A 59255-nucleotide genomic window follows, 5' to 3' on the forward strand; every position below is an offset into this window, starting at 1 on the left:
CCGGAACTACTTTAGCCGTGCGGTTCCCTGAATATAATTGCACACCTCAGAACGTTTGTCAACCAATCAGATTCAAGCATTCAACGGCCCTGTAGTTTAACTAAAATTAATAAATGCTGTAAAAGTATTGTTTATTCATAGTTCATGTTAACTAAAGTAGTTAACTAATGTTAACCAATGAACCTTTGTAAAGTGTTCTGATAATAAAAAGTTATCGATTATGCAATTCATTACTTGTGAGCAGTAAGTGGTTGCAGGAAAAAGGAGAAACCAACAGTACAAATTGTATTAGCAACTAACTGCAGTCAATAGCCTTCTCAAAAAACAGTCAAACAAATCCCAATTGAAAAATTTATTACAAGCTTTGAAAAAAAGAGAACATATAAAATATTTACAAGACAAGACAACAGGTATAAAAAACAACAATGGACAAGGTGAGAAACTAACTGGCCAAGCGTATTTGACCTGGTTTTAGTCTGTCAGACTTTTCTGTTTTAAAGAGCCAATATAAATTAGGCTTTCTGCATTAAAGTTAAAACTAACTTACTTTAAGGTTTATTTTCTTTTAAAAACATCTTTCTCAAATAGAAAACCTAACAGGTCTGAATATACTGAATACAGGCTTATTTCAGAACATTTAATAGTCATCAGACTCTGAATCTAGAGCGTAGGTCACCGGTTTGGTGGCGCGTGCAGCTCGACTCCTGGGAGCGCCAGATGTCACGACCTTCTCTTCTAACTGAAAGCTGTCGTCATCTTCCCAGCTCTTCGCTTTCTGAAATGGGAAATTAAATGAATAAACTCAAGCTTTATAAATCAATGTATATTGGTTTTAAAGGGATAGTTCACCCAAAAATTAATTACCCTGTGATTTACACCAGTCACAAATTTTTAAAGAGAAATGTCAGAGGAGCTTGAGTTTGTTGAACCGTGAGAGGCGTTAAAACTTACGCTACTCCTACATCGTCAAGTGTTACTCTTTTGGCACAAGTCGACTTGCGTAGGCCGTCTGCCGGAAGCTATTATTTAAGTCGATAAAGTTTTAAATATGGATATTTTTCTTATAAGAACGCATCGCTTCACTTAAGGCCTTTATTGACCCTCCAGAGCCGTGTGGAGCACTTTTATCATGGACGGATGCGCTTTGATGGACTTCAAAACATAAAAGGCCATTCACTGCCATTATAAAGCTTGGAAGAGCCAGGACATTTTTTTATATAACTTTGTATTTGTCTGAAAGAAGAATGTCATATACACCTAGAATTGCTTTAGGGTGAGTAAATCATGGGCTAATTTACATTTTTGGGTGAACTATCCCTTTAATGCTTTAATACTTTGCTCAATGCAACAACAACAACAACAACAACAACAAAAAAAACCTTTTTTTTAGTAATGAAGTACAATTATTTGTAAAGCAGTTTCCATTTTGGCACGCTGCATACAATTGTTTTAATTTGTAAATACATTTAATCAGAATATTTGTTTTCACGGATTAAGAATTATGATATTTGGTATTGACTACTGAAATTTAATTTAACCATGTAAAGTCTGAGAAAAGAATTACATTTTTAGATATGTATATTAAGTTTATTTCTTAGTTCTATATATATATATAAAAAAAATCTTATTTTTTAATAGAACAGTTTATGGAACCTTTAGATAAATCTGGGGTGGGGGTGGGGGGGTCATATGTGATACTTCAGGCTTTTATGGCTCATGTAGTAAGATATAAAACAATATGGAGCTCATGCTCAAGGAAAATAAACACCTATTTTGTTCAAAGGCCCAAACTTAGCAAAAAATATGCAATTTGGTGCCGTTGCTGATATTTTTATGGCTACTTTTTTTTTTACAGATATTTTTATGCTGATTTTTAAAGACAAATCTCTGATAGCCTGTAATGTGGATCTAGGAGCTTTTTTTTTTTTTTTTTAAGTATAGAAGAAATCAGACGACAGAAGGCGTGTAGTAGATTGTGTACCACCGTTATTGATCATTTAGAGGCTTTAGAAAATGTTCAAATCAAATATGATACAGCTGGCCTTAGAGTTAAAATGCTAATTTTCCTCAACAGTAAAGTGCTAAACTACCTTTCCAGCAGTGCTTTTGCTCTTGAGGCGTGCCATGAGATTGCCACTGTCCGAGTCCGAGCTGTTTGATTGGTCACTGCTCAGAGCGGTCTTCCTCTTCTTGGCTGGTTTCTTAACTACAGCAGGGGCTGCATCTTCCGAGTCAGTGGAAGATAGTTTGAGGGCAGTAGGCTTCTTGGTGGCTTGGGGTTTCGGACTCGTCTTGGAGAGCACATCAATGATTGAGGGCTGTTTTGTGTCTAGAAAGATGAAGACGTAAGTGACTTAAGAAAGTGATCTGTACTGATATTCAGTAATACAAAGTACATGATTTTATTCCTGAAACCAAGTTAACTTCAAAGAATTTCAATCATTCTCCGAAAATGTTCCTAAAAAAAAAAGAACATTCTTGTACCTATTGCTTTCTTCTTCGAAGCAGCACTTCTCTTTTTTGCGGCAGGTTTCCTGGCAGCTCCTTCAGCTGATTTTTTCACAGGTTTAGGAGCTGGCTCTTGGCTGGTCTCAGAAAGAGCTAATTTAACAAGCACAGTGAACATTTATAAACCAGCTGCCATGTGATGTTTTAGACAAAGCTAAAGAAATGATCTGGCAGATAATTGTGCGGTACTTACAGCCGGACTTGCTGCTGGTTTCTGCTTTCTCTACCTTTGGTTTGCTGGCTTTCGCTGGAGCTTTTTTCCTGAAAGAAATCAAGGAGAGTTTTAAAAGATGTAATAGAGAACAAACAAGATCTGTGAAGTAAAAAGCAAGTCATGTCAGTCTTACACAACAGGAGCGGGAGGAGGGGAGTCCATCGCACTGTCAGGTGCACCGCTGGGTTCAGGGATGAAGGAGTCATCTTCAATAACAGCAGCGCGCTTCTGTTTACTGCTCTTCGTCCAGTCATCAAACTCATCCTCACTGCTTGACAGACTGTACTTCTTTTCAGCAGCAGCTGCAAGGACAATTATTACCTTTTTGAGTTCTAAAAGTAACTTTTAATATGGTTCTATTTTATTAATTAATTTCTTTTTTCTTTTTTTTGATTGAGATCCCACATCTTTTGACATGGATTTCAATAATTTGCATACTGGATGCTCTGCATTACTGGATAACATGTATAATAAATTGCACTTATATTCAGTTAACATCAAATACATAACAGCTAGTTATAAATACTGCAACTTAACCCTAACGAACAACCTATCAGAAAAATGCATTTTTACACTTCGAAAGAAAGAAAAGGGTAACTCTCGTTAAAATCGAACCTAGAGCTCTTTTTGTTAATCTACCCGAGTCAAACATTTGTATAAAAGCAGAATTAGAATGGAAACTCCACTTTTAAGTTTGACTATTTTCGTTTTCGGTCAAAATGCCTTTTGAATGAGAGCATCAAAATATTTGCTATTTTTAAAACACGGAGGCTCGAAACACATGAAACTGTGCTTGAAGTATCACCAAGGGCTCTACACATGAACTCGAGCATTGACAACATTGTGTACAAAAGAGTTTACAATTCCATCCGCCGGCATTTTGTCAGTCAAAAGTAGTCGAACTCCGAATGTGACGTAATGAACTGACTCCATATGAGGAAATGTCATGAACTTGTTTCAATGAAATTCCAATGAAAAGCATGATAACTTACACACTTAGCTCATGGCAATACGTCACGGAAACAAGCTTTAGGCGCTTTCCATCTTTACTCTCCTCATGTTACGTTGCATTCGGAGATCGACTACTTTTGACTGACAATTCACGCCGCACGTTTCTAGATCACAGGCCCGGCCCGACTATAGCGGCGGGAAATAACGGGCTCGGGCAGAGAATCTAAGCAGGACAGTGACACGGCGGATATCGCTCATATAAATTTTTTGATGACGTAGTTAAGGCGACAGGCGTGTGTTGCTTAGGCGGCCGCTTTAGTTCCAAAGTGCTGCGGGAAACCTGCCGGGCACCTATTCAGCCTGTTGTTCTGTGTGCTATTGTGTAGTTGAATAACTTGCCTTTCCAGATTAAATGTCTGTTCTTGGATTTTGTGAAATAAATTTCGAAATAAATGCGACTTAAAGTTCAGTGTGACTTATATTTGTTTTGTTCCTCTTCATGACGCATTTTTTGACTGATGCGACTTATACTACGGAGCAACTTATACAACCGGAAAATACGGTACACACGTTTGCGGAAGCAACGTTATGCATGACGACAGGAGGGTGACGGCGGTGCGCAAATAGTTACCCCTCCCACTTCTGCTAGTTTTACGGAGGCATCTTATCCCGTGCGAATTGGCCATTATTATTACAGACGTCCTGTGGTAAAATTACATTACTCCAGTCCATCTACCCTTGTAAAGCTAATCCTGTCCGAATAAGGCTTTAGATGAACACGCTTTGGCTGTTTATAAACCCATTTCACTTATAATGGCAGTAATAATGAACTTTAAAAATTCAGAGGCCTAAATGGGAGTGAAAAATTGCAAAAAATGTGCAGTTGTGATCTTTTTATTGACTATATAGAATCAGAATTGCTGCTTTTTGGCAGTCTACATCTCCCAATAATATGTTTAATGCTTAGTTTTAGGATCAAAGCTGTGATTCAGATTTATTACCACAACCTGAAACGGAGGCACTTTTAGAATTATACTAGATTTTTTTAATAATAATTTAGACAACTTAACACTAACAGCTCTGTTTTCAGATCGTTTCTGATGAAATAATGCTGCTGGGCCCGAGAATTTTCGGTTTTGCTCACACAAATCGCTGCAAAAGATGCTTTCCAACAGGGGTGGGGGTGGGGTGGGTCACATTTTCTGTGGTCTTTCTACCAGAGAAACCAAAAATTCTCAGGCCAGCAGCATGTGTCCAAATTTCAATCTTAACCGTTCTATTTCATCAGAAACGATCTGAAAACGGCGTTAAGTGTAAAATACCGAACTTGTTCTTTAAAACATAAGGTTATATATGGCTTCATTCGACATGCACATTTCTATATCATATCTATAAAGTGTGTGTAAAAAGACCCTCACCCTTGCGTTGTATCTTCTCTCTTGGAGCCACTTCCTCAGGGATGAACTCCATATCAGACTTCGACTCTTCCTCCTCAGAAGACCAGGGGTTCTTCTTCTCAACAGGTTTGAAGGCGAGGGTGGTCTGCTTTCCTGACTTTGAGTCTGCCACATAATCAAGATGAAACATTAGGATCAGAATTTCAAGGTACTACACCTGGGCTCCAGACTGCAACCTTTTATCTTGCCGGTGCGACTAAATTTTGTTAGAAGTCACACTGGTGCAACCACCACAATGCCCAACTGATAAGAGTTGCCATTTCAGTTGCATATGAAAACCATCAAAAAAAACAAAACAGTGCTTCTTATTTGAGCTGCAAAGTGCAGACCATTTATCAGCTAGGTCCAATATTAGACAGTGCAAGCTCAGAACAGGTTTACTCGCAAAACAATCTTTGATGATGCTACACCGTTACTACAGAGCGCTGGGAGATCCAGTGACAAAGCATTTGAATTCACTGCAGATGTATCACCACAGCGAGATCTAGTTTGAAGCATTCACATTCTGCTTAGAATTAGTTTATAAACCATAAACAGTGCTGACGTGGAGACCAGAAGAAACATTGTGCTATGAACGAACAAGTTATAGAAGGCTTTTCAGTCCACAAATTGGATTGCATGGATTTAATGTAGTAATGCAAACTGTTACCATGGTATTGTGGGAGAAATGTTTTTACATTATTAATTTCATAGTTCATACAACCTTTTAAGTGAAATAAGCACTTTTCTCAAGGACTTTCAAGTGTTTCATACCCTTTCCAGCACTTCAAAGCTCAAAATATTATCCAATTTAAATGTTATTAAAAAAAATATGTGATGCCAAATTTAAACAAAAAATAGGCTGTTACTGTTGTAATTAAAAGTTAACTTTAAAGCACTGAGCTTGATTTGAGAATCAGATACTGTCAAATGTGCATTTCCAAGAAATAAACATGTAATATTAGCCTATCAGTTACTACATTAAAGGTATTTTTAAAATATTTCTATTTTGCATTGATTAAAAATCTTGCTTTAGGATTGACCATTTGCATATTAAATAAGTAAAGAAACAAATAAGCCTAAGAACGCAGGTTAATGCGTTTGAAGCTGCTTTGATTTTCATAGATATGAGTGAGAATGAGAGAGAGGACATCCACTGTTGCTGCAACACAGGTGAATGGAAGCTCATGTTTTGCATTCTGTTAGTTGAGCTAAACCAGTCTGTTACAGGACATCAGTTCTAAAGACATGAAAAGCAGCAGTCCACAGACATCCTCCAGTTTTAAATAGTAAATGTCTGAGTGATCTTACTTTTGTCTTTGGCAGGCTCTTTCTTGATCTTCTTAGTGAGTCTAGCAGTCAGTCCAACCTCAGAGCCATCAGCAGCTATGTCTGCTTCATCATCAAACTCCATCTTCATCACCACACTAGTCTCTTTCTAAAAATACACACAAGTATTCCCTCAGGATCAGCTATACTTATAAGATGTCTGGTTATGAAAACCACTGACAATGCAAAACAGTCCCACACAAGTGAGCATATTAGAATGATTCCTGAAGGATCATGAAACACTGAAGACTAGAGTAATGGCTGCTGAAAATTAACCTTTGCAATCACAGGAATAACATATATATATATATATAATTATTTAAAAAATTAAATTGTAATTTCACAATATCAGTGCATTATTATTATTTTTGCAATGGTGACCATTCAGATAGGTATTCTAACAAAAGCTGTTTTATACACGCATGCAAATCTCATTCTGTACATACCTTTGCAGCTTTGCCTCGTTTGGCTCCCTCCTTCTTAATTGCCTGAACCTTCATAGTGCTGCTGATGCGGGGGATGACACGGCGGCCTTGCGGGGTGGGCATTGTCTCGTTCTTTACCTTCACTACTTTTGATTTGCCCACTTTACCTTTGACCTGAGGCATCACAGTCTGTCCCTCTATCTCCTTCTGTTCTACACGCTATTTACATAAACAGATAACAACGGATGACTTAAATCACTTACCAATAGGCTATACATTGAAATACTAATTTTGAAAACATGAAGGCCTGATTTTTATGAAATGACGACAACTCTTTTCTTCACACAAAGCAGGTGTCATTTTAGATAAAGGATATAGCAAATGTAAAAAAACTTAAAGTGATATGATCATCTCATTTACCTCCAGCTCCTCAGTAAAAGCTGCCAGATCTTCTTTCCACAGATCAGTGGGCTCCTTCACCTTGAGCGTGTTCAACTCCGTCATCTGCAGAACAAAAGCATGAGAACCTTTTTAAACTAAACTGCTATACTAAATCACCAGCTCTGTTTTCATCCATCGCAGACTCAGTCACCTTAGCATCTCTCTGTCTGCACAGTTCATCTTTCTTTTCTTTGGTCAAGAACCACATTGGCATACTGAGAAGATAGTTATAATCAGGGCCAGACTTATCTTCCTCTTTCTCCTCATCCTCCCCAGCTTCCTCCTCAACAACATCCTACCAATCAATGAAAACGATTGTGATGCAGGTAACAGTCAAAAAGAAAACAAAAGCTTTATTTAATATAAGGCAGTTGCAGTGCGTACCTTCTCCTGAGCCTCTTTCCATGCCTTAACAGGGTCAGAATCATAGCCCATCTGCTGAAGCATGCTGATCAGCTCCTTCTTAGGTTTATTTTCTAAAAATAAAGAGAAGCATCATACCAAAAACCTAAAGATCGATTTTAAAAATATGCTAGTTAAATGAAATATTGAAGTATAGGGATTCCAAGGTAACTTGATTAAAGGACAAGTTCGGTAATTTACACTTAAAGCCCTGTTTTCAGATCGTTTCCGATGAAATAGAACGGTTAAGATTTAAATTTGGACACATGCTGCTGTCCCGAGAATTTTTGGTTTCTTTCTGAATTTCTTCGGTTTTTTCTTTTGCGCGTCAATTTCGCTTCAAACGCTTGCTTTTACACACGTCCATTTCGCTTTGGATGCGCGAATGCATTCAAAATGTTCAAGCGTCAAACTAGACGCGGATTTGACGCTCTATTCGCGTTTGGTGTGAACGCAACATAACATTTACAGGGTATAGAAATGACAAAGTTTAGTGCGTCCAGAGTGAATGTGTGTTCCTGCATAAAACTCTGTTAACACAGTTTTTGTTTTTCTTTATTATCTTAATTTTTAATGTATGCTTATCTAAATCCATGCTCTAGCCTGTTAACACGTGCTGCATTTGCATGTGGTGTGAAAGCAATGACAACAGGAAAACAAAACATGTCTCACCAATGACCAGCGTGCCCTGGATCTTTTCCAGAATGAATCGGGCCTGGTTGGAGAGCCTGGCACTCTCAGCTCCCAGCATTCCTAGCAGCCAGTCTTTCCTGAGGACGTAATACTTCATTCTGAGCTCAAAGAAATCCTTCAAGATGTCCTGAACAGACTCATACTTCTTCAGACTGCCCACATGATCAAATAACACCTGCAAGACGATGAGACAGACAACAGTAGATGATTTCAGGATTAGGCGAAAAACTAATGCATGTTGTGAGGTGTAAAATGTGGTGCGCGTTGTTCACCATGGAGTTGCAGGTGAGCAGGGTCTGTAGCTTGAAGACTTTGTGTAGTCCAGCTGCCTCCGCCTCTCTCAGGCGCTCTTCTGTCATCTTAATGACAAAACGCACTGTGGTGTCTGTATGATACTCCTTATAGTCTGTGATCAGAGGAGGAACCTTCTCCGAGCCGTTCAGCATAGGCTCCAACACATTCTCCTTATAGATCTAAGAGATGTGTTATTAATCATTTATTCCAAAGAAAAAGCAGTCAATTTTAGTTGCTAAACTAACTGGGATCATTTTCTGCTTAATATTCTGTATCACCCAGCTTTACGGCACATTTGAGAGGTTAAACACTTTGCTCATTTTTTATTTAATTTATAAACAGCATGAAACATGAATTTGCAGAGGATGAAAGATTAGAATATTTGTATAATAAATTTAACCCTATCAGACACTGCTAAAGGCTTAAAATGGAAAGTTTATTCATTTTTGGGTGTTGACAATTGTTCCTCATGTCATTTCCAAACCCACAAGACTCAATCATCTTTAAAACAAATCTATATATTTTAAATGAGGCCTAAGAGATAAATGTCCCTCCATTGAAAGATCATGCATATTTTGAAAACAAACTGTTCTTGTTTTTGGAAAGACAAGGGTGAGTAAATTACAATTTTCTGTAACACATTTACAATGTGTCCAAGTTTCACATTACATGTAGTTACTAGCAATAACTATAAATTACGCAACATGCAATTAACTGCACTATAAGAGTAACCATGGCAGGATAATACAACATTTCTATCAGTTTGTCGACCTAAATATTGCCCACCCCTACTTGCTGCATACCAAATGAGGGTAAATATCAACATTTGAGTCCTGTGAGGAAGCATGCATTACATTTAATAGAACTAAAGCAAGTATAAGAACAGACGTCACATACCTGTGTCCAGGTTTTGATTGGGAGCTCAGTGATCTCAATGGTGGTGGAGTCAATGATGGCCACCTCTCCATTATTGACATACTGATTCTTCGCCAGTTCATCAATGGTGCCCTTGAACCCCTTATAGCTAGGCAGCTATATGTAACAGGAGTGCATATAAGAGTGTAATGTTAATCAATGCTGGTTTGGAACAACAACAACAACATGCATTATGAAAATCACTATATATTTATATTACAAAATGTAACAAAAACTTTAAATTTATTTTACCATGGGAAGTGGCTCTTCTCCATTGAGCAGGCGGTGAATATTGTTGATGATCTCTCTAAGATTAAAATTGGGGATGCGGCTGGCCCATCCTGTGCCGATGCCTTCACCTCCGTTAGCCAGCACCAGAGGGATGATGGGAATGTACCACTCTGGCTCCACTCGCAAATTGTCATCATAGTTATACTTCAACAGGTTATCATCCATAGAAGGGAACAGTAGACGAGCGAGCGGACTGAGAAGAGATATTTACTTTAGTAATGCAGTTTTAATTTGTTAACATTAACAACATCTCTTATATTCAATGCAATTCAAAAGCTTCATAAAACAATGGTTTTAATGCGGCCCAAGATAGTAGTGCTGCCCATGTAGTTAGTTGACAGGAAGACAGCTCACTGGGTTTTGGTACAGACTAGAGCCATAATCACTGGTGTGTCTCTCTGTACCTGAGCATGGTAAAGATGTATCTGGGGCTGGCAGAGTCTTTGCCTCCATGCAGACGTGTGCCAAACTGACCCAGAGGCTGAAGCAGGTTCAAATTATTACTGCCCACAAAGTTCTGAGCAAGACCAACAATGGTCATCATCAGAGAGATCTGAGGAAGACAAAAACATTTAAATAAGAGGAAAATAACTTGGGCCATGCTAACTAGCTAAACATTGATCACTTAATATTTTTCTAGGCAAATTAACTTCTGGTTGTATAACGATTTAAAATCCTATGACTGTTGGATCATGTGAAAGTTACCAGGTTCATTGGCTTAACCTCATGACATCAGTTTGATAGAACATTTTGTTTTCATCAATCTAACATGACCATCTATCTTTGGAAAACGTTAGATTAATTAGCTGCGCAGTACTTGGTAGCCTTGTCCGCCTAAATTAATTATAAATAAACAAAGAACTAGTAGGCTATTTGCAGTATATTAAATAGTTTTTGACCTAATTTCTTTGCACTGAAATGACACTCGAGTCTGTCGGCTCTGACAGCGTTGCATCACGTGCACCTGCGCAATATCATAGCCAACGATTTGCGAAAATAGTACAATGTCAACCAGTGATATCAGCACAATAACTGTTGAGGAATATGCAACATAATTTAGACAATTGTTTTTGTCATATGTTATAACTGACAGACACTATCATTTGTATAGACACTAGCATAGCTCAGCTTCACGGTTGAGACACGAATAGACTATTAACTTAAAGCTTTTACTCTTAAACACAAAAGGCACGTCGACTTTAATAAAAAAAATATATTTATTAAACAAACCAGATCAAGACGAGAGCAGAAACAAAATAAAGTGCATAACTGAAATAAAGCATAGGCTCAAAACAAATGCAAACAGTGGGCACAGCGCGTTTGACCGTTCGCAAAGACCCGCCCCCTTTCGTTACTGTTGCTATGTCCGACAAGTCACGCCTCTCTCACGCCACACCATGTTCTCACGCAGTGAAAAATACATCGCCGGAGCAGAGGACACTGACACGTGCTTACAGACAAGACAGACCACCAGCTTACTTTTGACATTAAACAAAGTCTCACCTTTCAAATTTGGTCATTTTTTAAAATAAATTTAAACAATAAATACCGTTTTGTGGCCCTTTAATGTGTCTGACAGATCGCTGTAGAGCACCAGTTAAAGCTGCTTGTGAACCGATCATCTCTTCCTTCTAGTTAATTTATATATAGCATCAAATAAACTAGGGCTGCAACAGCGAATCGATAAAAATCGATTAAAATAGTTGGCAACGAATTTCATTATCGATTCGTTGTGTCGCGCGACACGGAGATGTAAAAAAAAAAAAAAAAAAAAAGTGTGCGTATATTCTGTGCTATTGTTAAGCCCCACAAAAGGGACAAAAACATTATAAAGCATCATAAAGTTGTCGTGCACTATATTATAAGTGTTCTGAAGCCATTATATAGTATAATGTGAGATAGAAATTAATATTTAAGTCATTAAATTCAAGATCACGTACACTTTTCCCTCCGCTGTGGCTGTCAGTCAATCTCCATTCAGCTGCATCAAGCAGCGCGTCGCGTTCGGTTACGACGGTCAACACGATGAAAAACTCTCTCCAAGATGATTCAATGTTACTATAATTATACTTGATCTGTAGATAAAGGTCTATGGTTTTGCATTAAACAACTTGATCTTGCTGGACTTCATTGCTGTACCTTAACTACTTTCTACCGGGTGTCTGTCTCTCACAACACTGGAGTAACGTTAGAGTCAGAGCACTATAACTGTTCTTCACGCACACAGTAACTGACATTTAAAACTGTTAAAAGAAAATGCTCAAACTATTGCATAGATAGATAGATACTGTATAATACACTACGCATCAATATGTCTTTCCTTTGTGATTTGAACTTTTCAATGCGGACTCAAGAGCTGCGCGCTGCGACTCGTGTTGCGAGCGCAGAATGATGCGCTTGAAGCGATGCACATAAGCGCTGTGTGCCGCACTGTATTGGGGCCTTTCATATCATAATACAGCGACGCAATGAACGATTATTAATAGCCTTTCTAGTACTATACATGTTGCTGCCTCGTTAAACCGATGTGCTATACATTTAAAACATGTCTCAATTTTATAATGGGCTATAAAATAATCTTTTTGATTTTTGTTATCTTGTTTTTCATGAATGTATTTTACAACAATACAAAGAGCAATGTGTAACGTTTTACCAAATTTAGTGTTACACTTATTCTAATATTTGTTCCTCACTAAATGTTTTTTCATGTTCAGATTTAATACAATTATTATACACTTGTGATTTTTCTAGACTAAATTTTATGCTTAATTATCCACTATTCTAGTTTATAATAGCATTTATGGTCATTTTTTTTGTCTTTGTAATGAAGTTGTCTGTATTAAGTAGATTGTGTTTAACACACAAAATAGTGATTATCAGTTCAACACACATAGTTATAGAAACTCTGCTTGATAAAAAAAAAAAAACTGCCCTGGTATCGGTCGATACTGAGAAATTTTGGTATCGGATCGGTTCTGAAAAAATGGTATCGGTGCATCTCTATCAAGGAGCGACCTGTTTGTGCACTTTCTGAAGATTTTTTTGCACTGTGAATTTGCACTGTCAGTTCTGTTTTTGAATAAAGGGTTGGGAATGAATGCTTATTTTTTATCCGATTAATCAAAAAAATAATCGACAGATTAATCGATTATTAAAATAATCTTTAGTTGCAGCCCTAAAATAAACATGAATGAACATAAGGAATGTTGTTTTAACCGCGGAAAGGCATCAGTACACTGTTTCTCAAGTTCAAATCCTCCCATGTCAATCTACTAACTCTCGACTGCTTTGTTGGACAAAATGGCGGATGGCGAAGTATGATTGAGCAGATCGCCTGTCAATCAAGCTCCCTGCGAAGGGTCAAATGCCCCCCAGTGGGTTGGGCTAATCCCAAAAAAAAAAAAAAAGTCAAACAAGGGGGGTGTTCTGAAGACAGACTGTTACCTGTGAAACGGGTTCTCTGAAAACACCCCCATTAGCAATTAGTGCTTTCCACCTGATGTAACACGGCAAAAAACATCGACCAATAAAAATTTGTCGAGCCAGAACGTATCGACCAATAAATCGACTGGGAGATTATAGCCCTAGTGCAGTGTCTTGCTAAAAAAAAAAAAAAAAAAAAACTGCGCACAAAGTTATTACAAATTGCTCAATGAATCAAGTGAGTTGAACTAAACAAGGCCTCACCTCTCCATGGTGGTACGCGGACATCTCTGCCACTGATCCAGCCAACTGAGCCACTTTCACCTCTCTCTTGTCATTCCTCTTAAAACAGCAGAAAATCACTTTCCTCTGACCAGGTTTCAGCCCTGAAACAAACACGCATCACTTCTCTGAATTTGTTCAATAGTAACTATTCTCTCAACCCTATACAGGGTATCTGCACATCCAATTTAATTATTTTGAATAACTTTACAAAAAAACATTTAAGACCTGCAGAACACATCCATCTAAAATCTTGTCTAGTTGTTTTCATTGAGGCTACATCTACACATTTATGAAAATGTGGTCCATTTTGTAGATGGGGATTATGATTTAACAATACTGGTATTGTGACAACTCTGGATTGTACTGCCTAACCTTTGGAATAGCCTTTATAACAATGAATATTTAAAATGACTAATATTGCTAAACATGTAATGTTTCTTACCATCCACCAAGCAGGGGATTGATCGCTCATTGTCAGAGTTGGAAAACTGCACAAGCTCTTTATTAATGAAGTCATGGTAGGTGAGGGACGTAGTTTTCTGTCCGTACAGATACTCCTGCAAAAAAATCAGAAACAAGATCATGCTTAATATTCTAGAAAACAAGGTTCTCTTTTCGTCAAATACACTGAACTCTTTGTTGATTAACCTAAACCTTGCTTACTCAAGGTATGCTGGTTCCAAAAACTAGAGATCGACCGATATATCGGTTTACCGATATTTTCCCAGATATTTAAGCATTTTCCTATAATCGGGTATCGGTTTTGTAATACTGGATTAACCGATAAACGGTGCCATCTTGTGGCCGTTTTGATAATTCCGCCATTGCTGCACCACGCTGAGGGAGAGACGAGACAACAACAACTGCGTGCACAGGTGTATGTACTACTTGCTTTACTTTAATTATTCCACTTTAACAACAGACAATAATGCACAAATGAGATTTGAGACAAATGCCTGATATGTAGTTTATTTATGCAGCTTGCTTTAAAAAGAGACAAACTCAGTCACGTAGCCTAATCTGCCATGTTCTGTCTCAATAAAGACGCAAATTTACATGAATTAAATAACAGACATGAATGAGTGCATGTTAGAAATAAAAGCGCTGAATTTAATTCTCTCTCTGCTGTATTTGCTCACCATTAGTCTCGTAAAAAAAAAGAAAAAAGTTTGTTCATATTGCTGAGCTACTGCGTTATTGATCAGGAATGCTCAAGGCAAGCACTGCCTGCCACTTAAGATTCACTTGTTTAAAAACACCCTAAATAAGAGGCGATCTAGCGCTGAAATGTGTCGTTTATGAAATCAAGTGATCAAAGGGCTCGTTAAAAATATCTTAATTTGTGATCCGAAGATGAACGAAAGACTTACATGGTTGGAACAACATGAGGGTGAGTAATTACTGACAGAATTTACATTTTTGGGTGAACTAACCCTTTAAATAGCAATGCAATGTTTTTTTTTTTTCAGGTAATTTAGATTTAGATTTTTCACCCCAATTGGTTTATTTTTGTGCTTTATTTATTTGACCCGTTTACCTCAAAGCTTTTATTTTTAAAACAGACACTTTATTTTTTGCACTCAGACCCCTCTATTTATTAGTGTATAAATAAGTTGGGGGGTTTGTATGTAAGGAGGGAGTGATTGGTATAAATAAAATGGTTTGTTCAGTTGAGTTGTAATAATTGTCAAAAACAGAAGTATAACTGTAAATAAATATCGGTTCTGCATATCGGTCATCGGGCACATAAACATAAATAATCGGTATAGTTTATAAAAAAAAATGAATATCGGTCGATCACTACCAAAAACACATGCGGGAGCAAGTTCGACCAACTCAGAATATGTTAAAGGTTAACACACAAGACATTCTCAACAGCACGACGAATCACAATGGAAATGAACGCTAAGAAAAAGCATGCCAAACTATTCTTTTGTTTAATGGCTATTTACATACTATTTGGTTGATGTGCAATCATTTTTGCAACACTGTTTTGCAAGTTCTGCAACAGTTCAGAAAGGAGAAATCTAACAGTTACATAATAAAATATTGGTCACAAATGATTGGTCACTTTCTAAATAGTATAAGTATAGCACATCTATTAATAATTATATATGAATAAATAGTTTTTTTTTACCGATGCAGATATGTTAGAAACGATGCATCGCGATACAAATGCAAAAACTTGTATCCGATGCACTTATTTAAAGCTACACTGTGTAGGAATTACTCAAATCTAACAGAAATTGTAAATGACTACCAACTCAATATTACTTTCTAGCCCCTCCCATTCCGAGGGCGTTTTAACTCCTACAGTGCCCGTATTATTTCAAATCTGCCGGCAGTCGAGATTAATCTCCCTCGCATTAGTCACGGTGCCACTGTGTAAAAACACGAAAGGCGAAGCTTGAATTTCCAGGCATGTCCCTCTTTGACTAATGTATTTTCAAGATGGAGGCGCAACATGGCTTCTACCATTCGAGCAGCTCATCCGTATTTATTATAAATGGCAGATTCTACGCTTACGAGAATACTTGATTAGTTGGTAAAAGTAATTATACATTAATGAGCACATTTTTAAAGAACAAAGCGGTTTTTGCTAAAAAAATCAACTTAAAAAATGACAGTGTAGCTTTAAATCAATGCATCGTTAGCTTTTATGCCGATGCAAATCGGTGAATCTTACCATCCCTAATATATATATATATATCTTACAGAGAGTAAGTTGCTATGGCTACTTGCATACCCTGAAACATACCCATGAATGTCGCATACATTTTTTGGATACACCCAGGTGGCACACAAATATCAACTTTTCTTAAATGGCACATCTCTATATTGATTTTCAGGGTTGTGGTACCTCAGGCAGGTTGTGTTCTCTGCGTTGACGTCTGTTGATCATGAAGCTGGTCAGCCACTCCTTCCGCTCATCTACCATCTTCTTACTAAAGGCCTGCAAATAGACAAAGCCACAAACATCTTCAGGAAGATTGATTTTAAAGGCCTTATGATTTTACTGTGACACTTTTGACTAAATTCCCAAAAAGCAGGAATGTACTATAAAGGAAAAATGGTTACCAGGGTGATAGCTTCATCATCGGCTGGCCCGGAGTACTTAAAGGGAATTCGATGTCTCGTCATATCCGAAAAATACTCTTTGGCCTCCTTAGATGTGCTGGTACCCAAACCTGGAGAGAGATAGACAAAACTACCTGTGAGATATTTACAAACAACCAAATACACATGCACGTTTTAGAACCACTTTCAAGTGCCATTGTAAACACTAGGGGTGGGTGAAATGACAATCTAATTTTTGCACATTTGCAATCGTGTGGATATATTCAGGAAACATTGCATTCTTGCATATATATTGATCAACATTAAAAGCAAGAACTCAAGCAGGGTATTTTTTTTATCTTAAATTAGTGTTTTCTGGGGCCTGGAGGTGTTCTGACATGCACTGACATTTGTGCTTATTTCTGTTACTTGTGACATTTTCATGGCTAAAGTCTGATTACACTGCATTCAGCACAAACTCTGCTACAAGAATATGTCAGCAGCATGTATGTCAAAGTTTGTAGTTTTGAGATAATGACATGTGTGTGGTTTGAGAGAATAAAAAATAAAAAAAGTCATGAAACCCATGCTGATTATTTCTTCACAAGACTTGAAAAATGTATCCCGTAGCCTAGAATATTTGCTTCAAAACTGTGAGAAAAAAGAATTCACCCTGCATAGTCATTCAGATAAAACAATATATTGATTTAAAATTTGTAAGACATGTTTTGTGTAAGAAAGCTCTATGCGAGGAGGGCGTGGTGAATCATGAATATTGATGTGTTTGACACCTGAGAGACAAATACATAATGGCCCTATCATTATAAAGGAGTAATATGAACTATATAGACAGGTAGGCAACCTTTCAATGCTGAATTTATATACATGTTTTACACAAGGATGTTTTTAAGTTCGATAAAACAGCATGATATAAAAGTATATCATGAGCCCCCCTTATAAGTCACCTTGGGCCCCTAGTAAATAATCACTCTGATTAAAGGATCATACGTGAACAGGGTTTCTGCAGGGTTTAGTCAGTCAAATTTAAGACTTTTTAAGACCTTTTTATGTCCATTATGATTTAAATTTATGACCTACACGAATTACGAAAAATAACTTTTATATTAGTCGATATAGATAATTATCACAATAAATGTCAAATCTTTATTTATTTCAAGTTTAAAGGCATATTTTTGCTCCTAAGTGAAAGTTGTAGAGCGTTAATTGTGGTTTTAAACTACTCTTTATTGTCAGAACATATCATGACAAACACTTGCCAAACAGGGGAACATTTCACAAATCTAAGGTAAAACATACAAACATTTGACATTAGGTCCTTAACAAAATAAATATCTTTATTGGAAAACTAATTTCTTAGTTTCTGCATGTGCTAATGGGGGTCAAGCCTTGAAATAGGTTTGTGTTGACTTTGATATCTTCATGAAATGTATGAAAAACAGTAGCCTAAATACATTATTAAATTGTAATTATATTCCATTAGTCCTTTAATACATTGACTACAATAATAATATAATACAATTCAATATGTATATCCCACATGGTGCAGTTAATATTAATAGGCTAACGTTATAGTAAATCCATGGGGGGAATGTGTCGATGGAAAAGCCTTCTGACTGTATCGCTGCGCACAGTGTTTCTCCTGTTCGTCAGCGCCGCTTCATCTGCCTTTAAACTGGTTTAAATCACTGAGAACAGTGTTCTTCGCTGAATTCAAGCGCTTCTCACTGGATCTCGTGACCGAGACCGATCAGAGTAAACGCATCAGCTCTAGTGAGCTCGCGCTGCGCTGCCGTTCAGACTTTGAGCCGAGCGGATATATGGTTCGTGTGGCGCGCGGTTCAAATTAGTTTTTCCGTTCCGCTTTTGCCGCATTTAACATTATGCCGCCAGCGCATTTTCGGGGGGAAAAGGCAATGCTAGAACCAATGAATGAACGAGCATATGAATTTAAGACGTGGCTAAATGTAATTTATGACCTTGTACAGAAAATCCGTACGTTTTTATGACTTTTTATGGCCTAAAATTCTTCTTATTAAATTTAAGACATTTTATGACTTTTTATGACTCCGCGGACAGGTGAAGAAGTAAAAAGCAGGACGTGCATGGTGTTAAAAAGTGTTGGGGCAATAAGCCGTTGGAAAATATAAATCAATGTGGTGCTCACGCTGACATAACCACTGACAAATTCAGTTCTCTTTCACAGATTATGGTCAAAGCTGCACATAATTGGATCAATGCCCATCATGTATCTGTGCTACACAGATATTTGCATACTGCAATATAAACTATATAGCAAAATATCTAACAATAGGAACTTCATATTGTGTGTCGCCACAATATATATTGTCATACCACCCAGCCCTAATAAACACCCAGTGTGCAGGTGACCCAGTCTATGACCCCTTCACTTGTGCAGAGATGAGGACTGAGTAAAAACATTGCTTACATTTGCCAGTGGACTACCACAGGTGTTTGAGACAAACCTTTGTAGTATTTGATCTTCCAGGATTTTGTGTTACTTTGTTTCTCCTTCCACTCAGTGAACTCTGGAATACTGTAGAAAGAAAGCTCCTGCTTCTTATTGGACGCCTAGAAAGCAACGACAGCCACAGTCAAGATGCTTTCAACAACTAATGTTTTTTGTGCACCGTTGATAACAAGAGCAGTTGTCATCTACCTTGATGATCGGGGTGATGAACTCTTCAAGAAAGTTGTGGCGCAGCAGTGATGGCCAGTTATGATGGATGAAGTTGATGAGAAGCCCTTTAATGTGAGATCCGTCTTGATCCTGCAGAAATCACCTGACATTACACAGGCAACAAACTACAACAGTCCAATATCCTGTAACAGACACTATGTAGTCAAGTCTGACCTGATCTGTCATGATCATGAGCCTGCCGTAGCGCAGGCTTTTGAGTGATTCAGTGTCACTGTAGTTCTTCTTGTACTGCAGACCTAGGATCTTTATGATGTTGTTGATCTCAGCGTTCTCCATGATCTACAAAAAAAGAAAACCGGTCTCAATGAATGAAACATAGAATGTACAACTACGGTAACCCATTTGACTTTCATTGTACTGACAAATATATATATTCTCTTGTTCTCCATGTAAGTAAATGGGGATTAGAGACAGTTGTGGTCACCATTCACTTTTATTATGCAAAAAAAGAGAGAAACTTAAAATGGCATATTGCACATTTCTTAGTTTGCGTGGCATTTAATTAGCCTGCTAAGCTAACATACACAACATGTATTAATCATATATATATATATATATATATATATATACATACACACACACGGACAAATCTAAGAAAAAGGAAAAGGAGCTAATAGTTAAGAACTAAAAAAAAACTAAATTATTTAGTGGGTCATGTAATTAAAGCAGTTAATAAAAAACATTGTTTTTTTTTTTTTTTTAACCTGTTTGTGTGTCGCCTCTCGCACGTTGAGCATTTTACCACGCAGAGGGAAGACACCATAGCGATCACGTCCCACCACACCCAAACCCGACACGGCCAGAGTTTTGGCCGAGTCTCCTTCAGTCAGGATCAGGGTGCAGCTAGTGGAGTTCTTTCCACCTGAAACAAACCATCATGAAATGAATATCCAGGCAGAACAAAGTGTCCTAACATATTAAGAGCACAACAAACCGTTACCTGCATCGTTGGCGTCATCCAGCTTGGGGACTCCTTTAATCTTAGTGTGTTTGACAGCAGAGCATTTCTTATTGAGCTGAGCCTGGGCTTTAAACTTCACCCAGTTCATAATGCTCTCCACAATTCCACAGACATTTGCCTACAGACAAGACACAGAGAAGTGAATTCACGCAGTTTTACAGTTAGGGTTCATACAAATTTTGACCAATACATTTCCACATCCTTTCCATGACCTAATGTTCCATGAAGGTCTACATATTAGGGGTGTGCAATATCACGATTTTTGATCGTAGATGATTGAAATGTCTCTACGATCTGCTATTTAAGAAATATAGTATCATGCTAGTGCATTCTAACAGTTGTTCAGTTGCATTGTATAGTATTTTGAGACTTTTTACATCACGTGTTAACACAGAGGTAGAGTTACACTCATGGGACACTGCAATTCAGAAACATTTAATGTTGTGTAGATGCGCTGTTCTAACATGCACTTTTCTGACTGTATACACCTGAAGCGCACCGGTACTAAAAGCCTGTCAAACAGCGACAGGCAGTTTATGGTAGTAATGGGGGATATAAACGATATGCGATATAAACGATACAAAATTGGCCTACGATAGAGATTTTAATTCTATTGCACTATCGCGATAATGCATGTTGATGACGCAATCTACCCGCGAAATTTAGAGCCACAAGCTGCAACCGGCTGAAGCGCATCATATTCGTCGTCATCTTGAGTAAACATGGCTGACAGCGAAACGGAGGAGCTGGTGAAAAAGATCGGTGCAACATCCATTATTTGGACTTGGTTCGGATTTAAGCCGTCCGACAAGCAGCAGCAAACTATACAGAGTGTGTGGGGCAACAGTTCGGGGTAACACACACAACTAATCTGTTCTACCACCTCAAAACGAAACATGTCACTGAATACCAGCGCGTATTCACAAAATAGTGGTGTAAACACAAAATCTCTGTGTGTGCCCGATTTTAAGATTAGTTGTTGTGTTGCTTTTTAACTGAGAAGACATCAGTTTTTCTGCTCTTTGCATCTTTTGTGTCCTTTAAAAAAATAGCCAAACTAAAACAACATTTGATTTGGAGTGCCTTCTGCACTGTTCTGCACTTTTTACTGTCTATGGCACAGCACTACTGTAAATAAACTTTTATACTTGAAGCATTTTCTTTAGTTGACGTATAACAGGAGAAACTCAAAAAATTAGAATATCATGCAAAAGTAACAGGTGAAACTAATTAGGGCTGGGCGATATGGCCCAAAAAAAATATCACGATATATTTTTTTATATCAGTCGATATCGATAATTATCGATAAATGTCTAATCTTTTATTTATTTCAAGTTTAAAGACAGATTTTTACTCCTAAGTGAAAGCTGTAGAAACCAGAGCGTTGTGTTTTTAAACTAGGCTACTCTTTATTGTCAGAACATATCATGACAAACCCTTTCCGAACAGGTGAACATTCACAAATCTGAGGTAGAACATTCAAACATTTGTCATTTTTCCTTAACAAAATAAATATCTTTATTTCAGTAGTATTAGCTTGAGTTAGGATGCAGATTTAACTATATACAATTTATGTTCATTAACAAAAACAGTAACATCTTATTCTTTAGTTTTATTTAAATTAACCATTGGTCATCCAGCATCATGCATTTAGATCATGATAACCACAGATAAAATGTCACTTTATGGTTTCTATGGTATTTATGAAAAACAGTAGCCTAAATACATTATTAAAAACTGTAATTATATTCCATTAGTCCTTTATTATATTGTCTACATTAATAATATTATACAATTCAATATATATATATATCCCACGCACATTTCATGGTGCAGTTAATATTACTAGGCTAACGTTACAGTAACGTTAAATCCGTGGTGAATGATGGGAATGTGTAGACGGAAAAGCCTTCTGACTGTATCGTTGCGCACAGTGTTTCTCATGTTCGTCAGCGCTGTTTCATCTGCCTTTAAACTGGTTTAAATCACTGAGACATTTGTGTTCCTCGCTGAATTTAAGCGCTTCTCACTGGATCTCGAGACCGATCAGAGTAAACGCGTCTGCTCCTAGAGAGCTCGCGCTGCCGTTTGGACTTTGAGCCGAGCGGATAAACGGTCCGTGTGGCGCGCGCGGTTCAAATGAGTTAAGTTCCGCTTTTGGCGCAAAAACATTATCGAACATTTATCGAACTCTTGATATCGTTTTATCGAGAAAAATTATATCGCGATAATTATCGTTATCGTTTTATCGCCCAGCCCTAAAACTAATATAGACTCATTAAATGCAAAGTGAGATATTACAAGCCTTTATTTTTTATGATTATGGCTTACAGATTTATGAAAACCTTTTCACAATATTCTAATTTTGAATTTAGGGTTTCATAACCTTCTAGCCATATAAACATTAGGGCTACTTAAAGTCTAGTGTACTTGAATTGTATTTATCTGCAACATTATGTTGTATAATTACAGTTTTGTACAATAAATGTTCTCAAAACTACATACACCGTTTCTTTATTTAAAAAAAAAAAAACATTTAGCAGTTGTTTGGCTTTCCTTACTGTACGTTCACACCGCCGCCGGCGAGAGCGGCAAAATTCGCTCTCGCCGCCCTGCCATCGACGCCGTGAGATTCGGGGACTTCTGACTTGGCGCTGAAATATCTGTACTTCTGACAACAATTACCCGCAAACCAGCTTAACCTGGAACTGTGTGCTGGTATAGCACTATGCCATGCCATAAATTCAATAGAGATGTTTATTTTCTATTGATCACAACAGCAATAATTGTTGATGTCAAATGCTGAAGAGGAATATTATATGCAGACTACAAACACTTTAATTATCCCATTCAGCATAGTTCAGGCTCAATTCAAAATGAATGATTAAAGTGTCACATTTCTCACCTGTTTAATGAATTTATCACTCAGAGAGCAGGTGGAACCGAAATTCTTCTGCTGCAAGGTCATGTTCTCTTTGGTCTGAGAGTCAAAGCTGGGGTTCTCAATCAGACAGTTCACAAACAACCACATGTGATTCTTCACCTGCACACACAGTTCAACCAGATCAACCAGAGAGCCATAATCCTTACATTTTATAAGGTTTGCTGATAATCTGTACGTACCTGGAAAGGTTTGACCGCCACTCCAGCCTTGTTCTTCTTTTTTACAACTTCAATCAGTTTGGACACAATCTGGTCTGAAACATAGTCTGTGTGTCTGCCACCCTAAAAGACAAAACTCTATTGAAAGCACTTTCCTGTCAATTTACAGTTTCTGAGACAGATTAAATAGGCATATTATGTCCACATATGTTTGTGACTTGACATTGTTCTTGTGTCACCTAGAGATTCCGCAAGAAATAAATGAAACCCTCGTCACGAAGACATTCTGCAAGAATTAAAGGAAACCGATTGGGTTTGTTCTCTCATATCAAGCAATTTGTTGTGCATTGACAAATGTTCAAATGTCAGTTAAATTAAATCTTTATAATCAGGCAATCATTTCTCTTCAGTAGACTTGGGATTAAACTGCTAGATTCACATGAATTAATATGGACTATTACTACCAGGGCTCGACATAAGCAATGGCCCAATGGCCCGATGGCCCGGGGCCAGTAAAAGAGTAGGGCTGTAACGATTTACGATATTAAACCGAAATCGCGACACTCAGATCCACGAACCTGTGTCGCAGTATGAGAAGGCAGATCGCGATCGACACACCCCTTCCCAGACTTATCTTTCTCGTCCAGAATAGATCCTAGGGCTGTGACGGGGTCTTTTACATATTAGGTATGGGAATTTCAAGCAAAAATAATATTCGAAGATCGCTGGGTATCATTTGAATATTATTCAAAAAATTGCACCTCTCCCCCACACGCACACACGCGCGAGCACACACACACACACACAAGCAAACACCAGAGCAAGTGAGCAAAGCGTGCGGTGTTTGCTTGTATGTGTGTGTGTGTGTGTGTGTGTGTGTGTGTGTGTGTGTGTGTGTGTGTGTGTGTGTGTGTGTGTGGCACCGGCGCGCGCGTGAACTGGAGCTCACCTCATAAACGAATCGAAACTTAGAAAGCTTGAAATACTTTTACTTGATTTAACGTTAATTCAAAACATAAAGAAATGGCGGCTTAGGCTAATTCGTAGGAAGTGTGCATTTCTCTATATAGGCGCGTTCACTTTGTGGCAAGCGTTATTCCTGCGCTTGAGATGCGGGTCATGCGGAATAGGCAATATATTATTTGTGTTTTACAGCACAGACAGTAAGCCTCGGTTACCTCAGAAGAATTTTTAACATGCTCGAATCATCTCCACAATGGAGTATAGTTCGGTTTGTTTTTCAAAAGTATTTTGTTACAAGAAAAGTTATAGCTTTAGCTATTTATTTATTTATTTGCCTTTTAAAATCCTCCCTCCTCGCAAGAATCGCGGTTTGTATCGAATCGTGGGTCAGAAATCGGGATACGAACCGAATCGTGGGTTTGCTGTATCGTTACAGCCCTATAAAAGAGTATGTCGGGCTAGTTGATTGGCCAGTGACTGGCCATCAGCAAAACAAACAGCAATTCGTCACACACAGTGGCGCGAAGAGTGTCAATGTTACTTCAGGTTATTTAATATTCCGGCTGTGAATTATAAGCTCAGCCTCCGATTGAGCTAAAATCAGCCAATCGTCGAGGTAGTTCAGTATTCGCATACTCCGTTGGGGGGCGAGCGAGCGCCGTCGTGTCCATGCACTTCGTAAACGTGCGAGTCTGCGAGGTGCTAGGGACAGACCGAACGTCAGGACATTGTACTTATAAGCTCGACCCTCGGAGGCAAATATCAAGAATGGCTTGTGACGGGATGCTATCCGTATCTGAAAGTAAGCGTCTTTCAGATCCACTGAGATAAACCATGCAATCTCACGGGCGAATTTGCGCGAGGATTGGTTGTCAGCAATTTGAACGAGCATTTCATAAGCGCTTGTTCAAACGTCTGAGGTCTAGGATGAGTCAGACCACCACCCTTTTGGGGACGAGAAAGTGTCTGTAAAAGCCCGACTCGCTCTGCGTTAGAGGAACGGTCTTTATAGCCCCTTTTCCCAGCAGTTTCGCTATTTCGGCGCAAAGAAGATGTGATACTTCGCTTTTCACCGTAGGGGCGGACTGGCTAATGTATTTTCTACGCAAATGGATGTGAATCGATCGCGCGGGCGAGGCCGACAAGGAGTGCGTTTTGTGTGCATGTGAGTGTATTGCCCTCCCTCCCTGTTAATTAGTTTGGTCTACTCCATTGAGTATCTTGAAACACGCCCCCTTTCACGTTTAATTTTACAGCGAGAGAGAGATAGAGTTATTGATCCGTTAATGCGAATTTATCTGAGCAGATAATTACAAATAATTGTCTATGGATGAAAAGCTGGAAGAAAATAAGCAAGTTTAATATCACATGATAGCCTAATAGTAGCCTATGCCATGAGGATTCATGTTAATGCAAAATGTTAATGTCTTGATAGTTTTATATTAATATTGTTGTGTGTCTTAATGTTCTTCTGTTTGTTTCCCTTTGTTTTACAAATATTATCTAATATGTGTTTTGTTATTTAAAATAAATGTTTAAATAGCATTTATTTTTGTGTTGTGTAATATTTTTATGCTATAAGTAGTGTTAAAAAAAATTCTGCACATTAATGAGCCAATGTGTTATGATGTGGGATGTGGTGGGCTGCTGTGGGTCAGAAAGTCCAGGGCCACTTTTTGGTCTCAGTCCGCCCCTGCGCGGCAGTCTGCGAGCGAACTGCAGCGAGTAACCTCGTTTTATTATGTTCCACACCCATTCTGATATGCCAGAAATGGCTTCCCATGCTTTTCCTTATATTTCTTTCAGGGCCAGTAAAAATATAGAAGGGGCCAGCAAAACTCTGATCTACTGGCCCCGGGGGCCAGTGGAGATTTTTTTTTATGTTGAGCCCTGATTACTACTATTAAGGAACCTTAAGCATCAAACCTTTGAGTAAACGGACAGAAATTAGATTTCATTACAAATGTACTCATCAAACAGTTTGCCAAAATTAAATGCTAAACCCCAACAACATGCCATGTTGTAAACCTGAAGACATTTACCTTAGTTGTGGCGATGCCGTTAACAAAGCTGACTTGCTGGAACCCTTTATCACTAAGGGTAAGACACACCTCCCAGCGTTCATTCACACTCTCATGGACTATCATCAGGGGAGAACCAGTCTCATCCACCTTGTCCTTCAGATAAAGGTCCACATAGCTACGGAAACCATTCACCTGAAAGATAAAAGAAACTTAAACTTAGGGGAAAAAAATTAAATACAGTGAAAAATAGTGATATAAACAAACAACAGTAAAATCATGAGGTCCAAGTGCAAAACCTGATCATCTACTCACTGGCAGTTTCTTGCCATTGAGAAAGACACGGATGCCCTTAGTGGCCCCAGCGATGTCATATGCTCGTCGAGTTAGCAGCGCCACAGTATCTTTATCCAACGCCTGCATTTTAAACTTTGCCAGGTCCGGATGGAATGTGATGCAGGTGTAGTCATCACCATCGAAGGGTTTGATCTTAGACTCGTCTGCTCGGTCCATGTTATCAAACCATGTCTTTGGGGAAAAGATTAAAACACTTTACCACTTTTGTTCCAAGATAAGGAATTTCACATTCTGATCAAAAGTTGACACCATTAAGACACATGATAATCACTGATCTCCAAATATGACTGGACTGCCAGCAGGCAGTTAAGCATCAAGTGTTTGAGCGTGCCATATTGATATTCCCAACAACCAGAGGGCATCAATGACTAAAAGCTGATTGACCTGGTTAGAAGCATTTGTTGAACAAGATTAGATTTTAGGATATATAGCACCCTATAAAATCCGTTTTATTTGTTCCCAAATTCCATTTTATTTTTTTGCAAATTACTTTTTTCCTTTTTAATTTTTGGGAATTCCGGGTCATTTTTTTTACCCTTTACGGTTATTTGAGTCGTAAAGTGTTTGCTTTTAATGTTAATTATTAAAACGTACACAAATAAAATAGGAATGATATTAAATTTATTGTGGTAACAAACATCACATTTACTCAGTACTTTTTCAGGACAAATACGGCATAATACAACATAACACTGCATTTTAAGTACTTAAAGTAACAACAAAATAATAATGGTTACAAGCTTTAAAATATTAATGGTTATATTAACTGGTTAAAACGCAGTGCAGCAACTGCACAAACCTATGGCGAGGCGGCTCAGACGCGCGAACCAATTAGGCCGCGTCAGAGCCCGCCAGAATGGCCGTGGCTTATAGCTTTATAAGCCCTCATTCAGCCATAGAAATCAGTTTAAATCAACTGAAGCGATCCCCCGATCAGAAATGACGGGAGGGGTTGTCGCCCAGATTTGCTTTCCCCGGTCTGAATTCCCCCCAGACATACATTCTTCTCGCACACAAACAGAATTTCATTCCAAATATGTAAAATTCCACATTAACACTAGATTCCGCGTTAATTTGCCAATTCCGCGATTGCGGAAATTATAGGGCCCTAAATGCGTATATAAATTGTTACTGCGACCATTTCATGTTTATGGTCAGAAAAACAGTAATAAAGGAGAACTCCAGTCAATTTTAACATTGAGCTCAACTTTTTGTAAATTTGGAGTGCTGTCAATACAGAGAACAACGACAAAAATCGGTGTTGCCTACACTGTTATCCTCTTTTTAAAATTTGCACCCTGTTGACTTCAATAGGGCAAGGTTTAAACCTGCATTTAGTCTCTTAACATCCTTAATGTGTCATTACAAGTGCCCAGCCATGTTGAGTGATTCCTTCAGAGTGAACACGAGTGAATCTGACTGCAGTAGATGTGAAAGATATGAATAAAAATGATGTTATATCAGCCAGCGCACATACCTGTATTTAGTTCCTGTTTTCGGTTGAAGTCCAAAGTAGTCGATTGTCGAGTTCACGCGCGTGATCATAGGTAACTAAACATATGCGCGTGAACTCGACAATTGACTACTTTGGACTTCGACCGAAAACAGGAACTAAATACAGGTATGTGCGCTGGCTGAAATAACAATTTTTGTCGTTGTTCTCTGTATTGACAGCACTCCAAATTTACCAAAAATTTAGCTAAATGTTAAAATTGACCGGAGTTCTCCTTTAACTTATCCTATTCATTCATAAAAATTTTATATCACTGTCAGCACAGATCATAAAGTGCGTAGAACGGTTGGATTTTGTAATCTGTAATTTTAAATGTAAAACGTCAGAGCGACTGATTTGAAAAGTTAGTAATAAAACGAACAGCAAAGTAACAATTACACATTATGACTGGGCGATAAAACGATAACGATAATTATCACAATATAATTGTCATCTATAAAATAACAAAACTTCGATATAATGTTTATGCACTACACAAATATTGCTGTGCATGCAGACCGCAGCACTGGTGGCAATAGCCTAACTGATAAGCGCTGCGATTTCTGTTGAGTATAAAAATCAAACGGCAAATGTGGAACGACACAGATCTGCTTGTTTGAACCACCCGCCACACAGAACATTTATCAATTCGACTCAAAACACACCAAAAAAAAAAAAAAAAACACATTCTGTGTGAACGCAAACACATCCCGGGATTGATGCCGGCATCGATCTCGGGTTGGGGACCTAGTAACATTGCCGGGATCAGTCCCGGAATGCTCCCTGTGTGATCAAAATCCAGGATCAATGCCGTAAGGGGTATGTCGTAGTGATGACGCACGTGCCATCGCGCGACTCTAAAAAGTTTATGTTCGTCATCAACAAAGAAAGAACGAAACAAATGTCTGCAAACTGGAATGAAGCAGAGACCATGGGGCTCCTTACTATCCGCGCTGAAGCCGAGATTGTTCGCCAGCTTTGTGGAACGGTACGCGATGCATTAGTGTACATGTTTTCGACACGTACGTTACACGTCTCATCCTGACGTCGCGTGTCTTTAAGGGATCTTACCGGGATGTGTGTGAACGCACTCACAGATCCAGGAAAATCACTGGCAGTGTGAATGAACCAAAATCAAACGATCCCGGGACAAATCCCGGGTCACATTATCCATGTATTTTCCAGAATCTCTGTGTGAAAGGAGCTTATGTAATATTCACTATTTAAAACAGATGATTTCCTATTTATGCAATAGAATTAGTGATGCTCCGATTGATCGGCTGATATTGGCTAAAAATAGCTTGATCGGCGAACCCCAAAAGCGCCGATCAAAAAAGCCGATCACGTTTTTCCACCTGCATGCACGGCGCACGGGCACACAACAGCAGACCGGAGCTTGCCAGTGGCAACATGAGTTCTTCTTCCCCCGTCTGGAAGTTTTTAAAAAGTCATTTCCAGAAACGCTGGCCGCAGAAAGTCATCACAAAGTAGCAAAAAAGTAGTTGAAGCCTACAAAGCGGAGCTGTAGAGCAGGGGTCTCCAACACGGCGCTCGCGAGCTGCCATTAGCTCGTGGCCTGACTGGAGGGAGCTCGCCAAGGGGCCGTTCACATATCGCGTCTTTTGCGCGCTCAAGTTTGTTATTTCAAATGTAGGCGCGCGGCAAGCGCGCTCATTATAGAAGTGATGCGGCCGTTTTTCCACGCGCAGCGAGATGAAGAAATATCAACTTCAGAATTCCGCAAAAGCTACTAAAACTTCTTTGTCGTTGTGGAGAGCGCAGTGCATGGTTGCATAGCAACGACAGACGCCACCACGGGAAAATCGGACCGAATTTTACTATTAATAAAAGATAAGCTAATGTGCATTGTAAATGTCAGTAATTGATCTTTTTTTGGACTCATTCTTTTTATAAGAAAATTATTTAAAGGCTGAAATATGAGGTTTATCTTTTTATAAAACCTTTTTTGTCAAAACTTTATTTGCACTTGTACATGTTAGTAGATGTTGCAAGACACTTTTAAAATCTAGCCATAATTGATATTTTAATGCTTATGTAAACAAAAAGTGCACATTGATGCTAATTTTATTTGTTATTTGCTGGTTAATGCGTCGTGTAGGTCTTAAATTTCCATCTTTATGATCTTAAAATGGCTTAAAACAGTCTTAAATTTACAAAAGTTATTTCATGAATTTGTCTGATTTTTCATAATTGGTTGTTCCAGAAAAAAATTGTTCTTGCCACCTCATAGTTAATCGGTAGTTAAATTTCTACAAATGGTGCAAACTCTGCTAGATTATGGATAAAAGAATCCCATTCCACTGCCATTCTATGATCGGCAGTGATCGGCAGATCATGATTTTGGTGATCGGTAATCGGCCCCAAAAATGCTGATCTGAGCATCTCTAAATAGAATGTGTGGTAACCCCAATATGGCAGCACAATGGTGTCACATTAAAGGATAATTCCGGTATTTAACACCTTGAGTCTATATTGTAGTTTGTTTTGGATGAACAAGAGTGGTGGACAACATTTTTTTGACAATGGTTCCTCTCTCGAGTTTTTGACTATAAAAGAATTGGCCATGGACCCATTTAACATTGGAGTCAATGTGCATGTCCGAAAATGTCATTAAAAAAGCCAATAATGTTCGTTTACAAAACTGTTAAACTCACCGAGTGTTTAGTGGTGTTCGTTGATGATTATAAACAATATATCGTCGCAATATATGATTCCAATCCGTTTATTTTGCTATAGTGGAACTATTTTTTTAGAACCGTGTAACTTCCGCTCAATATTTGAATCTGAAGCGTTAGCACACTCCCGACCACTTGATGGCGATAACCGATGTTTATGTCTCGCGGGACACTCACGGTCACAGTCGAGTTCAACTTCATATTGCACTGGTCAGTCTTTCAATATGACAATACGTCTTTCAATATGGTTAGAATTAGGGCTGTGCGATATATCGAAAATATCGAAATATCGCAAATTCGCGATATGCATATCGTAATGATTTGCGATAAATGAACAAAATAATACAAAGCTATATAGTTTTACGACACAGATCATCTGACATGCGGACGTTAGTTGTGTGTGTGCGTGCGCATAGCGCCCGCGTGCTCACTGCTCTGACGTCTGACCATCAACAAGCCAGCACGCAGTGAGTGACGCGCTCATAGCAAACTAATATGATAAAATGAGCCAGCCTGAGACATCCGCAGCTGCTGCCGACGATTTAGTGCCAAAACGAAGAAGCACCTCAAAGATATGGCAGTTTTTTGGATTTAAAAGAGATGACCACATGCAGACTGAAGTTATATGTAAAACATGTAAATCTCGTGTAGCAACGAAAACGGGAAACACTTCAAATCTGTTCAGTCACCTCAAAGCAAAGCACAACGATTTGTATCAGCAATGCTCGGCAGAAAAATCTTCAAGCTCAGGTGAATCAACCCTCGTTCACCAACCCAAGCAACAATCCATATCATCAAGCTTCGAAAGCATAACACCATATCCTGTAAGTTCCCGCCGTCATAGTGAGATAACCAAGGCCATTACACGCTATCTGGCAAAGGATATGGTTCCGATCGCCACAGTCGGGAAACCAGGGTTTTTGCACCTGATGAATACCATCGACAAACGGTACAACATTCCCTCTCGAACCTATTTTTCACGCATTGCTATCCCCCAAATGTACGAGCATACTCGCGACCGTGTCATGTTGGAACTGAGAGATGTCGAACATTTTGCGTGTACAACGGACCTCTGGTCCAGTAGGACAACAGAGCCGTACATTAGTTTAACGGTTCACTTTATTGACAAAGCCTTTAAGATGAGAAGTCTGTGCTTACAGACAGCATATTTCCCCAGTGAACACACTGGGGAAAACATAGCGCTGGGACTGCGAGAGGCTTTGTCTGGTTGGAATTTGAATGAGGCGCGTCTAGTGTGTTTTACCACGGACAACGCAACCAATATGATCAAAGCGGCGGAAATAAATGGTTGGCCCCGACTACAGTGCTTCAGGCACAGACTGCACCTTGCTATTGGTAAGTCTTACTTTTTTATATTAGAATATTTAATTAGTTATCTTAATATATAATAACTTCATTAAACACATTTTATTGTATACTGTCACAGATATTTTAGTGTTGATGATATTTAAATTAATTGTTTAATTGAATTATACATTAAATTATAGATGTAAGATTTATTCAAATTAATGTTTAAAAAATATGAAACCATAACTTAATTAAAACGATTGAAACTATTTTATTTCTATTTATCCAGAAAATGCTGTCAAAGGTGATACACGCATCAGTCGTGCTCTAGGAGTGTGCAAAAAGCTAGTGGGACATTTTTCCCATAGCTGGAAAAAGAAAGAAGCGCTAAAGAAAGCACAGAGAGAGCTTAACCTGCCAGAACATGGTCTGATCACAGAGTGCCCTACACGATGGGGCACTAAGCAACAAATGATGGAAAGGATCCTGGAACAGCAGAGGGCTCTGTCACAAGTTCTCTCTGAAAATCGGAGTACAAGACATCTGGTTCCATCTTGGCAGGACATTGAGGTCCTTGAGTCTGTAAACAAGGCATTGAAGCCACTTCAAGATTTTACAGATGCTTTGTCTGGGGAAGAATACGTGAGCATTTCCTATCTACTTCCAGTTCTTCGTTTACGGAGCACACAAACCCTTGCTGCTGACGAGGAAGACACAGAGCTGACATGCTCAATTAAAACCAAAGTGCTGGGCTACATGGAGGCAAAATATGAGGATCCTGAAACCCAAACTCTCTTGAACATTGCCACTTTTTTTGATCCAAGGTTCAAAAAAGACTACATTCCTAAGGAACAACTGGAAGAAATTAGTGTAAGGATAAAATCAGAAATGAAGGTAAGAATATTTTATATAGCAAGAATGATTTGAGCTCATTAATAAAATATGGAGGTACTAATCATTATTTTCCTTTTCTTTTTTTTCTAGGAGGCACAACCTGCTGTTGCCATATCATCATCAGTGGGTGCTGCTGTGTCAGGTGCTGAGGCTGAGCCATGTCAAAGTGCCACAGCCACAAGTACAAAGAGGATGAAGAAGTCTTTAGGAAGCCTCTTACAGACCTCAGTCACATCTCCCTCTGAATCCTCTGACCATGCAACCATTGAAGCAGAATTTAACAGCTACATTCTGATCCCCAAAATCCACAGTGAGCAGGACCCTTTGGCATGGTGGGGAATTCACAAGGTAAATTTCCCCCACTTAAGCAAGCTGGCGGAAAAATATCTTTGTGTGCCTGCCACTAGCACACCATCTGAAAGACTTTTCAGCACATCAGGCAATGTAGTTACATGTCAGCGTGCATCCCTGAAACCAAGCAAAGTGGACATGCTGGTTTTCTTGTCCAAAAATCTTTAACAATTTTAGCATGAATGCTAAAATCTGACTTGGCAAAAACAAAACAAAAAGAGAGCAAAGTAGTAACTCCACTGTTTCTCAAGTGTTTTTGTTTACTTGAATGTTCATGTTTTCAGGTTGATGTAGGCCTAACTATATAGTGGAGCAAAGTATTAGTGATATTTTTATTTTCTGTTTGTTTACAGTGTTAAAATGTAATTGTAACATTTAAATGTAATGTTAAAATGTAATTTGTGTTAATGCAACATAAAAAAACTGCTGTTGTTCACTTTCAAAAGTTGTAGTGATTTCTTTCCCCTAAATAATTTGAAATTTTGGTTATATGATTTCTCTTAATACAATTTTAATTGATTTTAGAAAAATAAATATCGTATCGCATATCGAATATCGCATTATTTAGCAAGATATCGCATATCGCATTTTTCTTCAATATCGCACAGCCCTAGTTAGAATTTGTGCGGTCAAAAACTGCGGTAAAGAGCTCTGCTCGCTAGCCTTATGAGAAACGGAAGCGAGCAAAAAGACTACATCGACCAAATGTAAACAGCCTCCTTTCCGTTTCCGTTAGCGCATTTATATTAACCTGACATTAACGAGCACTCAGTCCTTCAACAGAATTCAATGTGATTTTACAAAATGACGAATAAAACACGACAGAAACTGTATTTCGCAACACTTTTTGTTTCTGGAACATCAACTAACATCACTAATCACTCGGTGAGTTGCACAGTTTTGAAAACTAAATGTTAAAGGTTGTTTTAATGACATTTTCGGACATGCACATTGACTCCAATGTTAAATGGGTCCATGGCCAATTCTTTTATAGTCAAAAACTCGAGAGAGGAACCATTGTCAAAAAAATGTTGTCCACCACTCTTGTTCATCCAAAACAAACTACAATATAGACTCAAGGTGTTAAATACCGGAATTATCCTTTAAGTCATAAGCAAACCAGTTGTTTACTATAGATCAGTGATCATAATAAAATTTGCATCATGACACTCGTTTTGGATTAATTAAAATATTCAAAACAATACAACTGCATACTTGTATCAATACATATATGTGGATAATTTTATTATAATATATCTAACTAAAATATATCGCATATATATTAGGGCTGTCAAAAGATTAAAATATTTAAATCGCATTGATGTCATAGTTAACTCGTGATTAATTGCACATTTTTATCTATTCTAAATGTCTCTTGATTTCTTTTTGTTTCATTCTTTTTTTCTCATTTTAATGCTCTTATCAACATGGAAAAGTGGATCGGCTTGCTTTGTGCAAATGGTTTTTTATTGAAAACAACAGTGTGTTCAATTTCACACTAACATTCTCACTTGGAGCAAATAATCTCTCACACAATGTAACACTGTCCATCAATAAAAGGGTGAAAGAAATACTGACGAGGTAACTTTACTGATATTGACGAGTGTGTGCTTGGCCATCAAGTGGTATTTCAGACTGCACGTGCTGCGATAGCTCAGTTCACAACACACAGATCACTTTGGTCTTGTCAATTGAACCATTTGGAAACTTTTTAAAAGTTAACTTTTCATTCAGAATCTTATTGGCATCCATTTCGGCGTCTCGAGCTCATCATTCATCCACTCAAATCATAATGTTAAAGAAATGAGTTTGTTAAACGCCTTATTAACGGCGTTAACGCAGACAGCCCTAATATATATACACACACAGTACATTTAAAAATTGAGGCAGTTCTCTTTTAACATGCTTGGAGCAGTCAGGTATCAGGCTTACCTGTTTGAAACAATGTTTTGACTCTCGACAGGCAGTCTCGACAGTGAACTTAGTGCTGAAGATATTACATAGCTTCGCACCATATCCGTTACGGCCACCTGACGACAACACATGATTACAAATCCCCATTAAGTCTAGTGCTTTGAAATAAATCCATTCACTTCCAGTGCAACCTCACCTGTGACCTTCTTCTCGTCATCATCATAGTTACTGGAGGTCAGGAGCTGGCCAAAGATCAGGGCAGGAACATACACCTTTTCCACTTTGTGCTCAACCACAGGAATACCCTTCCCGTTGTTCCACACACTGATGGTGTTATTTTCGCTGCATACACAAACACACACCACTTAGACGTCCTCTCGATCTACAACACTGACCAGCCAGAGCATGTGCATTACTTACGGGTCAATATTGACCTTGATGCAGTTCATAGCCTTGTCCCTCTGTTTGTTATCAGCAGCATTCACTATGAATCAGAGAATGAGGATTACAGTCAAGCAGCATGTCATCTTTTATAAGGTCAAAACTGAGTCAACGTTCAAATGTGTGCTTTATGGATGTGCTTTATGGATTTGCGTTGATTAATGTTTATATGAATAAACGCATCAATTAAATCGGTTTATTATAGCAATTGTTTTGCTTCAGGAGACTTTGATTGAACCGCTTGATTTACATGGATTAATGTTACAATGTTTTTAAGATTGATGATTTTTAGGAGTTTTGTTTGGGTGGTTTTTACATGGAGGGACCGATTTCTGTCAGGTTCCAATAAAAATGTCCATGTTTGTTTGTGACAAAAGTCTTTTGAGTTGAAACGACATAAGAGCGAGTAAATGACAAGAATTTTCGGTTACACTTTATTTTAAGGTGTGATTGTTAGTGTAATTATATATTTAAGTACTGAGTAAAATTAAGCAACTACATGTACTTAATATAGGGTTAGGGTAGGATTAGGTTGAGGGTTAGTTGCATGTATTTATGCATAATTTACTGTTATTACTATGGTAAGTACAATTTAACATATGTAACAAGGACACTGTAAAATAGTGTTACCAAATAGTAATTTATAGGTGAACTATCACATTAACAATTTCAAACCGTAATGATGCATGTTTTAATCAAAAGGAAAGCCTATGTACTACAAGAAAATAGTGTGTAGGCAAATACGGATACAAAAAAAATGTATACTAAAAATGCTGTCAGAATCTCAACTCGTATGTAATTCGAGTTGTGTATTTCAATATTATTATAATGAAAATATGTACGAGAGAGCGAACATTTTAACTAGTGGTCGACCGATATTAGGGCTTTGACTCCGAACTTCGTTATTCAACTATAAATCGAATATTTTTAAAAAATAATGATATTCAAACGAATATTAGGCAGTCTTTAATATTCGAACCCGTTATGGGCATTATTTTATTTGTAAATGTGTTTGCTTGTAAACATGGTTTTCAATTCAGATTCCAAGGCTTTTTCACGCCTGGTGAAGTTGTGAATTGCGAGCTCATTAGAAAGGCTATCATTGGTCATCTGGGCTCCTGTAGGTGACGTTAGCGTCCTGGTAAGCACCTATTTTGTATATCAAAACAATGGCCGTGCCAACAACACCCACGCCTGACGAGGAGTTCGAAATCTACACTCCTGACAATTTGAAAAGCAACGTGTGGCGCTAGGGCTGAACGATTTTGGAAAATAATCTAATTGCGATTATTTTTACCAAAATTGCGATTGCGATTTAATACGCGATTATTTTCTAAGCTCTTTAACTTTTATATTATTCAACAAACACAAGCAATAAATCATTGTAAAATATGGATGGGAATCTTTAGGCACCTCATGAGCCGATCAACTTTTTTTATTTATTAATTAATCTTATTAATAAAACTTTAAATATTTATGTAATTATATGTAGGCTACTTTTAAAAATAATTACACATTAAAAAACGAAATTAATACAGTTACACGTTATTTTAAATAGGCTATATAAACGAATAGCTTCTAAACATAAAAGTTATCAATAACAAAGAGGGGAAAAAACATTACAAGCAATAAACAAAGAGTGCTTTCAGTATTTAAGAGTCTGAATGTTTTCCATTCAAGAGCTGTGATTAAGTGATTTTTCTTTCTCAGTTTAGATACGATAAGCTGCTTCACACTTATGCACAGATCTCTTTTGAAATATTAGATGTGGTTTGTCCTGTCTGTTTAATAACTTAAGAAATAACTGACTGTTTACATTAATTTCGCGTCTTAACGCATTTTGAGATGCAAGTAGGCTATATTTAACCACGTAGACAGAGTCGCTCACAGCCGCATGTGAGAGAGCTCTTCACAAAGCGGCCGTGAGTATTTGAAATTGAAAGCAGCTTCTGTCGATGGTTTTCATATTTTTATTTCTAATATATAAGCCAACTGCATTCCAAAAGACATATGATGCCTTTATAGAGCATTTGTAAGGAAAATACCGGCGGGCGGCACCGCGCACTACCAGAGTAACATCAAGCAAAGCGCGCGTATTTCACAGCGAGTGCCATATGATCTTCTAGTCAGTGCAATGAAGCCCGCGAATGTCCAATTCGCTTCAACTTTTCCGAACTGTATGAAAGACTATTTTTCGGAAGGTTCGAATGTGTGTGTGTGTGTGTGTGACAGAGGAATTAGAAGCAAGCAGAATACGGTTGTTTTTAAAGCACACACAGCGTCATCACGCATCTGTGTTAAAACTAAGCTCAGACTCGATTCTGAAATTATCTGAATCCATACAGAATCGTTGAAGAGAATCTATAACACAATCACATAAATTAAACAAGCTGTTTTTTCCTGTAGCCTATGCCAGGCCTATATGCGTAGCGTGCCAAGTTGATGCTTCATCTGCGGTGCAGATTGCTTTACTATCGCGTGTCACGTGACCAGAGAGTAATCGCAGCTTTTGCGATTACAAAATCGCGTTTCATCATATCGCGATATTATCGCAAATGCAATTAATCGTTCAGCCCTATGTGGCGCTACTTTGGATTTATAAAGAAACAGGGGGGGGGAAAAAAATCATGAGTAAAGGACAGTGTTTTTTCTTCTGAAAACATCATTGCCTGCCTATTGACATCGACTGATACACTGGTGAGCCCCGGCTTCTTTAATCGTTTTGACATTGATGAGCTAGACCGCTGGACTTTTAGTCATCATAACAACAAACAGAGCGGTGTGTAATAATGAGTGCATCAGAGCAGCATCAAGAATATCAAATAAATACATTGCCATTAAAGAGGCTATATGCGTTTTTCTGAAATTTAAACTCGCGACTGACACCTGTGGCCAAAAAACAGAACTGCTCTTCCTTTCTGCTCGCTCTCACAGCACGCGCTCGTACGTGCACACTTCACAAGTCATCTGCTGCAAGGTGGTCAACATTATGTTTACAGAGGTAAGAACAGTCAAATACATATATTGTTTGAGATAAGTGTTCTGAGTGATCTGAAACGTTTAACATGAACGCGCTTGACGTCACATCCGCAGACAGCGCGGGAAAAATCCGACCCGACAGAAAATAGGAAAATAGGATACAGGCTTATAGGTGCACCCACTGTGAGCAGACAAGGTGTCAGTATGCTCATCAGGAGATGTTTGAGTCATAAATGGTAAAATAAAAAGGCTATTGTTACGTTTATTTTGGGGGAAAAGTTCCATATAGCCCCTTTAATCTCTTATTTGCACCTTAAAGCTGCAGTCCGGCACTTTTTTGGGTTTAAAAATATAAAAAGACATTTTTGGAAAAAAACGTAACCAGCCAGTGTTCAAAACGATCTGCTTGCCTTACCCCGATTCAAAACGCTAAGCTTGTAATAATGATTTTAATTCCAGTGGTACTGGTGGATTTCCGTGGGAATTTCGAGCATGTCTTTGCGTCATTACGTCACTTCTGTACACATAGAGCAGGAGTCCCGGCTAGCGTGTGTGGATGATGGAGGTGGAGATTTAGCTTAGCACTTGGTATGGCGGATCCCGAAAGTTTAAAGCGACAATCACCAGTGACAACTGGAGATTCACCAGTTGTAAAACCCAAAGAATTTGGACTTCAGAGTGGCTACAGAAAAAATATATTTTTCACGTTTTGACGTGATATAAGCAATCGTTAAATTTAATCAGCATGATATAGCCTAGCTACTGCAATGCTTCCCCCCACCCCCCAAATTTGGTCAGAACAAAAGTGAATGTTACTTGTTCAGATGACATTTTCCGATGAAAATTCTAATGTTGACACTTTCAAAAAGTATACTTTGAGATTGCTGATGACAGTACAGTATCCACAGCGACGCGGCAGCCTCAATACATTGTGTTCATCCACGCTGTTTCATGCCGATTTACTACCCACGCACAGTTAATAATTCCGCGAATAACGGCAATTGCAGATTTCTAACAGAGATGGCGACAAAGAGGAAAAACGACGGACTGCAGCTTTAAGTTTATTGGCAATCATAATGACAGGTTTGCGAAAAGTGTAGAACTCGGTGAGCTTGCGGTGATTTAATTTTTTTTTAAAAATCTTTAAGCAAAGGTCATTATTTTCAACGATAGTTTCATCTGGTCTTTATTCTTAGCACATGCCTAATACAATAAAAGCTGTTAATCATAAAAATAATATCTAGAATAGTCAATGAATCGTTCTAATGATCTAGTAGTCCATTACGGATTAGTAAAAACTGTTAGCTGCAGACTACATGAGATTCACTATTCCACATGACAAAACTCACCCAGAATCTCATCATAGATCTTGTAGAGTCCTGGCACAAATGTGATGTCTCTGCAGTTCATCCCCACATCCTCATCAAACACCCACATTTGCTAAACAGAAAAAAGAAAGTGATGAAATGCTGGGTCATTCTATGGGTCGTTGAGATGGCATTTCAATCTAAAACATTTACAAATCAAAGTGCCTTAACATTGCAGGATTATTTTATGATCAACTCACAATGAAAAACCTTTACATTTAAATGGAATAAACTGTTTTGTTTATAATATGAGCTAGTCTTCTCCAAAGATTAAGGAGATTCAGCGCTTTAATTTGGTTACTTGTACACATGACTTTTACAGAACAGCTTAGCAAAATGTTTTGCTTAAGTAAAGTGAGTGACCACAATAGTAGAACGATTATTCTATAGTATTAATGAAACGTGTAATAGGGCAGTATGCATTATTCTTAAAATGTGGGTACGGGTGGCTCTAATAAACATTATGACCTCTCTCAGCACTAAAGGATGATCTCTACCTGAGTGACGGGTTCCACAGAGCCGATGTAGGTGTCAGGCCGGAGCAGGATATGCTCCAGCTGGGTCTTCTTCTGATAGATCCGCTCCACAGACAGCCGCTTCTCATCTTTCTTATGCTTACTGAGAGCCTTATTCTCAAACAAACTCTAAAACACACAAATGTTACAGCAATTAATATGCATGGTAAGATTGATAGATGTTTTTTTTTTTTTTATTGAGATATAGAAGATGTGGATACAATTTGGATAGAGTGCAAACATCTATATTGTGAATCAATTATTCAAATGAAAATGACTGTAAAATTGATCATGCATCTCAAAAAAGTTTCTGGTCAACATTTAGCAGCACACTGTCTTAGCCTCAAAGCTAACAGACATAGGAGACCACAAGGAGAGGTAACGTTAGTGGGAAATGGTAAAGGAAGCTTTTTGAATTGGTGTCAATTTCTTTCCCCCCTTTTTGGTGACCAAGGTAGCCAACACCACGTGTTCCAAGTTGTAGCAATAGAATGGTAATGTAGTGGAAACTGTGATTACTATGATAACGTTCCTGTAACGTTACGGGTCTATCGTTAACGTTACTCATAACAAGGCATTAATTCTATTAGCTGCTATAACGTTACTCGTTCCATCCTAACATCAATACTCGATATAACGTTACAACGCAATGCAAAAATGTGGCTAACGTCAGTTAAGTTAGGCTGATGACGTTACATTGCATAAAGAACAACGCTAACGTTAAGTTATATGCTAACGTTATCCAACCCCATACAAAACACAAAAGGTGGCGGAACGTTCGCAAGCGAAAATCATCAGCTAACTTAACGTTAAACTGTAGCAAAAGTATGACCCAAATATTGACAGTTGGGTAACGTTAGTACAATAAAGTAAAAACTTAACATATCAACGCATAAGTAACGTTAGCTACTTTTATGAGTAACGTTAACTTAACTTCCTTGGACACTAGTATGAACAAAAAGATCAGTAACGTTAGATCACGACGAGGATTTACACAGTTGCTCATGGGTATGATGACATAACAAATTCAATATCATATTTTATCTTATGTTGTTAATAAAACATCATATACATCTTAAAGAGCCCGGTGCTTATGATAATGATAGTTTTAATGTTCAAATTAATTTACCTTCAGGGGTCCTTCTGTTCCTGCCATTTTCACGGTTTACCTCTAGCACGAAACAGTACAAATCCTTTTTAATGTATGCAGATTTGTCTTCTACTGCTATCAAATCACTATCCCTGATCACTATGCGATTCGTCAAACTATCTGAATTAACGTTAAACTTATGACTGAGCGCCTGAATGCACCAACACACGCGCGACTATAACAACGAATCTCTCACTAACCGCCTTACAAATTTCAAATCACACATGTATCCTCCTCCCGCCAAAGTCACTGGCCAATCACTGTAAGGTGTGGTTTGGGTTTTTGCATCCTTAACCAATGGCGTTACAGATTTTAAACAGGGACCCGCCTGCGTTCATAGGCCCAATAAAAAAAGAGATAACATCCGTTTATCCAATGAGATTTTTGTTCCGGTCACTCTCACAGTCACACAAAAAAGATTAGACAAATTTGAGTTTGAGGATGATGAAATATATTAAATCATATTTAGATGTGTATAACGTTTAGTCTATGAAATTACAAAATTTATTAAAGACCAATTATGTAAAAAAGTATATTTTCTTCCGGATTTTAGAACAAGAAAAAAAAAATCATACTGTCTATGAAAAAAATGTGTAGAGTCCCGATGGACTCTGTACATCGGGAATTGATTGGATCATTGGATTGTTGCTCTCATGTGAGTGACAGGTTGTCCCGCCTTCGCTCCAGTAAACACGTCATCATCAAAGAAGAGAAGCAAGTGGGGAAGTTATTTTGATTAACGATTACTAGGGCACATTAATTATTAATAATGATGATGATGATGTGATAAATGATGAATCATTTATAATACTGCAATATTCCATAAAAATATGTTGTGCTTTATGCACAACGCAAATATGTTGGCACACTGTTGTCCTATGTCAATGAATGTAAAATTATGATTTCACCTATATATTTAGCCTATTGTAAAAAAAAAATGTATGTTTTATTATTACTATGCATATTAAAATCATGCTTTATATGTTTTTGAAGTTGTGTGATTGCATTTTTAAAGATGATAATCCACATATAGGCAGATTTACCATACATAGCCGACACGTAAGTACCTTTTTTTATTTAGCCTAAATGTATTAGTGCAATGGAAGCAGACACACACTGATAGATTTCCTCTGTGACGGGTATAAAAGCTGATTGGTTGTTGGAGTGGTAATAACATTGATTCATGATGCACATGTGTCTCTCCCTCTCTTCTCTCTCTCCATCTCTCTCAGCCTCCTTCATTTCAACACTGTCCTTGGGTGTGTATAGCACTGTCTGACATTCTGTTGCTGAGGGCTCTCTCTCTCTCTCTCTCTCTCTCTCTCTCTCTCTCTCTCTCTGTGTACATGCAGAGTAGCCCAATGACGTTGTAAATTTGTGCTCATCCAGGAACAGAAGTCCTCCAGCAGGATCCCGTGAGGAGGGCAGAAAAGCAGTATGACAGCCCATCCCAGCAGCTGAGCTGTGCTTTGCTGTGGGATACGCAACTACATAGAGGTGAGTCTGTTTATCCGTCTTTCTCTTCCATCCTGTCCCCCTTCCATCCATGTGTCATAATGAAATATTCATGATTTACAGCCTCTGTTTTTCCTGATTGTCATCTGCAGCTCTTATAGCAGAGGTGAGCTATATTGAGCGAGATTGTAAGTACTTCTGTAATGTATTGATCAGGCTTTGTATTGCAAACAAGGTTATACATCTCTACGTAGCAAGGAAATGTTGATGAGCATGTACCCTTTTTTTTTTTTAGCCCTGCAGTGAAAGTTAGCTTTTATTTGCTGATATGTGCACACAGGTCAGATTTGTCCCTTCCCATCTCCATATCGATTTGTTTGCTATTGCCATTCCCTGCCTGTCAGCTACTTAGCAGCCCTACCCCCCCTAATTCTTATAGACGGGATAATGTGTGAGGGGGCAGTTTTATGGCCATTAGCTTTATATCTCCATCACAGGGAGATGACTTGTGAAAGTGAGGCCTTTATAGTCATACAGATAGTCAGCCTATATTGATTTCCTAACAAGAACCAAAAGTTAGATGTTTGAGATTAAATTGTAGTCCTGTCTTGTTTATTTTGTATTTAGTAACTGTTTAGCCCTAAGAAGCCATGGCTAATGGATCAGGCGTTTGAACTTAACCACAGGGGAGGTGAATCTTTCAACCACCTCTCCTAATCACAATCCATCTCTACTCGCTGTTCCATTACGATAAAAGTCTGTAAAAATCCTACGGTTAATATCTGTTACCTGTTACCTTACTCTACACGGTTAAAAACTGTATTAGATTCGGAGGGGAAAACTATCCAATGAGACATTTCATGTAATTTTACAGTAAAATAGTCTACTGCAGTTAAATATAGTTTTTGGAAGTGAAAAAGACCATGCCATCTTATAATTTACAGTAAAAAACTGTAAATGGACATTCCCAGAATTCTCTGTGAGACAGCTCACTCTTGACGCGTTTTCATTGATATGACAGTTTGTTCTTAGGTTTTTTTCTTCTTATCCTTCATGTACATTAGGGTTTTGTTACATCTTATGTTGTCAAATGCATGTTTATTGCATTATTTTATTGTCATGTGTGTAAGCATAATAGTGTTGTGTATTTGTATGACATTGTACACTCTTTATATAAGTATGTTGTGGAGTATTTTGTGGTAACTTGTGGAAAAGCTACTTTTTATGAACATAACTAAACAAGGGGTTTTTTTTTCTTTACTATCAGCTTTTTTTAAAAGTGATTGTCATAAGTAAAAACAATTTTGTAGTAATTTGGTCTAGTACATTGAATCCTGAATTTTGTAATGTTATTATTTTTACTGAATTCACAGTAAGTTACAAACATGGATGGATGGATGATAGATAGATAGATAGATAGATAGATAGATAGATAGATAGATAGATAGATAGATAGATAGATAGATAGATAGATAGATAGATTAGATAGATAGATAGATAGATAGATAGATAGATAGATAGATAGATAGATAGATAGATAGATAGATAGATAGATAGATAGATAGATAGATAGATAGATAGATAGATAGGTAGATAGGTAGATAGGTAGATAGATGTTATGAATGTAATGGCTGGGGCACTGACCGTTCTGACGGTGCTGGGCAGCAGATGGCACAGTGGCCTGTTGCCTGGACACTATGTGGCAGCCAAATCTAACATGACCAACAGTGCTGTGTGTGTATTTTTTCGTTTCCCTACCAATAGACTTTGTGCTAATGTGAATTTTACAACTTATATGTAATATAAAACATGTAGAATATACAAACAAGAATGAAACAAGGGATAGTTTGTCAAAAATTGATATTCTGTCATCATTCACTCACCCTTATATCGTTCCAAACCATTAAGACTGAAGTTTTTTTTTTTGAGAACTATCTGTTTTTTCTTTTTGCTTTCTTATAAAATTATATATAATTTATATTTGTCCATATCAAATTGTTTGGTTGCCAAATGCCAACATTCTTCAAAAATATATTCTTTTGTGGTCCAAAGAAGAAGAAAAAAAAGTGATACACTTTCATTTTTTGGGAAACTCTTTTAAACAACACAGGGAAGATTTTATTCCTCAAAAAGGAATAATAATAAAAAAAAAATATTAAATTAAAACTTAGCTGTAAATGTCCAGAGATGGTCTTCTGATTTCTGATGAGCTCGGTCAAATATTTTCAATTAAATTCACTGCTTAGTGTTAGTTGAGATGCAGATTACAGAAACAAAAAGAACAGATCCTACTTTGCAATTGATCTGTGCTTCCCCACTTGAAAGCACCGGCCGCCACTGCTCTGTATGTGGTCAGGATAGAAATGTTCTCTTGTCCATCCAGTTAAATTTGAAAGTTTCTCTTTTTCAGATTTAAGATGTCCTCCACTCCACTGGCCGAGGCAGAAGAGGATGTGTTTGGTGAGTGACCTCTCCTGTCTGCCCAACCCTTCCCCCCTCCATTAATGTCCAGATCTTCATTTCCACACTCCCAATACACTGAGCGCATTACAGGAGGGAGCAGCTACAGTCTGGCCTCTACAAGCACCAGGGGCTACGGTTCTCTCAGTGGATGTGCATTGGTTTGTTTTAGAGTTGTAAATATTTTAATATTTAGTTGTTTAACATTTTTGTGAATTTTTAGATGCCATCTATCATGGAAATGGGAATTGAGGAATTAATGTTAGATGTAATGGGCATATTCAAAAGGCTGGCTTCATGGGATTTTAGTACAGGCTTTGAAGGTGCAGCCTTGCTTAGTCAGTGTCTACGTCACCGCTGGAATTAGTGCTGAGATCTGAAAACAATTTTGGATAATGGAATGGAGTAGAACCATGTAGCAGGGTGGCTCCTAAAAATATTAAATATTTATGTACATACCCTTATTCCCCCAGACCCAATAAGCAGCCTACCTCATAACATGCATTAGTGCTGGCCCCTTTTTTTCACCAGCGCTGGGTCTGGAAGTATTTTTTTCTTTTCTTTTTTTTTTTTTTTCAGAAGATATACCAAGATCGACACGATTACAACATTTGTGTTGCTTCATGCTTTTAGTGCAATTTTCTTGCAGGGACTCACTGATTGGGGAGATTTTCTGTACAAAATCATGGGTAATGTCGTTTTTTTCACCGCAAATTCAGCTGTTTAAAAAATAAGTTGAAATAATGCGAATGCATGGCTTTAGAAAAAGTATATAACCTTGATTAAGAACCTCGTAACTCACACTAGGTCTGTCATTAAAGGTTTAAGTTATCAATAAAAATCTATTTCCCTTTTTTAGTAAATTCATGTTTTTACTCCTACACTCTATAGAAGACCCCTCCTCACATGGTACAATGTTCCTGGTTGTTCCTCTTAATGAGGTCCTGCCGTATAGTAAATATTGATTGGGGAGCGTATGAACTTAATAGCCTAGAAGTTATTTATTTTCTCTATTGATTATTTTAATAAAGTTTAGTGCACCTGGTGTTTTCAATTTACACTGGACCTCCTTTTTTGGAACTCCTCCTACAGCTTTTATTTGAACTTCTCAAAATTTGGGTCAGTCATAAACACTCTGTTGGTCAAAAGCTAAAAACTTTAGATTAGAGTAACATGAGACAATCATTGTAACACATAACCTTGAATGGATTATTTAAAAAAAGGTGGCAACAGCTGCTGGGCCTCATAGCGGCTGCTTCCTTTGTCATTCCGCTGGGCCTGCTCCATATGCGACCACTCAAGCTCTGGTTAAAGAGTCTCGCCCCACCCCATGCGTGGCACACAGGCCGACACACTGTCACTCAGGGTGACCCACGGTTGCGTCAAAGCCATTGGAAATCACCTCGTTTTTACCAGAATGGGGTAACTCTGGGCTCAGTCTACAGAAGGAAAGTGGTCGTGACAGACGGCTCCAAGACAGGCTGGGGTGGGTTGGCCATGTCGAATTGGCACATTAACCGCCTGGACATGATGGCGGTAATTTTGGCCTATAAGGAGCTCCAGAACTTAAGGGTCATCATGTCCTGGTCCGCTGGGACAACAGGACAGTGGTTGCCTTCATAAATAACCAAGGAGTTCTTAGGTCTCTCCCTCTGCACAGATTGGCAAGCCGTCTTCTCCTATCGGCACAGGTGAACCTCCGCTCAGTGAGCTCCGCTCAAACAAAGGAGCAGACATGTTGTCACATGGAAGACCTTCCCTGGGGAGTGGAGAATCCATCCCCAGGCGGTCAACTCAATATCGCGAACCTTCGGTCATGCGGATGTAGACCTCTTTGCGACAGAAAAGAACTCCCACTGCCTGCCTTCTGTGCCTCTATGCCTTCCCCCCTGTAGCCCTGCTTCAGCAGGTCATCAGTCGAAATTAGGAAGAAGTACCGGCATGTGCTGTTCTTCTGGTGGCACCATGCTAGCAGAGCCAACCCTGGTTCCCAGAATTATTCCAGCTACTGTCAGCAGCTCCATGGCCCTTACCGCTGAGGAGAGACATTCTCTCCCCGGCGAGAGGAACGACCTGCACCCCCAACCGGAGTTGTGGGACCTGCATTTTTGGCCCCTTGATGGGAACCACTAGGCCTTCAACGGGAAGTCATGAGAGCGATCTCAGAGGCAAGGGCTCCCTACCTTTCTCAAGCTGGTGCTTAGCTCTGAAAATAGACCCCGCTGAATGTGATACCGTGTCAGTTTTTACGTTTCTGCAAGAGATGCTGGACAGTGGGCGCGCCCCCCTCCACGCCCAAAGTTTACATGGTGGCCATCACGGCAAATCACAGCCCGGTGGCCAGCCAATCGATCAGGAAACACAACCTAGTCATTAAGTTCCTTAGCGTCAATCAAGCGAGTTCTAGGCTCTGTCTGTGTAACCTTCGTGCCTTGAGTTCGGTCCTAACGATGTAAAGTTTCTCAGGCAGAGAAAAGGTTATGTGCCGAAAGTGCTTTCCACCCCATTCAGAACGCAGGTAATAGCGCTGTCAGCATATCTGTGCGGCGGCTTCCTTTCTGCTCTTGTAGCACAGCGCTATTGGAATAGGTTCCCCATAAACGTGATATATACCACAAAATAATATATTTTTGAAGAATGTTGGCAATCGGCAACCAAACAATTTGATATGGACAAATATAAATTATATATAATTTTATAAGGAAGCAAAAAGAAAAAACGTGAACCATATCGAAAAGGGAACGTTTATGGTTACTCACGTTACCCTGGTTCCCTGAGATAACGGGAACATAGCTTGCCGTGCTACTACGCTGCTCAGCGAGTCATGCTAAGCCGCTCCTCAGTTAAGAGATTCTAACGGTTCGGCATTTCTGCGTGGCTTTATAGGCAGCCGAGCCAACCCTTCCCCTTTCGGCAGACTGAAAGGCCATTTGTCTGTGCCCTTGCACAGACATGAACCAAACAGGTTTCAGGATTCTGAGAAAACAGGAGTTTTCCCTATAAGCATTAGCTAAAACTGACGCAATGCTCATTCCCGTTATCTCAGGGAACTAGGGTTATGTGTGGGGTCATATTGGCCTTGTCTCAAATGGAAAACCTTGCCTTCTCCCACACTGTCGTAACATAAAGCCGCATTGACTGGTAGAAGTCTGCTATGGAGCTCGCCTTAGTGCGGGCCTGGGAAAAGTGCACATTGAGGGCGCATATCGGCCACAAAGAGGGTGTTACCGAGCACCCTTCTGAAACCTAAAATTCTGAAACGGCAGGGGTGCTCAACTCTAGCCCTCGAGGTCTACTTTCCTGCAGTTTTGCTGCATGCAACCCTAATAAAACAGACTGAAAACAAGCTAATCAAAGTCTTCAGGATTACTAGAAAGCTACACGCATTTGAGCAAGGTTGGAGCAGGAAAGTGGAGTAGTGCAGAACCTTATTTACAGTAGTGCAGTACCTTATTTACTCCTAAAGGGTATATATTAGTAATGTGAGGCCCATATTATTACTAGGTGTGCCACTCACTCACATCCTGAAAAGTGAAGCCAAAGCATTTTGACCGCCCCCTGGTGGCTGGCTGCAGTATAGGTCTCAAACCCCACCCTCTCCATGTAATCAAATGGGACGTGAGACAATCTAAAAAATCCAATTACACTTCAAATCTTTTTTTTAACGTTTCTGTTATTTTAGGTAGTTATCACGTAGGTGTATGTTCAAGTGTTCGTTTCCCCAGTAAGTTTGGTTTTAGTTATTTTTTTTATGCTAAAATGGGGTGTAACGTTATGATTGACAGCTGTGCTTGCTATTGAGTCTGCATGAGCGGGAGTGTGGAAGGGAACTTGATTCCGCAGCTCCACCTTAGGATCACTCCTGCACAGACTCGGACTCTGAACAATGTAATCGGCAATGACCGTTGCTGGGATGTTTTTGCTTAATATTTCTACAGTGGGAGGAAGTGGAGATGCGCCGTCCATCTTTTTTTACAGTGTATGATTATTACCTAAAGTGTACAGTAGACTAAATAGTGTACATTAGTAGTTTTTTTTTTTCTGTTTAGTTAATTTATTTAACAGGGACCATGCACAACACATCTCAATATCACAAATTACAATACAATGTTAAATGTACCACCCCAGTGACAGTTTTTTTACACTGATGTTTGTGTAAAAAAAAATTAGAGACCCACAATGCAATGCAATTTGCACATATCTACACATTGCCCATTGTCATTCTCTCACTTTCATCTATATGTCAGTGTGTGTTTGTGTACTTCCTGTTTCTGACCCTCACACACCCCCAGGGTGCACATGAGGAATGACCGCCCATCATTCATATAAGTAATCTAGGCTGTTGACAGCTTAATAGCGCTTCAGGCCTGCTTTTACGGTGTCACTGCGTTTTATGGATTGTAACGAGAACACTAATATGTGCATGAGTGTGTGTTGAGACCAGCGCAGCAGTCTTTTATCAAGATTATTATCATGTTTGCAGTTTGTGTCTTTGTCGACATGTTTGCCTCCAAATACTCAATATAAAAAAGTGTTACATATGTCTACTGTATGTTTTATACCAAATCAGATTTGACAGAGGTGGTTCCTGAGACAGAACGACTTGACAGCAGCCTACAAAAAGCTAAAGCACAACTGTCAATCAAAACCAAGAGGCATCGGCCCTCCCGAACCCGCCTGAGAGACAGTGTGAGCTCGATAGATGGGGATGACAGCACTGATAGAATGGTGTGTATACACACACAGAAATGACAATCTCCTTATGTATCATGTTGTTACTCACCCTCATGTCATTCCAAACTTGTTCACTGTTATAAGGGCCATCATAATACTATTGTTTGAGGCAACACCAGTCCTGACTCAATTAATGCCCCATTCACATTATTATGCAACTGGAAGTAAGCTATTTTCTGTGAATGTGTGAGACCTCTTGATTAATAACTAAATAACTAAAGAATGACAAAGTGCAGTGGATGTTTAATGTTTTTGAAAGAAGTTGCTCATCAAGGCTGCATTTGTTTAATCAAAAACTCAGTAAAAATAGCAATATTGTGAAATATTATTACAATTTTAAAGAACTTCAGAAGCCATTACTCCACTCCTCAGTGTCACAATCCTTCAGAAATCATTATAATATGTTGATTTGGTGCTCAAGAAACATCTCTTCTTCTTTTTCATCTTATTATTATCAAATAGTTCATGTTTTCATGCCAGTTAAAAAATGCTATGTGTCTTTGTGTGTGTCTGCGGTTTAGAGTTACGGCGGCTCCGTGCAGACCTCATCTTCTCCACTCCAGCCTTCCTTTCGCTGCTCCTCCCCCTCCTCTGATCTGCTTCTTTCCTCCCCTTCCTCACGGAGAGACCAGTCCTTCACCTTTGACCCCTACACTGTGGTTGGAGAAAGGGAGGTACAAGATGAAAGACGGAGCTACAGACACCTCCTGAACACCTCCTCTCAGGAGGCTTTGCACCTCAGCCGTTCTAAATCCCCCTGCAGACCCTGCGTCCATTCAGAGACATCTTCCCCAGCCCATCGGTGCGAGACAGACAACCTCAAGTCACGGGAGGGCAGCCAACCCCTCCTACACTATGGAGAATACTCGCAGAGCGAAGGTTTGAACTGCATAAGTACATCTCATCACCAAATATATACACTCACCGGACACTTTATTAGGTACACCTGTTCAACAGCACGTTAATGCAAATATCTAATCAGCCAATCACATGGCAGCTACTCATTGCATTTGGGGATGTAGATATATAATATAATTTACAGTAAGTGGCTTTGAACGTGGTATGGTTGTTGGTGCCAGACAGCTGGTCTGAGTATTTCAGCAACTGCTGATCTACTGGGATTTTCACACACAACCATTTCTAGGGATTACAGAGAATGGTTCAAAAAGAGAAAATAGCAAATGAGCAGCAGTTCTGTTGGCATAAATGTGGCCTTACTGATGCCATAGGTCAGAGGAAAATGGCCAGACTGGTTTGAGCTGATGGGAAGGCAACAGTAACTCAAATAACCACTCGATACATCCAAGGTCTGCAGAAGAGCATCTCTGAACACATCACCTTGAAACAGATGGACTACAGCAGCAGCAGACTACACCGGTGCCACTCCTGTCAGATAAGAACAGGAAACTGAGGCTACAATTCACACAGGCTCACCAAAGTTGGACAATAGAAGATTGGAAAAACGTTGCCTGCTCTGATGAGTTTTGTTTTCTGCTGCAAAATTTAGATTATAGGGTCAGAATTTGGTGTTAACAACATGAAAGCTTGGATCCCTTCTGCCTTGTATCAACGGTTCAGATCACTGATGGTGTAATGGTGTTTGGTGGATGTTTTCTTGGCAAACTTTGGGCCCCCTAGTACCAACTGAGCATTATTTATACGCCACAGCCTACCTGAGTATTGTTGCTGACCATGTCCATCTGTTTATGACCACAGTATACCCATCTTCTGATTGCTAATTCCAGCAGGACAATGTGGCATGTCACAAAGCTCAAATAATCTCAAAATTAACTTAACAATGAGTTCACCACTCAAATGGCCTCTACAGTTACCAGATCTCATCCTGAAGAGCACCTTAGGATGTGGTGGAACAAGAAATTCGCATCATGAATGTGCAGCCGACAAATCTACAGCAATTGCATGATGCTATATACTTTATTAGGTATACTTTGCCAGTATGGGGTTGGACCCCCTTTTTGCCTTCAGGATTGCCTAACTCTTTATTGCATAGTTTCAACAAGGTCCTGGAAACACTCCTCAGATATTTGTGTAATCTGGATTTGGTAATTGGGAAAAGTTGTATCTGTTGTATCAAAGTGTATCTGTTTTAGGGTGATCCAATCCGATCTTGCTTTTAAAAAAATCGCCATATAAGTGAGATGGATTACCTGATCCTGGATAGCAAAACATGATATTTCCAAATAATTCTGTTCCAGATTAAAATATTTGACCACCTGACCTGAGCCCAGATTCTGATGCTCAATTTGATGATCTGTTTTCAGATGACAGTCATGACACAGGCCCTGATGAACCAGAGAGTCCAACAGTGCTGCTGGACAAGAAAACCAGGAGACGTTTTCTTGATCTGGGGTTAGTTTCCTACAAGTCCTACTGTAAATAACTGTATTTAAGTTGATTCAATTAAATAATATTTTTAAATAGAAACAAAAAAATAATAATATAGATGATAACATGTTTAGGTTATAATCTTCTTCAAGTACAATGTACAATGATCTAACGACAGTTTTTATCGTATCAGGAGTTTGTTTGCTACATTTCATTTGTAAAAATATTGACATAGGTTAAACATTTTTTTTTAATGTTAAACATGCAGACACTATAGAAACTATACAATTAGGCAATTTATTGATTTACTTCCTGACGACTGTAAACACCAGGAATTTGTATATGAGAGCAAATATTTGTATGCTCTCTGTCAACCACTAACATCATACAGATGACATTGTAGTGGCCAGAGTTGGGATCTAAATATTATCTGCTTATTTTTCTGCGGGGCAGGGTCACTTTACGTCGCACATATGGAAAGGTCAGGAAAGACAGATCCAACAGACTATCAGCAGGAAATCGGTATGTGTGTGAGTCTGTCCTGTGTTTACTCAGCTAATGTCAGTCATCTGAGCACCTATGTTTCCTTGCGTACCTGTATAGATGCAAGTGTGTGAGGTGTTTTGTGTATTTCTATGCAGGGATTCAGAGAGAACAGAGAACCGGTCCTCACGTTCCTCTGGTCCACCGTTTGTGCCTTTCTCCTGGTTCAGTGAAAGATTAAGAGGCTCTGGCTCCCCCAAGAACATTCAGTCCCAATCCAAACCTTTCACCCAGGTTACCTAACCTTAACTAGATTCCACACTTCCTATTATTGTTGTATGAGGAACAATAAAGTGTTGCAGTGATGACATATTTTTGTAGGCCAACCTGGAAGTCAGCATTATACTGGTTCCCTCGTCAAAACCCCAATAGGATTTTTCCATCCACCTTTAGATTATTTCAGAAAATAAGCTTTGTGACCAACAAAAGTTTATGATTCTTACAGGTTTTGTTTCTCATAATCTTCACAAATTAATCTTCACTCTTATACATCTTGAAGCAATCGCCAGAAGTAAAGAGATAAATGTAAGCTATAAACAGAATGCACCACCATTAAGCTTCTGACAACTCTTTCAGGCTTTGTTTAAAAAAAAAAAATCCATGAAAGTTTGAGGAAAAATATTCAAAAACCCATTTAAAAAACCCATTGACTTCAGGGCTAAAAAGCTAAATTGCTTCCAGGTTTGGCCTACAATGCCTGTATGAAAAAGAAGAACTAGGCTATTTATTTTAAACAGACAATTATGGCATGATACAGCACTATAGCGCTCATTCCTCTTTCTTCAAGGGCTCCAGTACTGATGAGGACTTTGATTCTTCAGTGGGTTTACTGGAAGACGCCAGACCCTGCAAGACTGAGTCATCACAACCATATCAGACCCTCCCCGAGCATTCAGATGGGGTAAGTTAATTATAAATCACCCACTCACATGTCTAAATTTGGTCAGTCCAACTGGTTTGTGCCTTTCATAGAATAGTTCATCCAAATATAGCCTGCGAGTCCAAATTCATCAATTTCTCCAGTCATCACCTCTGTGCAATGAATTCTGGGGTAGCGTGGGATGCAAAGGATCCATCTGTTGTATCCTTCATTACCAGAAAACCAAGGACGCATTTGAAGGAGCCTTCGAATTGGGACAGACTTCGTTGCGCCAAGGGGATCCAATCAGCCTTCGAATGCGGCCTTGAAAGGATGCAGCCTCTGAATTGGGATGTGACAAACATGTTGGAAAGGCTAAATTTTCAGAATCATCACTCCAGTCTTCAGTGTCACATGATCCTTCAGAAATCATTATAATATGCCAGTTTGGTGCTCACGAAACATTTTTTATCATTATCAATGTTGAAAACAGTTGTACTGCTTAACATTTTGGTGGAAACCGTAATACATTTTAATGTCAGAATATAATTTTTTGGGTGAACTAACCCTTTAATTATTCCATACTTTTGAATGGTAGTGTATAAAAATTGTAAGGCCTGCCCAATTGGCCTAACGAGTTTCCGATAACCGGGTGAAGGTTTCCTGCGCGTTCTGTCTTTTCAGTGTGGTAAAGTAGTTTAATTCCAATTTACTTTTATCTGACTCCATTTTATTGCGACCTCAAATTTTGTTTGGATTACCAATTTATAGATTCCTAATGAATGGGTAAAATATAAAGTAAAGAGTTAAATAGAATAATCAAATGTCTAGATTATTCTATTTAACTCTTTACTCGAGCCTCGCGCTGGCTGTTTAACGCGGGTTTCACGATCACAAACTCAAGGTAATTTACTATACTGTTTAGATGGCCGCCTTTATGCTTGCTCTATCTAAAAGTATTTTGTTTAGTCCCCATAGATCTGTATACACTTGAATTAAAGTAACACTATCTCTAGACAGAGGTCATGACCTCTACTACAGATATTAGCCGACCAACATTACTTATCTTATATTAGCATTGATTTGGTCATGCCATGTTTCCCCACATACACTTAGCTAGTGTAACATTACATTAAACAGAGGTAAGGCTCACCCTATTTGGTCGATCAACATTTTGTTGTCCTAAATGGAAATTCCCTTTCTAGCCTTTACAGTCCAAGTACAATTGAACCAGTGCCAAGTGTTAGCCAGAGCTGTAAAATCGCAGTTGGTGTGTCCTATGCTCCACTCAAAACTGGACTTTAGTCCATTACTAACCTGACACAGATTTGCTGTAAAATAAGCCTTTACTTAATCTACTTGAGAAAATAATTTTTGAGAAAACAATTCAAATGTAACAATTTATTATTAGTCAGGTAAATGTATCATGCCAATTAATCAGTTCAAAGAAAATCAAAACAAAACATAAAATTATCTGAAATAAAGAGTAAAATATGAACTTACAATAAGAAATAAGACAATACTGAATTTAACTCTCAAGTGGGGATGCTAATTTTGCAAGAGAGAGTTCAAATGTTAATTTCCAGAAAAGTCCTTTGGTTTCTCAGTGAGTAGCCCTTTCTGAGTCCAGTTTGTTTTTAATGCTAAATGCAAAAAGGGACAGAAAGGTTGCAGAACTGCTTGCAGGAACATTTTAATATACAGGTAGAACATTAACATAGATTTTTCATTTCAGTCTTCTCAAATGCAAAGATTAACATTTGGAGATCGATGGCGCTGGCACACTGCTATGCAGCATACAACCATCTTTCAGCATGAAGGACAATCATATTATATTGAAGTGGAACAGATTTACACTAGCTTAATCATATTAAAGGTGGTTTGTGCTGCATATTCAATTTGTGCTCAGTAAATAAACTGCTGTGCTGTTTGAATATGCTACATTAAAACATTTGCCTGTTGTTTTTGCTTAAAGGAATAGTTCATCTGTCCAGATAGCACCTCTGTAAGATGTCTGCTAAAGCTCTGTTAATCTGGAAAGCATCTGCTGTGTAAAAACATCTGATATATGTCTTAGAAACAGCAGTTTTACATTCATTTTAAATCTTAAACATCTTAAAGACATATGTCTAAATTCTAAATGTCTATATGACATCTAACAGGAAACGTCCTAGAGACGTATTGCAGATGAGCACTCTAAAAAATACATCATGCACATGTAAATTCAGACATCAAGTAGACATCTTCAAGATGTAGGCTACTTGTGCTATCATTACTCACCCTCATGTCATCCCAAATCCGAAAGACTTTCGTTCATTATCTTCGGAACACAAATTAAGTTCTTTTTGAAGAAATCTGAGAGCTTTCTGTCCCTCCTTAGACAGCTCCGCAACTGAATAAAAGCCTAAATTAAATCTGTTCATCAGATAAACTGTTCAATTCATATCGATTAGTTTTACGATCTCTTATGAATGTTTTGAAGCGTCAAAAGGTCAGTTGTATAGCTGTCAATAGAGGGACAGAAAGCTCTCAGATTTCATTAAAAATATCTTCATTTGTGTTCAGAAGGTGAACGAAAGTCTTACGGGTTTGGAATGACATCAGGGTGAGTTATTAATGACAGAATTTTCATTTTTGGTTGAACTAACCCTTCAAGCAGTCATTCTTCAATCATTACACCTGTAACCAATTTTGCATAATATTAAAGGTATAGTTTGCTCCTTTTTTCAGAATGACTGTGACAACAGTCGAGGCACTGATTTCAGTTTTAAAAAGAAGATGCTTTCTGCTGCTGGTAAAGATCGGACAGAGCGACAGAACGCCGTTAATGGAAAACGGGACAGCGGGAAAAATGGACACAGTGAAGATGGACAAAAATTACTGACCACTTGATGGCATTTCTGAAAGACTGAATACAATTATGCTGCAGGTGCCATTATTAATGTCAAACGTTGCTTTGGCTTTCACAATGTATTTGATTGATATATAGTAATAAAGATAACTTGCAAAATTGTTCATTTAGATATTTTATTTAAAAAGTGATTCTGGAACATCAGTGCAAGATGTATAAAGGTTCATTTTTATAATCATTATTATTTTAACTCCTTTTGATGACATATGAGGCACAGAAATAGTTGTTTAATGTACATTGTACATTTGTAACTTATTTGTAACTAAGACATTCCCAACATATTAGTGGACATGAAAGGATCCACAAAAAAACAACAATTTTGACATCATTTAGAAATAATAATAAAAAAAGTTAGTTTAAGTAGCGCTTGAATAGCAGACAGCTTGATGACAGTCTTACACTTGACTAAATAAATGGTAAATATGTCACCTGTGTCATTAGATCTGTCATTACAGAGAAATTTTTGAGTTAAGGGTGTTCTGGGATCATGTAAGCTGCGATGATGACATGGGCTTTTGTGGAACTGTCTTGTAGAAGAAAAAAATCAATGTCATTAATGTATTTTGCAGCTTTGGGCAAAGCCTGGATGGGCAAGAGAAACGACTGCTACCCAACGGGCCTCGACTTCTAAATCTACTGTCCAATACAACGAGCCCTGAAAGAACGAATGACTCTTATGAGCTGGTCCTTTTTAGTGAATCAGAAACATTTCATGCGACCAATGAAGCTCAAAAATAATATTCGGCTTTCGACAGCGATCTCATGTACCACCTGGCCCGATGGAGACATATCGCATCTAACATCGAGACCTGCTCTAACCAAACCCGGGCCATATCTAATACGTGAACGAACAGTTATTCTGAATCTGAGTCGATTTGGTTGAACCGCGGTTCACAAATAGCAATGAATGACGAGAAATTACCCGGTTACAGCAATTACAGATTTCTCAATCAATTTGACACATTTCTCCAAACTCAGATCGCTGCTTTCACAACAATTAACACGGCGATCTGAACACTTTGTAAGTGTAAGATTGTCAGTTTTTATTAGGCTAATTTCATACAAATTACAAACCATAGGCCTATGCATAATTTTCTCAAAGCATTAGTACACAATTCTTAAATGGGTTCACAACAGTTCACACAACCAAAATTTTTATATTTCAGGGAGAAAAAAACCATTTGCAGCTCTTTTTATAGATTTTTTACAAAACGTCATATTCTCAATTGTATAAGATTTCAGTTGGCCCCGGTGGGTTAAGGTTAATATCTATGGTTAAAGGGATAGTTCACTTTAAAATTAAAATTCTGTCATCATTTACTCACCCTCAAGTTGTTTCAAACCTGTATTCATTTATTTCTTCTGCTGAACACAAAGAAAGATATTTTGAAGAATGTCAGTAACCAAACAGTAGGCTAGTCTGTACCCATTGACTTCCATAGTATTTTTTTTCCTACTATGGAAGTCAATGGGTACAGACTACTGTTTGGTTACTGACATTCTTCAAATATCTTTCTTTGTGTTCAGCAGAAGAAATAAATTAATACAGGTTTGAAACAACTTGAGGGTGAGTAAATGATGACAGAATTTTAATTTTAAAGTGAACTATCCCTTTAATACACACATCACAGGGAATGTGTTTTTATTTTATTTTATTCACAGCTACCACAATCAAAAGTAACAAACATTATTCAAGCCTTTTGAAGCGCCGCTAGCAATTTTGGGCCCTATGAAAGAATATGAGGTTGGGCCGCCTACCGCACCCATTTTGCACCAAACATATATTTATAACATATAATTTAGTTTTTATTTAATTATAACTCTTTTGTAGATTATACATTTATAATTTCTATTACATTACTACTAGTACTGTTCCTACTAATGAAGTTGATCTCTGGGGGCCCCAAAAGTGCGGGGGCCCTTAGAATCGCCCTAACTGCCAATCAATTGTTACAAGAACACGTGAACAGAAAAGAAGGTGACAGCAGGATGGAAGAGCTGTGAAGATGTTTGGGCATTTAGATTAGAAAAT

General features: G+C 38.4%; 3 protein-coding genes across 6 annotated transcripts; 2 read left to right on the top strand and 1 right to left on the bottom strand.

Annotated features, from left to right (window-relative positions):
• Positions 1-337: 337 nt before the first annotated feature.
• Positions 338-42157, bottom strand: top2a (DNA topoisomerase II alpha). Its single transcript, XM_079595905.1, has 35 exons — positions 41895-42157; positions 40748-40894; positions 40233-40323; positions 35884-35947; positions 35660-35805; positions 35482-35579; positions 26767-26979; positions 26473-26646; positions 23489-23590; positions 23271-23408; positions 20345-20483; positions 20109-20266; positions 19558-19683; positions 19363-19473; positions 19169-19274; positions 16686-16795; positions 16468-16560; positions 14050-14164; positions 13587-13708; positions 10304-10452; positions 9861-10092; positions 9591-9725; positions 8672-8872; positions 8379-8574; positions 7689-7780; positions 7456-7599; positions 7284-7367; positions 6885-7082; positions 6421-6547; positions 5092-5235; positions 2856-3024; positions 2702-2769; positions 2485-2601; positions 2091-2329; positions 338-775 (listed from the first exon to the last, which is right to left on the bottom strand). Exons 1-35 carry the CDS (start codon positions 41919-41921, stop codon positions 638-640), a joined length of 4713 nt encoding a protein of 1570 aa, XP_079452031.1. The 5' UTR covers positions 41922-42157; the 3' UTR covers positions 338-637.
• LOC306989946 (E3 SUMO-protein ligase ZBED1-like) lies at positions 33022-34149 on the top strand. The gene is made up of 2 exons (XM_079596059.1): positions 33022-33198; positions 33289-34149. Exons 1-2 carry the CDS (start codon positions 33061-33063, stop codon positions 33715-33717), a joined length of 567 nt encoding a protein of 188 aa, XP_079452185.1. The 5' UTR covers positions 33022-33060; the 3' UTR covers positions 33718-34149.
• Positions 42158-42889: 732 nt separating the features above from the next.
• samd14 (sterile alpha motif domain containing 14) lies at positions 42890-57327 on the top strand. 4 transcript variants are annotated; one of them, XM_079595907.1, is made up of 11 exons: positions 42917-42974; positions 43148-43174; positions 43305-43412; positions 45781-45830; positions 50401-50558; positions 51086-51443; positions 52847-52934; positions 53364-53432; positions 53552-53687; positions 54241-54354; positions 57043-57327. In XM_079595907.1, the coding sequence occupies exons 4-11, from the start codon at positions 45788-45790 to the stop codon at positions 57202-57204; spliced, it is 1128 nt and encodes a 375-aa protein (XP_079452033.1). In that variant the 5' UTR covers positions 42917-42974; positions 43148-43174; positions 43305-43412; positions 45781-45787; the 3' UTR covers positions 57205-57327. The 4 variants fall into 4 exon arrangements, with proteins under 4 accessions (XP_079452034.1, XP_079452033.1, XP_079452032.1 ...); XM_079595908.1 differs by lacking the exon at positions 43148-43174 and having other exon boundaries at positions 42890-42974; XM_079595906.1 differs by lacking the exon at positions 42917-42974 and having other exon boundaries at positions 43053-43174.
• The last annotated feature ends 1928 nt before the right edge of the window (positions 57328-59255 follow it).

Source organism: Phoxinus phoxinus (assembly GCF_949152265.1).
Source record: "Phoxinus phoxinus genome assembly, chromosome: 21".
Classification (NCBI taxonomy): domain Eukaryota; kingdom Metazoa; phylum Chordata; class Actinopteri; order Cypriniformes; family Leuciscidae; genus Phoxinus; species Phoxinus phoxinus.

Bases quoted from the DNA above. Each gene is read 5' to 3' on its own strand.
- LOC306989946 (XM_079596059.1), top strand. From the start codon at position 33,061: ATGGAGGCAAAATATGAGGATCCTGAAACCCAAACTCTCTTGAACATT. The intron at 33,199-33,288 runs GTAAGAATATTT...TTTTTTTTCTAG, and splicing joins GGATAAAATCAGAAATGAAG to GAGGCACAACCTGCTGTTGC.
- samd14 (XM_079595908.1), top strand. From the start codon at position 45,788: ATGTCCTCCACTCCACTGGCCGAGGCAGAAGAGGATGTGTTTG. The intron at 51,444-52,846 runs GTTTGAACTGCA...ATCTGTTTTCAG, and splicing joins AGAATACTCGCAGAGCGAAG to ATGACAGTCATGACACAGGC. The intron at 54,355-57,042 runs GTAAGTTAATTA...TCCTTTTTTCAG, and splicing joins TCCCCGAGCATTCAGATGGG to AATGACTGTGACAACAGTCG.
- top2a (XM_079595905.1), bottom strand. From the start codon at position 41,921: ATGGCAGGAACAGAAGGACCCCTGAAG. The intron at 19,275-19,362 runs GTAGATGACAAC...GTTGCTTTCTAG, and splicing joins TCATCACCCCGATCATCAAG to GCGTCCAATAAGAAGCAGGA. The intron at 16,561-16,685 runs GTAACCATTTTT...GTCTATTTGCAG, and splicing joins ATGATGAAGCTATCACCCTG to GCCTTTAGTAAGAAGATGGT.